General features: G+C 39.3%; 2 protein-coding genes across 2 annotated transcripts; both read right to left on the reverse strand.

Annotated features, from left to right (window-relative positions):
• Positions 1-23,858: 23,858 nt before the first annotated feature.
• LOC122668580 (protein NRT1/ PTR FAMILY 6.2-like) lies at positions 23,859-26,536 on the reverse strand. Its single transcript, XM_043865124.1, has 6 exons — positions 26,112-26,536; positions 25,963-26,017; positions 25,675-25,843; positions 25,477-25,573; positions 24,126-24,221; positions 23,859-24,033 (listed from the first exon to the last, which is right to left on the reverse strand). Exons 1-6 carry the CDS (start codon positions 26,534-26,536, stop codon positions 23,859-23,861), a joined length of 1,017 nt encoding a protein of 338 aa, XP_043721059.1.
• A 13,926-nt stretch (positions 26,537-40,462) lies between these two features.
• On the reverse strand, positions 40,463-41,655 carry LOC122668581. Its single transcript, XM_043865125.1, has 2 exons — positions 40,791-41,655; positions 40,463-40,497 (listed from the first exon to the last, which is right to left on the reverse strand). The coding sequence occupies exons 1-2, from the start codon at positions 41,653-41,655 to the stop codon at positions 40,463-40,465; spliced, it is 900 nt and encodes a 299-aa protein (XP_043721060.1).
• Positions 41,656-72,089: the final 30,434 nt, after the last annotated feature.

Below are 72,089 nucleotides of genomic sequence, written 5' to 3' on the forward strand. Positions count from 1 at the left end.
TAAATCTCATTGAGGCTTGCACATGGGTTTGACCCTTGGTCAGGGCATTATCCCCACATGCCATTTAGAGGTTTTTACACACTTTTTCAGGGGTAGGTCCCACAGTTATGGGGAGGAGAGAGATTACCTGGAATCCAGGCTATACATCATGCTGTGAGCTGTACAGCCGCAAGGGTCAGTGATCCACCTACTGACAAGCATGTAGGATGATCCACACAGGGTTTCTTCATCAATCCAAATCACTGAAGTGATACTCCACAGTGTTCTTGGTTGCCTTGTCAGGGGTTCCTGTCCTTCAATCAAAATTCCAGCCAGTCAGGAGCAGGGTTTGACATATCTCCTATTGAACCTTGTTATCCCAACTTGGTTTGGTATTTCTATTGTAATTTGGTTCCATCTGGGGCACAAGAGTTTGGACTAGCGAGCAGAGTGAAGGGGGTGGATATTAGGTTAACCACTGCTTCACTAGCAGGGATTCTGGGGTTGCCCAACACTGGGGAGAGGTGCTATTACAAACCTCGGGTTGACATTTCAGAGATGTTTTCATTGGAGACCAGGAGAAGGGTCTTCAAGGCATTGACTGGGTCTGAGAGTACACCCAAGTCAAAGGCTTCCTACAAGCCTAGTGCTTGCATCATTAGTAAGTGTGTGACCTACAACATCTACCCCAAAGGCGGAAATAGGGGTAGCATTTCTATGCTGAGGACTTATATCACTTACTGCCTATTGGGAGCCGGCAGAGGAGGTTCGGTGATAAACCTCCCATACTTGCTGCTTCAGGTTATATTATATCATGCACAAAACCCATCTGATGGGAACCTTCCATATGGGAAGTTCCTTACCTTAGTCTTCCAGCACTTTGGGGTTCCTTTGGAGAGTGAGTATGTGGAGAGAGACAGATTTAGGCCTATCAACAAGACCTCGATTCTGAAGATGAAGGTGCCAGGGGGTGATCCACAGGAGGAAGAGCAGATGGAGTTACCAGGAGATGAGTAGCAGGGAGATGAGGAGTTAGGAGAGATGCAGGGTGGTGATGAGCAGGATGAGGAGCATGATGATATTGAGGGAGACATTCAAGGTGAGGAGCATGGCGACTTCAAGGGTGTTGGCACACAGCTCACTGATTTACCTGCTTATGGAGCGACGGGTACTACTAGCTCGCACGTGCCAAAGCCATCTGAGTGGGCACAGGTGATGTCACAGTTCCAGGGTCTCAGCACTCAGCTTTCTGACATGTCAACTAGGATGGATCAGGGCGTCTCATCTTTGGAGAGCAGAGTAGTATCTGTAGAGCAGCGCCTGAACTTTTGGGATAGGTTCTACCATGTTGACTCTCGCCAGCCTCATCCTCCACCGAGCGACTTGCCTCCGTCGAAGTAGCTCTTTCAGCCAGCCTTGTCTTTCTGTTACGTGGTCCAGACTTATCTTATTTTTTTTTATAGCTTATGTATTTCTTTTGTTCGAAATGTATGTAGTTTTTATTTTCAACTTCTATAAATATTGAATATTGTTAGTCAAAGCTTATGTAGTGGCTTGGCCATAGTTGTCTTTAAATTAATGGAAATATTGTATATTTATCTTTTAATTACTTCTACCTCCCTTATAGCTTTTACTTAATTACATGTTTTAATGTTGATAACTTATTAGACCTAGTCTGCATCCCGTGAATGTAAGAAGAGCCTCAAGCTTTGATACCAAGCTCTGTCACACCCCAAACCACACCCTGGGAGGATTAGGTAGGTGACCCGAATTGCATAATGGCAATCCGCTAAATCCCACGGATCTAGAAGCAGTTATTACATTCATGGTCCCACATTCATCACTTTACCATAAGCAAGATCAGAGTACTGTAGATATACTACAATTATAATACCAAAAGAGAAAGCGTAGCGATACGGGAATGATGCTGATACATATATACATAAAAGAGTTTGAAACAGTCCCTCTCAGATACAACCCACATCTGAAAGATAAAGCTGACAAAGCAAAAAAAGAAATACATACATATATATATATATATAGGGTGAGATAACTCAACCCCAAAAAGAAAAGAAAACTAAGACTGCACCACAAGCAAGACGGGGATAAACTCTTAACAAAGACAAAAAGGAGTCCCCAACACAAAAAAAACACCAAATACACTCCTCAACGATCTTCATCAATGACCACCGAGAATGCACGTATCATCGGCACAACCTCCGTCGGGGTCCACACAATATCATCATAATAACCAGGGCTCTCCTCCTCGTAATGAGCCTCTATGCCACAGCGGCATCCACCTGCAGAATCATCTAAAAGAAAAATATGTATAATAGAGTGTGACTCCCACCGAGCTCATGAGCAAAACATATCATCATGCATGCACATGCAACCACAATCCACATGATCCTACATGATATGCAAGTCCAAATTAATTATTAGCCACCTAACGATACAGCTAAGTCAGGTTAGTGCTACTACAATCCCCAATGCATGTATCCCTGGTATGGGCTTGGTTACCCCTTCTCACGATACACCCATTGAGTTGTCAGAGAGGAGCAATCGGCTCCAGCATCTCCCTACTCAGGTCAGCCCGATCGGCCCTCGGGATTAACTCCTGTGAGGTAACCGACTCAATATCAATTCACCCAAACCGGTGCATAATCATAATATGTGGCATTCAATCAAAAAAATTCACCTTTTGGTGCTTCCCAAGCTTATAACCCGAGGCTTCCCAACAAATCTGCTTTGGGGCATCCCAGCTGTGCTGAGGCTTCCTGGAGTAAACGCCTCTAGGGTTTTATGGTAGTCCTCACACTTATCCAACACCTTAACCCCTATTGGCAAGGGTGCATAGCACGGGTGATGAAACTCTAGCCCCATGTCTATATGGCATCGTATGAGTCGGGCGGTGCCAACTGTATCCCATACTACAGGCTACCACAGGCCTCATTTCCAAGCCAACTACGGCATCTAGTCTAACATTCACAATCATCAGATAAGAATCACAGTGTTGATCAACAAATAATCAATGCGTAGTAATTTGAGCAATTGAATAGAATTTAAATAACACAGCATTAATAATTTAAGAATTTTAATTGCCGACATAGTAATATAGTTACACATACATATATGATAATACTTCACTCGCCTAGGTCTAGTTCTAAGAAATCAGTTGTAAATTCAGTTTCGGCTGCAGTCTGGCTGTAGGCCTCGAGCACGGGATCAAATCCTAGACATAAATCAAAATTGTCATTTTAATATTCCAACCTATTTTTAGAGGTCCTAGGGTTGATCTAAGCTGACTGGGTTGACCCGGTGTACAATTGGTCTTCACTTGGAATTCTCTAGGCCTTGTATTGGGCCTTAGACCTATGTCCCGGTGCATCATCCAAAGATGGTGGCCTAGGGAAAAATGGTTATTTATAGTATTGGTACATGATCCTAGGTGACATTAGGCTTACAGTGCTGTCCCCAACTTGACAGTGCTCCAGGACCAATCACAGGCACGGTTTTCAAGTCCTACGGGGCCCACTTGGGTTCCCAAAGCATTTATTCATATGAACAGATATGGGAAAGGGCATTTAGGTCATTTCCACCTTCCCACATAGTTACACGGCCAATGGGTGAGGTCCCCCAAGTCAGAGCATCAAAACAGCAACTTTCCATTCACTGGGCGATGTCTCTGGGTGATGTCTGCATCGCCCAATGCATCACCCAGAGATTTCAAAAACGAGATCAGGCTGAGTTTCCAAGGTTGCTAGCCTTGGGCTGTGACCAAACCTTTTCCCCATGCATGTTAGGGTATCATGTACCCCCAGGGTGGATCTTCACTCTAGTCCTTGTGGATTTTCAACTGGGCCCACCACTTGGCTGCCAAAGGCTGCCCAAACAGCCTAGTGAATAGTAACCCATGATTTCTCCAACTTCCAAACTTGGTTTCAGCTGCATGCAAGGTTGATTACAGGTCCAATACACTGGTTCAAGCCTGCTACCACTTAGGGTTTGGTCCCATGCAGTTAGGACAAGGATCCAGGACTCCAAATAGCCAGCTATCAGTGCAACTGGGCAGTGCAGCCATGCACAGCCAGGTTTCAATTCTTAGATTAGTAAAACAGGTATGAACATCAATGTAAAACACTCAGATCTTCCATGCATCATGTTTGCATGGTAAATCTGAGGTGGTACTTGGCAGTTCCCAGATGTTCTGGACTGCCAATGGCCAGATACCAAGCAAACACATGAATCAAAGAGAGCAGCAAGCATAAGTAAGGTTAAGTAAGGTTATTTATACCTACACAGGTTTGAGAAGGCACGAAATCTGGGCCTTAGATGCAAGGCTGCTTCTCCTCTTCTTCCTTCTTCTCTTTCTTCCTCTTCTTCCTCTCTTTTCTCTCTTTTCTCTCTTCTTTTCTCTCCCACTATTTGAACAGTACCAAGAGCTCTAAATAAGCCTAAGGTACCCCTATTTATAACCCAACCCATGACTAGGGTCTATTTGGCTGCTAAGGTCCATTTCCAGAATGCATTTTGTACTGCATTCTCAGCCATTCTAGGTACTCTGGTGGGGTCCACAGTGACCCAGGGGTATGAGGTGGTCCCTCAGACTCCCCTCAACCTATGACGGTGCCCATGTCCAATATGGGTGGTCTCCATAATTAAAATCCTTAAAATAGTGCTATTTTGCACTCTGGGCGATGTCTCTGGGTGAAGTCTGCATCGCCTAGAGAATTCAACAAGGCTGAAACTCTGTGGGCTTACATAGGGGTTTGACCCAAGGTCAGGGCCTTGTACCCACATGCCATTTAGGGTCCTTTTCATGCATTCCCAGGGGTGGGACCCACCTTCATGGAGAGGAGAGAGAATACCTGAAGTCTAGGTAGTACATTATGCTATGAGCTGTGCAGTTGCAAGGGTCAGTTGTCCATCTTCTGACAGGTATGTAGGAAGATTTGCAAAGGGTTTCTTCATCAATTTTAATCACTGGAGTGATACTCCACAGTGTGCTTGGGTGCCATGTCTGGGGTTCCTGTCCTTTAGTCAAGATTCCAGTTAGTCAGGGGCAGGGTTTGACATCTCCCCTTCGCTTCATCTAGTCTCCACTTGATTCCCTTAAGCAGTGTTCTATTTGCTACCTCTACCTGACCATTGGCCTATGGATAAGCTACGGAGATGGGTCGGAAGTCGATTTGGTACGTCTGACAAAAGGTCTTGAATATGGGATTGTTGAATTGCATCCCATTATCCATGACAAGAATTCTTGGTACCCCGAACAGGTAGATCACTTTGTCACGAACTAAATTTTTCATCTCTTTCTCCATTATCCTCGCCAATGGTTCAGCTCGGACCCACTTGGTGAAATAGTTAATCACCACCACCAAGTATTTTCTATTCCCGAACGCTGGTGTGAAGTCTCCCAGAATGTCCATCCCCCACATGGCGAAAGGTATAGGACTAAGGATGGAAGTCAATTGTATTGCCAACTGATGAGGTACCGAGGCGAATAGCTGACATTTCTCACAAGCCTTAACATAGTTTATGGCCTCTTCTTGCATCTTCGGCCAATAAAACCCTTAACGTAGGATTTTATAGGCTAGGTTTCGCCCTCTCATGTGGCTTCTGCATATTCCTTCATGCACCTCTACTAAGGCATACTTAGCTCCTTCGGGTCCTAGGCACCTAAGTAGTGGTGCTGTGACCTCTCTCTTGTATAACACTCCATCAATCAGCGTGTATTTGGCTGCCCAAATTTTCACCTTTCTAGCTTCGCATCTATCCTCGGGTAATACATCATTCTGTAGATAGTTACTGAGGGGATCCATCCATCTTGGGCCTTCCTCGATCTCATTAACTTGTTTTCCTTATATGTCAGTTCATGAAGTACCTTGATGTATACCGCACTGGCCAAGTCCTAGAGTTCATTATTTACAAGCCTTGATAGGGCATCTGTTGCGGCATTCTCGATTCGCAACACTCAAACTATCTCATACTTCTCAAACTCGGCCACTAAATCACGAGCTAGCGTCAAGTAGGCTGCCATGTGCTCATCCTTTGCCTCGTACTCTCCATTTACATGGTTTACCGTGAGTTGGGAATCACTTCAGACGGCTATGTGGGTGATAGGGGTGTCAACCGGTCGGGCTCAATTGGTCACGGTCGGGCCTAGCCGGGCCTCACCAATTTTACAAGCTGCACCGTGTCTGACTGTTTAGGCATTCGGGCTTGCCTTGGGCGGGCATGGTACAGTTTCATTTTGGTCTTTCGGTGTTCGGTCTTTAATTGGGGCAGCCTTATTCAGGCTAAACGAGCCTAAACCAGGTCTAAAACGGGCTAATGAGTCATTTAACTCTAAATGGTCTCTAAACGATGTAGGCTTACTAATTGATATCTAACAAAGTAAAATCTAAAAACTAAAACTAAGCCTCATCTCACCTAGGTTAAGTGTATCTAACCAATAAATGTCAAAGACCAACAAAAAAACAAACAAAAAAAAGGAAATTTGGAGGGAAGGGAAGGGGAAGTTTATAAGTTAAAGGGTCGATTGGGTCGGGCTATAACAGAGCGGTCTAGGTCGGGCCTGGAATTGCTATGTCCGGTCGGGCACCCGATGGGCTAGGAATCCACACCGAGACCCCCCGATTACTAAACGAGTCGGGCTTAAGCCCGACATGTTTAGTAATCGAATCGGGCCAGGCCAAGCTTTCACCGATCGGGCCTGGTGGGCCGGGCCTAGAATTGACACCCCTAGTGGGTAATTAAGATTGCTCTTGCGACTCATAGTCTGGAAAGCAATGCCTCATACTCTGCCCCGTTGTTTAAGGCTTGGAAGGTGAATCGAAGTGCGTATTAAATCCGGAAACCTTCTGGATTGGTGATTATAAACCTAGCCCCGCTCCCTATTGCATTACTCGACCCATCCATGAACATCTCCCAAGATCCTTGATCATGCTCCTCATATCCTACCTCTTTTTTGCTCAGTCTTCGAGAAAGCACATTCAACAATGAAGTCCGCTAGGGCCTGACCATTGATTATCGTTCGAGGTTGGAACTTGATGTCATACTCGCTTAACTCCATCGCTTAAGTGATCAGTCGCCTTGATATGTCTAGCTTGTGTAACCTTCTTCAATGGTAGGTCTATGAGTATGATGACCATATAGGTTGGAAGTATGGTCTTAGCTTCCTTGCCATGATCATGAGTGCATAGGCTATCTTCTCTATCTTGGTGTACCTAGTCTCTGCATCGATCAATACGTGGCTGACGTAGTAGATGAGCTTCTGTTGTTTGCCTTCTTCCTTCAATAATACTACACTTACTGCTACTAGGGTTGCTGCCAAGTAGAGCTGCAATTCCTCATTTGCTTTTGGCCACCCCAGCAGCGGTGGACTCTCCAGATATTTCTTTAATTCCTCGAAGGCTCTCTGGCATTCTACCATCCATGTGAAGTCTGTGGGGCTTCTTAGGTTCTTCAAAGTTTTGAAGAACGGCAAGCACTTGTCCCCAGCTCGCAACATGAACCTCGTCAAGGCTGCTATCCTTCCATTCAGCCTTTGCACCTCTCTTACTATTCAGGGTGGCAACATCTCTTAGATTGCCTTGATCTTCGCCGGATCAGCTTCTATGCCTCGAGCCTAAACCATAAAGCCTAGAAACTTTCTTGATGTCACGTCGAAGGCATACTTTGTTGGGTTTAACTTCATCTGGTTTTTCCTTAATACCTCAAACACTTCTTTAAGATCGGCTAAATGATCTTCAGCCTTGGTGCTTTTTACAAGCATATCATCTACGTACACTTCCATGTTGCGCCCGATCTATGCCTCAAACATTTTGTGGACCATCCTCTGGTAGGTTACTCCTGCATTCTTTAGCCCAAACGAAATGACACTATAACAGTAGTTCTCTTAATCTGTCTTGAACGTCGTGTAGGTCTCATCCTCTTCTTTCATGAGGATCTGGTTGTAGTCTTAGTATGCATCCATAAAGCTTAGTGTTTGAGTTAAAATAATACCGCAAGCGTACAGGTCAATCGTAGCTACGGGTCGAACACGAGGAGATATACGCCACTTTATTTAACTAACTTAAAAGTAATGCAAAGTGAACCAAATTAAAGTGTTAAATTAAACTAATTAAATTAATAAAAATTAATGCATCCTAACTCATAAGCATCTAACAAAATTAAGTGATTAAATTGGCGTCCTAACACATGAGCATCTAACATATCAGACTAACGCAAATTGAAAGGAATAAAAAAGTAGCCACACATAATAACCACATAAAAATGAATAAGGGACTAAAAGTGCATCCACAAACCACAATCATATAAAAAAAATAAAAGAAATAGAGGGAGAAGAAGAAGAAGATAGAGAGAGATAGAGGAAAGGGAGAATGAGATTAAGGGTTTAGAGAATGAGATACCTTGATGTGCTTGAATACTTGAATAAGCTCACCATGGCTTCCTCTTCTAAATCTCCATGTCTTGTCATCAACATAGGAACTTAGACTAGGAAGCTTTAAACTACAACTATTACAACTATTAAACTAGACTTATGAAATCAAAATTAAGAACTTGAAATCAAAACTAAGAACTTAAGCCAAAAATAGGAAAAGAAGAGAAAATTTCACTAAGTGAATGAAGTAAAAATTACACTAAAAAACTGAATTAAAATTGAACTAAAAACTGAACTAAAAAACTAACTTCTTACAACCCAAAGGGCAAGGGGTATTTATAGGGGGAAGAGAAGAGAAGGGAGAAGAGGGAAGTGTAGGAGAAATATTCCCTAAGAAAAGAGAATATTCTCTTCTCCTTCCTCTTTTACAATGCCTTGAATCCTAAGAAAAAAGAAAAAAAATAGAAAGAAGAAGAAGAGAAGATTGTTTACATAGACCTTCTATTTCTAGAAAAGTAAACTTCCAATTCTAACAAGTGCTTCCTTTTCTTTGTAGATATCTTCTCCAAGCAATAAAATCAAAGCATCTTTGATTTTTCAACTTTCCATAGGTGAGAATGTCTTTCAAAATAAGTCTATCCCAAGTAGAATTCCAGAAGTGCCCTTGAGAAGTTGGAGGAGAGAGAGAGTAAGGGTGATGACTAGGATTCCTTCAAGAATAAATAAAATACCCATTCTGTCCTTCAGAAAACGTGGAGCATGGGGTGCTTATATAGGTCTCACCATTGTGTTCCTTGCGAAAAATCACACAAAATAGACCCAAATTTCATCCAATTCGGAGTTGGGGAGCCCAAGATATCTCAAGTTGAAGTTGGACTGTCCAGAGCCTTACAAATGGAATCTTTCGGGTACAGTAAAGTAACTTCTGATAATTTCATTAAGGCCCCTAAAATCCGAACTTCCGTTTCACTTTGTCCCCATCCGACTGTCAATAATTATAAATAAACCCCTGCAGACCATTTTCACGCGTCGTTACGGAAACGGCCATAACTTCTTCGTTTCAACTCGGAATCATGTGTCGTTTGAACCGTTACGAAGCTGACTCGATGGGCTACACATCCAAGCCATTAACACCTTTAAACAGCTTAAAAACGTTTCCTTAGCATCATCTCCTCCATTTTCATAAGAAATCACCTACAACCTGAAAAGCACAAGAAAGCACCGAGTAACTCTGTCCAATGTGATAAAATGTATGCTTTATGCCCTAAAATTTCACACATAAATGTGCTCATCAGATTCCCCCACACTTGAACGTTACTTGTCCTCAAGTAAAGCAAAAGAAAACTAACCTAGAATGCAAAAAATCCTAACACACTTTCGTAGGAATCACGGTTGCACTTAGCATGTGCAACAAGCCTTTCAACCCCTAGGTTACCCCTAGTGGACGAGTTGTGTCTCGTGGGTGTTTGTAGTGAATATACACCCAAAATTCAATAAATCAAAAAGAATGATGTAAATTTTTCTCATGGCATAAGTAAGATAGGGCACACAATCTCAAAGAAATACTCAACTAAAGATTAAGGAGCCAAAGGTTCCCCCACACTTGAATTTTGTCACCCCACATCAATTCAAGTAACAAGCATGCAACAAGTTCAAGGGATCTCCTCATATTTTCTGAACACTACTCACTTTCAAGTAAACCCCCCCATAGCATCGATGGAACTAAAGACTTAGGCATTGAGTATTGTTGACCATACTTTTTTTTTTTTCAGGCATTAAGGTAAAAGTTTTTTTCTTTCTCAACCACAAACTCTATTTCTACTCCACTACTGTTCTCTGAATGACATGGTGGAGCATACACCAAACACCCAAATACTTGGTAGCTTCGCTTTTTGCATATATCCATAGAGACTTTGAGACATTGATGCAAGAGTTTTTTTTTTTGAGTTTCCTTCCAAGGAATTTCGATCAAGTCACCCTGCTTCATGAGGCACAGTGCCCTGTCTAGCCCCAAGGAATTCCACTTTCTTTTCTATTCCTTGTTTTTTTCTTTTTTCTTTTTTTCATTCACTTCCACTTTCATGCCTTGCCTTGCCACAAACAAATTGGTCTCAACTACTAGCCAAAAGATCAAAGGGTCCATAAAACACATAGAGGAATCTAGCCATCAAATGAAATAACGCTCATATTTTTCAATTCAATCCCTCTCACCAGATACAAACCAATTACCGTCCTTGAAAAGGGATTTTTTATTATTTCGCATGCTAGGATACCTAATTCCCTCTTTCTCTCGCTTTGCAATCAAAGAGACATATGCACAAAATCAAACTATTGTCACAATCAAAATTTACCAATTAAGCCCAACATCCCCCCCCCCCACACTTAATTCATGCAGTGTCCTCAATGCATGCATAAAAGAAAAACATAAGGACAAGGGAGGAGATGAAGGGGCTTACCGAATATAATCAACAAAGAGAATCATGAAGAGTCATGAGCTTTACAAAAAGTGCTAGGAGTAGCAACAGAAATCTCAATCCATGGCCAGTAAATGGAGAAATAGCTTCAGACCCAGAAAACACTCGACCATGAATTTTAGTAAAGCGAGAAATAATATGGAAGTTAAGAACAACTGAGAAATATTCAATAGAAAAATCTATCCTCATGGGACAGTGGAAAATGAAGGCATTAAAACTCAGGCCATAAATTCGTCCCTCCTCTCCCGTTTGCAATGTAGAACACCTATCATTCTTTGAAAAATCAATCAAAAACGAATCACAATAAGCATAAAAAGGATTATGAATAACCTCATCTAAATAATCATCAAAAATTGGAGGTTTACTTAAATCAATCCTGGCAATACAACTATCCGCTCTTTGCATAACTTGGTTTGCCAAATAAGGATCATGGAAATATGCTTGAAAGGCATTATGACTAACATCGTCCTCCTCAATAAAATCGTCAAACCTAGGAGGTTTGGACAAATCAACATGTGAGACAATGAAATCCTCAAAATGACAATTATCTAAGTTTTCCAAAGAGAGAGGGGGAGATCGAATTTCCTGGGTTTCTATGTTATCATAAAAATCTGATTCTAAATCAATAAAAACACTAGGCTCACTAAAATCAGAAATTTCAGGAAAAAGTTGGACTTCCCTAGGTAGCTCATCAAATCTCGCTTCACTAATATCCTGAGGAGACTCAATCTCAACAAATAAATCATCATGAAAAGCAGCTTGTTGGGAAGGACTCTCATTAACCTCAAACTGGGGTGGTGGACTTTCAATATCATTAAATTGGGGATGGGGCGGTTCAGGCTGACTAGGTAATGTACCCATTTCCTCCTCCTGTAACATGGTTATCAGTTGAGAGAGTTGCTTCTCCATGGTATTTTGGCTTGTTGTGAGAAGGTCTATGTATTTCTCAAGCTCATTCAGTCTGGCCTCCTCACCCATGTTCTGAAACTCAAGGGGTTGGTGATATGGTTCAAGGAGAGGTGGCCCATTGAGATTTAATGGAGGGTTGGGCATTGGAGGACCAAACTGACCATGATATTGGAAATTGGGTGGTCCAGCTTGGTTATTCCATTGATCCCACAAAAAATCGGGATGATCACTCCACCCCTGATTGTAAGTGCCAAAAGAATTATATTGAAATTGAGGACTCACATTCTCATCACCATAGCTACCCCCATAAAGATTAGGGCATCCTTCCATAACATGGATTGTCTGGGGAAGTGACCAATCAAAATTTTTCGAAAGCCCATAGTTGGGTTGGGGAGCAAAATTGTACTGGGGTGGTGCAAAATTGTTCTCTCTCTCACTACTTTTGGCTTCCCTAACCTGTTTAAACATTTCCTCCAAAATTATGGTTGCCTTAGCATAGGTCCATCTTTCCCCCAAAGTCTTATTTGGAAGTGTATCTCCCATTATTCTAAATTAACCACCTATCCCAAATTGAGGTCTCCCATAAAAAAAAATTTAAAGAAAAATAAAAGACTAGAAAAAAAAAATACTAAAAATAAGAGGGAGCCCAAGGTAGATAGTGCATCTATCCCTCAGAAATCGAAACAATGGTTCCAAAGCTGTAAGGTTGCCATATAGGTTGACAGCAAGGGAACCCATATAGTCTTCACGAGCCACCTACGGGAGACTCCAAATGGATTCTGATGTAGGGTGGAGGACTACTATACGTTTATGTTTCCAACGCTCTCACTATGTCGCTTTCCTGTTATCAAGAGTGGTCACCTCCAAAGATAAGTCACATGCCAATCCAAACCACCCAACGAATCAAGGGGCACCAAGATTGGCTGGGTTTGGGCATATGAAAGACTTTAGATTGGGCGCACACTATTTGAAACAGAAGAGAGAAACAAGAAGAGGTTTTCAAAAACCATTTTTTTTTTTTAAGAGAAGAGGAGAAAGAGAAGAAACTAAAGCACTTCGAATTACTTAAAAATCAAAAACATAAAGTGGTCAATAATCTCCCCGGCAACGGCGCCAAAAACTTGTTTGACTTAAAATAATACCGCAAGCGTACGGGTCAATCGTAGCTACGGGTCGAACACGAGGAGATATACGCCACTTTATTTAACTAACTTAAAAGTAATGCAAAGTGAACCAAATTAAAGTGTTAAATTAAACTAATTAAATTAATAAAAATTAATGCATCCTAACTCATAAGCATCTAACAAAATTAAGTGATTAAATTGGCGTCCTAACACATGAGCATCTAACATATCAGACTAACGCAAATTGAAAGGAATAAAAAAGTAGCCACACATAATAACCACATAAAAATGAATAAGGGACTAAAAGTGCATCCACAAACCACAATCATATAAAAAAAATAAAAGAAATAGAGGGAGAAGAAGAAGAAGATAGAGAGAGATAGAGGAAAGGGAGAATGAGATTAAGGGTTTAGAGAATGAGATACCTTGATGTGCTTGAATACTTGAATAAGCTCACCATGGCTTCCTCTTCTAAATCTCCATGTCTTGTCATCAACATAGGAACTTAGACTAGGAAGCTTTAAACTACAACTATTACAACCATTAAACTAGACTTATGAAATCAAAATTAAGAACTTGAAATCAAAACTAAGAACTTAAGCCAAAAATAGGAAAAGAAGAGAAAATTTCACTAAGTGAATGAAGTAAAAATTACACTAAAAAACTGAATTAAAATTGAACTAAAAACTGAACTAAAAAACTAACTTCTTACAACCCAAAGGGCAAGGGGTATTTATAGGGGGAAGAGAAGAGAAGGGAGAAGAGGGAAGTGTAGGAGAAATATTCCCTAAGAAAAGAGAATATTCTCTTCTCCTTCCTCTTTTACAATGCCTTGAATCCTAAGAAAAAAGAAAAAAAATAGAAAGAAGAAGAAGAGAAGATTGTTTACATAGACCTTCTATTTCTAGAAAAGTAAACTTCCAATTCTAACAAGTGCTTCCTTTTCTTTGTAGATATCTTCTCCAAGCAATAAAATCAAAGCATCTTTGATTTTTCAACTTTCCATAGGTGAGAATGTCTTTCAAAATAAGTCTATCCCAAGTAGAATTCCAGAAGTGCCCTTGAGAAGTTGGAGGAGAGAGAGAGTAAGGGTGATGACTAGGATTCCTTCAAGAATAAATAAAATACCCATTCTATCCTTCAGAAAACTTGGAGCATGGGGTGCTTATATAGGTCTCACCATTGTGTTCCTTGCGAAAAATCACACAAAATAGACCCAAATTTCATCCAATTCGGAGTTGGGGAGCCCAAGATATCTCAAGTTGAAGTTGGACTGTCCAGAGCCTTCCAAATGGAATCTTTCGGGTACAGTAAAGTAACTTCTGATAATTTCATTAAGACCCCTAAAATCCGAACTTCCGTTTCACTTTGTCCCCATCCGACTGTCAATAATTATAAATAAACCCCTGCAGACCATTTTCACGCGTCGTTACGGAAACGGCCATAACTTCTTCGTTTCAACTCGGAATCATGTGCCGTTTGAACCGTTACGAAGCTGACTCGATGGGCTACACATCCAAGCCATTAACACCTTTAAACAGCTTAAAAACATTTCCTTAGCATCATCTCCTCCATTTTCATAAGAAATCACCTACAACCTGAAAAGCACAAGAAAGCACCGAGTAACTCTGTCCAATGTGATAAAATGTAGGCTTTATGCCCTAAAATTTCACACATAAATGTGCTCATCACTTAGCATCTCATGACTTGTGGTCGCATCGATTAGCAAGTCGATCCTTGGCAGAGGGTATTCATCTTTGGGACATACCTTGTTTAGATCAGTATAGTCCACGCATATTCTCCACATGTTGTTTGGTTTGGGAACCATCATGATGGTTGCGAGCCAAGAAGAGAACTTCTCCCCCCTGATGAACCTTGAACAACTCAGCTTCTCGACCTCTTCTTTGATTGCAACTTGTCTGTCGAGGGTAAAATTCCTCTGCTTCTGTTGGATTAGCATTTTAGTTGGATCCACATGCAGCCTATGTTCAGCAATGTGCCGAGGTATGCCTGGCATGTCAGAGGCTGACCATGCGAAGACATCTAAGTTCTCCTTCAAGTGTCGCCCCAACTTACTCTTCATCTAGCAACGATCCAACCTGCACTATCTTGATGGGTTCATCCTCGCTAAGAGGGAATGGGACGAGGTATTCCACCATCTTTCCTCTTTATTCTGTGAACTCATCCCTCTGATCGCTAATGAGGTTGTCTATGCATAGAGCCATCCCCCGAGTGTTGCCGTTATTCTTCTTGACAAATAGTGCATAACACTCCCTAGCTTTCTTCTGGTCCCCCTTGATCTCGCCAACGCCATTCTTTGTTAGGAACTTCATCTTCAGGTGTATCGATGATACTATTCCCCTCAGGGCAGTTAGGGTTGCTCATCCCAGGATGCAGTTAAAGTATATGACTGACCTTACTACCATGAAGGTAACCATAATCATAACTTTCCGAGGGTGGTCTCCGAAGGTGACTGGCAATTCGATTATTCCTCTAATGGAAGACGAGGCTCTTGAGAACCCATGGAGGTAGGTTTCTTCAGGCTTATGCTTATCATCACTGAACCCGAACTGCCTGTAAGCCTCTAGTGAGATTACATCTACGGACGCTCCGGTGTCAACCAGCATCCTATACATGGCTCGATTGGCTATCTCTACCTGCACCATGAGGGCATCTTCATGCGATAGGCTCACTCCTTCTAGGGCAGCATCCGAGAAGGGGATTACCGTTTCTATCTTGGCTACTTTGTTCGGCATCTCTGTTACCCCTACTAACCGAGCATGGGCTTTTGCCTTTCTTGTAGACTTCTGTCCTGGTCCCCCCACTATAGTGAGATTGGGGCTCCTCTGGTATTGCTTGGTCCTGAAGCATCCCTTCTTTCTTCGTGGTGGCCTCTGTCCCCATCGTGATCTGTTCTCCTCTCCTCTTGTTGCAACTCCTCTCTTCCCCAATCATGATCTCTACCTCCTTGACCCAAACGACCCTCACGACCTCCCTTTACGTACTTATTCAGGTTCCCTGCTTTGATGAGTTGCTCAATCTCCCTCTTTAGTTGAATGTACTCTTCTCTGTCATGTCTTGTGTCTTTATGGAAGAGACAGTACTTATTTGGATTTTGCTTCTCGGGTCCTGCAAACAAGGGTCGCGGCTAATGGAGTAAGCCACGGTCTTAAATCTGCATAAGGATCTGTGACCTTGTGGTGTTCAGGGGAGTATAGTCGTGGATTCTAGCTCAATCAGTCATCTCTAGGTGACGCTCAGTTATTTTTGGTCGATGATCACCTTTCTCTTGTCGGCGCTCAGTTTTAATCTGTTTGCTTTCTCCACGATCATCTGATGCCGATCTCTTATTCTCCTGTGGTTTGGCTTCAATTTGATCACTTTCTTCCGGGCTTGTAGTACTTTGGCCATGTTGGCTAACTCATTCCACCGCTCCAGTAGTTCTCTCATTGTCCTAGTCTCATGCCATGCCAAGTCCTTGATGAGGTCTAGGTCTCTTATGCCGCCGACTAGGGCTGCATGTTGAGTTTGGTCATCCAGGTCTCTAACTATTACACCCCAAACCACCCCTAGGAGGATTGGGTAGGTGACCCAAATCACATAACGGCAATCCGCCAAATCCCACAGATCTAGAAGCAGTGCCTACGATCATGGAACCACGACCATCTCTTTACCATAGGCAAGATCAGAGTGCAGCAGATAAACTATAGTTCAATAATAAAAAGAAGCATAGCGATACGGGGAAACAGTGATAATATATACATATAAAAGTTTTACATTTCCCATCAACCCACACACAAAGAAAACAAAGAAACAAAGCTGATAAGTACAGTACTACATACAAAGACATGTACAGGGCGAGCATACTCAACCCCAAAAAGAAAAAAAGAAAAACTATAACAACCAAGCCCGAACGGGGATAACTCCAGATAACTCAAAAGGAGTCCCCAAGTCAAAAAAGCTGTCACGAACACACTTCAATGGTCTTCATCAACAACCACCAAAAATGTGCATAGGATCGGTATGACCTCCGTCGGGGTCCACACCAATATCATCGTAACAACCAAAAGTCTCCTCCTCGAGATGACCCGCCATGCCACAGTGGCATCCACTTGTAAAATCATTTAAGAAAACATTACGTAACAGAGTGTGAGCCCCACTGAGCTCGTGAGCAAATAACATCCATCATGCATGTACATGCAATCACAATTCACAATTCATATGCTCCTACATGATATGCAAGTCCAGTTTAATTATTAGCCACCTAGCAATACAACTAAGTTGGGTCTGTGCTACTACAATCCCCAATACATGTATCCCTGGTGTGGGCTTCTAACCCCTTCCCATGATACACCCATTGAGTTGTCGAAGAGGACCAGTCAGCTCCCGCATTTGTTCACCAAGGTCAACCCGACCAGCCCTCTGTGATTAACCCGTGGGACAATCCATTTCTTTCTTTCTTTTCTTTTCCTTTCTTTTCTGGCTTAAAGCCCATGTGCACCATTCCGGTGTTCTATTCATTCCTTTTTCTCTTTTCTCATTTTTTTCTGATGATCGCCCCCACAGGCATCCAACACCTTAACCCTTGTTGACAAGGGTGCATAGCACGGGTGATGAAACTCTAAACCTATGTTTATATGGCATCGTATGAGTCAGGTGGTGTCGACAGCATCCCATACTACATATGATAGTATTATTCACTCACCTACACTTGTCTCTAGGTATTCAGTCACAATCTCAGTTCCAGCAGTTGTCTGGTCGTTGACCTCGAGCACGGAATCAGGTCCTAGATGTAAATCAAAAGTTTTTATGTTAAGTTATCAGTCTGTCACTGGAAGTCCTGGGATTACCCTAAACTTACTGGGTTGACCCGGGGTTAAGTTGGTTATACTTGGAATCACTGGGCCTTGCACTGGGCCTTAGGTCATATCACGGTGCATCAACCAGTACCAGTGGTTCAAAGGGCAGAATAGTCATTTCAATGGTAGTACCCGACCCTAGGTCAAAATATGTTTATAGTGCTGTCCACAGCCTATCTGTGCTGTAGGACCAAGCACAGCAGGGTTCCCTTTACTTATTGGGCCCACTAGGGTTCCAAAGCATCTCCAAATAAGGACAGATGTGGGGAGGGCTTTTTGGTAATTTTCTAGCCTTTCCACAGTGTCCAGGGGTCAAAGGGTGATGTCCCCCAAGTCTGTCCATCAATCCAGCCAATTTTCCTTCACTGGGCGTTGGCTCTGGGCGATGTCTACATCGCCTAGTGGCTGTAGAATCGATTTGGGCTAAGTTTCCAAGGTGGGGCCTTATGGGCTGAGATCAGATTGGATCTCCTGCATGTTTGGGGGTTTGGTAGCCCTAGGGATGGCCTACCTATGGGTCCAAATGGATCATCCATCAGGTCCATCATCAGGCTGTCAACGGCTGCCCAAGCAGTCCCAATGAATAGTATCACAGGGTTTTGCCAAGCTTGGGAATCTGATTTCAGCCACATGTAAGGCTGGAAATGGATGCTAAACAAGGTTTCATGGCTGTAACCACCTAGGGTTTGGTCTCTGCAGCCCTAGCTTGTACCCAGGGTTCCAATCCATAAAGCTACAGGGCACCTGGGCAGTGCAATTGTGCATAGTCAGGTTTCAGCCTCAAGAACAGCATAACAGCCCATTAGATTTATACAAAAATCATAGATCTTTCATGCATAAGGTCTGCATGGCTGATCTGGATCAGATCTGGGCAAACCCCTGCTAGTTTGGGCTGCCCAGAGAGCATAAACACAGAAAATCAGAGAGGAGAATAGAAACAGCAGGCATATAGGGTGTCTTATACCTGCACAAAGCCAAGAGAAGCTCGGTTCCAGCTTAGATGAGGGTGGTGGCAATAGCCCCTCTTCTTCCTCTCTTCTTCCTCTCCTTCTTTTCTCCTTTCTTTTCTCTCTTCTCTCCCATGGATTTCCAACAGATATAAGAGCTCTAAATGAGCTTAGGCCCCTCCTATTTATAGACCTCCCCTTCACTGAGGCATGTTTGCCAGTGAAGGTCCCTTTCAAAAATCAGTTTTTAAACTGATTCTGACTAATTCTAGGCACACTGGTGGGGTCCACAGTGAACTGAGGGCATGAGGTGGTCCCTCAGACTTCCCTCTATCAGTGGAGGGTACCCATGTCCATATTGGGTGGTCCCCATAAATAAAATCCATTAAAATATTCAAAATCAGTCACTGGGTGATGTCTCTGGGCCTTGTTGCATCGCCCAGTGTCATCGCCCAGAGAATTCCAGCAAGCTGAAATTCAATGGGCTTGCACAAGGTTTGACCCCAAGTCAAGGTATTGTCCCCACATATCCATTAGAGGTTTTTGGCACATTTTTACATAGGTGGGTCCCACCTTTTGGGGAGGAGAAAGATTACCTGGGATCCTAGTTATACATCAAGTTGTAAGCTACACAGTTGCAAGGGTCGACTGTCCATCTTCTCACAGGCATAAAGGAGGACATGCATAGGTTTTCTTCATTGATCCATGTCACTGGAGTGATGCTCCACAGTGATCCTGGTTGCGTGGTCAGGGGTTCCTGTTCTTTAGTAGCAATTTTAGCCAGTCAGGGGCAGGGTTTGACACTAACCACTAGGGATTCCTTCGTAAATCTTGTGACATATTCCCTAAGGGACTCCCTTGGATTCTGTACCATGTTCAATAAGTTGACTGTGGTTTTCTTCTATTTGACACTGCTTTGAAAACAGGTGACAAACTATTCGCAGAGTTCTATGAAGGTGTTTATTGATTGATGCTTAAGCCTTGAGAACCACAAAGTGGCCGCACCTTTAAGGGATGCTGGGAAAGCTCGGCAAGAGATGACCTTTGATCCAGCATACAAGGTCATCATCCCATTAAAGTAGTTAATGTGATCATTGGGGTCTGTGGTTCTACTATAGAGTTCGAAGGTAGGTAACCTAAATCTAGAGGGGAGAGATGCGCTCATGATTTTTGCTGAGAATGGATGTTGGCCAAGTATGGAGTGTGTTTCGCCTTTCGTCTGCTTCTTCAATCCTTCCAACTTCTCATCCAATTCCCAGAGTTTTTTATCCAACTCCTCATCACGTGACTATCCATTATACCTGGTTGCGCATTCACTGCGAACCTGCTCTCGACCCCTTCTTGATGTTTCCTCCTACGGTGAGTTTTGACGTGATGGTGAGAGGTTACAACGTGATGAGCCTTGATGTGAACGTGAGGGACTTTCTTCATAATATTTCCAACTTGGCCTTGGCATGTGACTTCCTCCTAGTCTCCCCTAGAATACCGATCTTCTGATCATACCATCCTGATTAGGTTCCACCAACTTGTGTGTCTGAGATGCTACATGTTCTGATCGGATCGGCAGATCCGCAATCCTCATGGGATGATATGAAAGATTACCTTGAGGATGGACTGAACCTGCATGTCTCGCGTGTCTCTTCGATCTTTCACCAAGGCCATTTATAACACATAAAAGTGCATTGTTCACCTTCTTTTTTAAATTCCCAAATTTATTGACTTGAAGACACAACAAAGGGTAGAAGAAATAACCATGGTGTACATCCTACATTGGGGAGGGGATCTACATGTTACTTGTATGGGATGGAATCTCCCACGCCAAGTCCATGAGATCACTAGAGGGAATGCCTTGGAATGCCTCATAAGTTATAATTCATATTCATGGGACCCACATATCAAGGATGAGAGAATATGCTAGTGGGGGGCATTATACCTAGAGTGTCACCACAATTTTTCCTTATATATTTGATATAAAGAGCCTTAGTCATTTGTGGATGGATTTTTAATTATGACATTCATAGAAGATTCTAAAGTTTAAATTCTTGCTTGTTTTTGAGAATTCTGGAATTTTCTTTTTTTTTTTAATCTAATTCCAAAGTAGATTACACAATTATGAATAATTATGAATATGAAGGTTTTTCTTTTTTTAATATTTCTTTTAAAGGAGATGGTTCTTTGAGCGAGCAACATGGATGAGTACACCAATCAGGTGGGAACGTTTTCATGCATCGGAAGGCAGCAAGGTCATTTATGTGAAGAAGAAATAGAAAACAAAGAGAAAGAGGATGCTAATATATCCTGCCAAGGTGATTCAGGGAACTTTTTCCCAAGATTAGCAATCGATTTCGATGTGGAAACCTATTCCCAAGAATTCTCAAATAGAAACTGAATCTGTCATGGAAGATTTTAAAGTTCAAATTCTTGCTTTTATTATGGTATTTTCGTATTGACATCCCCCTATGTGTTAAATAATTTGTAATGTTACTTTTTTGCCCTTTTAGTATGAAAAATAATTTTTTCACAATGAGGATTATATTGTCATTTCATATCCCTACTCGAAAAATATACATGACAATAACACCTTTTGAAAATAAGTCAAGAGGCTATTAGAAGAAGATGCCAAATTCTAAAGAAAACTACAGTGGTGTCATTCAACAGTCCCATAATTGAGAATCCGTACAAAGTTTTGTATCTAATTCTAAAGGGAAGTAATTTTTTGTCCGGGAGTGTGGCCTACGCTAGCATTTCCATTTGTTTATCCCTCTCTCCTCCTTAAAACAAGAGGACATAGGTGTTTTTTTTTTGATAAGTGGATCATCTTATTGCAAAGGAGGGAAAAAAATATATACAAGACAAGGGCAGCCCTTCAAGCCTTAGGGGCTAAGCTCCCCCAGGCTCAAAGGCTCCCAAACTAAGGATCACGACCTAAACCCACTGAATCAACTCCAAAGAACCACAAAAAAACACCAAAGAAAATTACAAAGGTCAAAAGGCCCCCACGCCAACTATATCACTGGCACAATATTACTCTCTACCCACATTGGATGCACTCCCCATTTTTGAGCTAAGAAGATATTTCTTGCAGATTTTGTTCCTTTGGGGGTATCAACTCTACACCTATCCTTGACGTCCGGTTTAATATCTCTAATGAAGCAAGACATAGTCTTTGTTTTATCTTTGAAAAGACAGAAGTTTCTCTCTGTCCAAATGTGAGCAATCGTCACACAAAAGGCCAACTTAGCAATACTCCCAATTGAATCTCCTTTGTAAAACTTGGCAATCCACTCCGCTTCCCAAATTTTTTTAGTATTGGAGCACTTAAAAAATAAGTCGTCCATATTCTCCACTCCCGCCCAACAAAAATTACAGTTCGGCGAAACCATCATCTTACGTTTCTGGATTTTGGTCTTTGGTTGGGAGCCCAGCCACCAAACATCTCCAAGTTGTTACCGAATGCCTGAGAATACAGTTAATGAACCATATTGAACCCGCCCAATCCATTTTCGGAGAAGGAGCTCTCACTATGCTCCAAGCGGATTTCGTAGAGAAGGATCCTAAAGGGGAGGCCATCCATAATATAGAATCATTCTGAAGATGATTGTGTCTACTACTTCATATGGGGAGAACAGACAAACACTCATGGGAGTGCCGGTGTAGGCCACACTTCTAGACATAACTCTTTTTCCCAATACCAAATATAATGCGGTAAGGGCCATAAGCCTACCTTGACTTCTGGTGAGGACCACAATCACTGATGTTGTCATAGGATGATCGAACAAGCAAAAGCTGGTTCTGGGACCCATTGGTCATGTGCATGGTTTTAGTGCATGGTATCGGATCGGATATTGGTCACCTTCAAAACTAATATGATAAAGTATCGGCACAGATCAGCCGTATTGAACAAATTTATCATTGATTTTCCTTTAAAAAGAAGTTTTAGATTATTTTACCCTTGTTTGTACCGTTCCACGAATACAGTATCAGCAAGGTATCGGTATTGGTATCGATCACCTTCAAAACCATGTTGATCTTTTTTAGTATTTATCCATCTATAGAAATACAAATTAAAAATAAGAGTCTATCACCTGTTTGTATGGCATGCTGCATGTACTTGCAGATGATCTGGCACGACACATATCATCTGTATCCCTCACTTTCCGGAAGTCAAAAAATCACCAAATTCTAGAGAGAAAATCAATAACTCAAAAGAAAATCAACAACTCTTTTTAGAGGGACTTGATTAAAGACTTAAAAGGGTCCAAGGGGTTTCGTGTCTGTGTTAATAGCTGTAACTCTCAAAACAGGTTACAAACAGGAATTCAAAAAAAGAAATCGGTCACTGCCAATTCCCGATCAGATCAAATTAGAATCGGTCCAAATAATCTTAGGATCGGCCTGAAACGGTAGAAAGATCAAATTAGAATCGGTCCAAATAATCTTAGGATCGGCCTGAAACGGTAGAAATTGGGGGAATTTTGACCTGAATATTCCAATTCAGCACAGTAGAAATCAGAATCGGCCTCAACTGATTTCAATACAAATCGGCTAAATCCCGATCCGATTCACTGATTTTTGAAACCCGCAGTCACAAAGAAGAACATGAAGAAAAAGGACAAAAAAAAGGTAGGAGAGGAAGGGAACAGCGAAAAGTAGGGAAATAAATCGGCTGTGATGCGGTTTATTGCTGCTTATGTAGGCAATTCAAAGTTTAAGAGTGTATGACTTATTTGCCCTTATTTTGAACAACTATCGAATAATAGATCTAAGGGTATCTCAAAGATTATAAATTAGGTTAAAGGATCCCATCAAAAAAAATAAATTAGGTTAAAGGATCATTTGTTACGGGCCGGTTACATTCAAAAATACCCAATATATATAAATGCATGGGTCCCAATTAAATTGGATATTTTTTTTTTGGTACGAATTAAATTGGATATTAGACCCAAAAAATATGATTACATAATTTTTAACCATCTTAATTATTATTTTTTGACATCTTTCAAAGATAATCTAAGCCCATCAAATTGCTTTTCTTTATTGATAACAACAATATTTCATACAATGTGATGATTATTATTGGTATTATACAAACCAAATTGAAAGAACAACTACAAAAAGGAAGATAAAAGGGGGGGGGGGGGGGGAAAGGTGGGAAAGACAAATACACCCGTAGCCGCTGGTTACATATCATTCATAATCTTCCTCTGCAGAGAAGCTGTAAGGGTGCCCTTCTTCTGTATAGCATGTTTCTCTTCCTCTTCAGAACTTGTAATGATGCTCTCTATTTGTGAAGAATTTTTCATTGTCTTCACATACCATATGGCACCAAGAATAAAGAATATCAAGTTTGTGAAGCTTAATATGGCCAGAAGAGCATAGAAAAAGTATAATTTCCCATAGTTTAGGTTACTTGTTAGCCATCCAGTGCCATTCTGGGCTCTAGTCACCTGGTTGACTGTGGACACCAAGAAGGTGCTAACAAAAACCCAAGTCCAACAATCAAGAGGAAAATCCCAGTGCTCATCTGATACGCGCAAGATAATCTGAAAGAGAAAATAAAATAAAAGAGAAATTATAGGGAGAGAAATAGAGGAAGAGAGATAAATTTGGGGCTTTAGAAGCCCCTGGACATCCTGGCACAATTAGGAAGCTGCCAATCCTCTTCTCAAGATAACTCGTAAGAGGTAATTTAGGGGATAATAATCTACTAGCCTTTTCATTCATAATCACTATTACATAGGACTGAATAGCCGTTACATAACTTACAACTCACGACTCCCACATCTGAATAACTAACCCACTAATACAGATAATTATCCTAACTAACTCACACTCAATATTAACTCACGCACAACACAAATATATTAATTAATAAATATAAAATAATAGTTAATATATATAAATAACCATATAATTAGGTACGTAACAACTCCTTTCCCCTTGAAATTGTCATTGTCCTCAAGGAAGATAAGGGAAAAATAAAACTAAAATAATCCACCCGGATTCCAAATCTTGGTAGAGCAATTTTCGAAGACAACCCAACACAACTTGCGGTTTTGGACGGAGAGCCTCTTCTTCATCTTGCACGGTTGGAAGGTCACCTTGTTGTTGCCGTAGAACATAGGAAGATATTCCCGTATAGACCCGGGACAGTCGATTTCCTCCACCGAGCCTAGCTCTGATGCCATTTGATACGTGCAAGATAATCTAAAAGAGAAAATAAAATAAAAGAGAAATTATAGGGAGAGAAATAGAGGAAGAGAGATAAATTTGGGGCTTTACAAATGAAGCCCCTGGATGTCCTGGCACAATTAGGAGGCTACCAATCCTCTTCTCAAGATAACTCTTAAGAGGTAATTTAGGGGATAATAATCTACTAGCCTTTTCATTCATAATCACTATTACATAGGGCTGAATGGCCGTTACATAACTTACAACTCATGACTCCTCCCACATCTGAATAACTAACCCACTAATACTGATAGTTATCCTAACTAACTCACACTCAATATTAACTCATGCACAACACAAATATAATAAGTAATAAATATAAAATAATAGTTAATACAACACAAATATAATAAATAATAAATATAAAATAATAGTTAATATATATAAATAACCATATAAATAGGTATGTAACATCATCGACTTCATCCCCTTTGGAGATCTGGTTATGAAGAAGTCAAGTTGACCGTAGTACATGAATGATTCTGCCAAACCAACAAGGAAGAACTGCGGAATCAATATGTAGAATTGCATAGGCAAAGTTGTGACATTTCCACCCACAACTCTAACCGCGCCGCCAACCGTCTTGTCTCCACGATGGAAGCAACTGCCATCGCCAAAATTGAAAACACCATGCCAATAGCTATTCTTTGCAGGTAGGTGAAACCTACAAATTAAAAGGAGTGAAACCATATTAAGTTTGGGTAATAATTAATTAATCTACTATATATATATACTTTATGGTCTATATATATGTATCACACCTACCATGTTTCCCTTTCCATGTCTTCATCAAGGGAATGATCACCCGGTCGTAGAAAGCAGCACCAATCAATATGCCGGCAATATATAAGACATTGAAAGAGCCTGCTGGGATTAGAAAGTTCCCAATTGATCTCTCTAATGTATTAGCTTGCTCTACTGAGAATGTGAGCACCTGTGAATGTATACACCAGAAATATATATTGTGGAGGCCCAAATTGGCAATAGTCTAACAATCATTTTCACCTCCTCTACTTTTGTGACTGAACATAGTTTCCAATGGTTTCTAATCACAGAACCATTAGTCCCATAGTTGTTTTCGTCTATGATTGCAGCCTTGTCCAACCAACTGCAATAAAAGGAAAAGAAACAAAAAACCAAAAAAATAGAATCAGTAGTTTTAGAATGCAAATGAAACACTACAAAATTAATTATGTACTTACCGAAGTTGGTCAGTGTGACGGATTCTTGGAGCAGTACTATCATCAATAGAGTCATTATATAAGGTGTCAACGTTGGTAGGACATTTGAGTTTACTCTTCCGTAGAGCAGCAACCAAAACATTGAGAACTTGAACAATGGGATTTCCCACACATTTCTTGTACCTGTATTTTCTAGTCCGCAACAAATAAAAAACTGTTACAAAAAAGAATGCAAAACAGCAAAGTCCATATCCCCAGCTTCGACTGACATTGTCTTGTACATAGATCTCCACTGTGACACTAAGTAAAGACCCAAGGCTGATGAAGAAATAAAATCTACTGAAAACGTAACCCATCTTGGATTTTTCTTTCTTATCATTCTCGTCGAATTGATCAGTTCCAAATCCTGATACATTGGCTTTAATTCCTCCTTGTCCTAATGCCATCACGTCTAGAGCAGCAACCAGAACTCCAACTTGGAATCCATTGGCTTCTATGCATGTACTACTGTTAGGGTTGCAAGGGGGTGGGCGTAGTGATGGCAAGGCGCATGATATTGATAAAAGGGTAGATCCCTGCAACATCGATCGATCGATCGATCATATATAGGTCATAACCACATCAATGTGCTTAATATGGAAAATAATTAAAGGTGACAATAATATCTTCTTTGCTATTTCTAGTACTTACGAGTGCTATGATTAGTGAGGAAATGGCAATTGTCCAATACCGGCCTAAGAAACTATCCGCCATGAAACCGCCGAGCAAACAAAGCATAAATCCTGCACCACCAAAATATCCTGACCCAGGGCCTTTGTGAATATATTTGCTATTTGTTGGCTTGTGTCAATCTTTGTTGGTTGTATCAAATTGGTTTGTAATTTTTCGCAAACAAGGTGGCAATCGATCTCGATATGCTTTGTTCGTTCGTGAAACACTGGATTCGCGAAAATGTGGAGGGTTGCTTGATTGTCACAATGTAGTGGGATGGGGAGAGAATATTGCAGACCAATGTCCCGAAGTAGGGATGTCAACCATGTTAGTTCACAAGTTGCATTAGCCATGGCACGATATTCAGCCTCAGCTGAGGAACGAGAAATCGTGTGTTGTTTCTTAGTCTTCCAAGAGACTAAGCTTGGTCCAAAAAATATACAATACCCAGTGGTTGATTGGCGAGTCATCGGGCAACTTGCCCAGTCGGAATCACAGTATGCATGGACTTGAAGATCTGACTCAGCTTGGAAATAAATGCCTTGCCCTGAAGTAGTCTTCAAGTATCGAAGCAGGCGATTAGCAGCATCAAGATGAGGTTTCCTGGGCTGATGCATGAATTGGCTGAGGATATTCACAGCTTGAACAATATCGGGCCATGTCACTATGAGATAAATTAAGCGGCTCACAAGTCAACGATAGGCTGAAGGATCATCTAATAAGTCACCATTTTCGTTGGTGAGCTTGAGATTGAGTTCGAAGGCGTGTTTGCTGGGCGTTCATCGGTATAATCACTGTCTTGAAGTATATCAAGCACATACTTGTGTTGACATAAAAAAAGTCCCTTTTTGTAGTGAGCAACTTCAATGCCCAAAAAAATTTCAATGTTCCAAGGTCCTTGATTTTAAAATTTTGACAGAGCATGTCTTGTACCTTGGTGATCAATGAGAAGCTTGATCTTGTTATCGCAATATCATCAACATATAATAATACAAAGATTGTTTCCCCATCTCGGCGTAAAATGAATAAAGAATGATTTGTCGTTGAATAAACAAACCCATAAGCACATAATGATTCTGAGAATTTTGAAAATCATTGGCGAGACGCCTATTTAAGGACATATAGAGACATGTGGAGATGACAAACTAGAGTCTCCCCCTTTCTACGATAACCAGGGGAGGTAGCATGTATACCTCTTCATTAAGATCGCCATGGAGGAAGGCATTATTGACATCCATTTGAAGTAGAGGCTTCTTAGCAGTTGCAATGGCAAGCAAAACACAGACAGTTACCAATTTTTCTATAGGGGCAAAGGTGTCATGATAATTGATGAGCATATTTATGTGTGAAATCTTAGGGCATAAAGCATACATTTTACCACATTGGACAGAGTTACTCGGTGCTTTCTTGTGCTTTTCAGGTTTTAGGTGAATTCTTGTGAAAATGGAGGAGATGATGCTAAGGAAATGTTTTTAAGCTGTTTAAAGGTGTTAATGGCTTAGATGCATAGCCCATCGAGTTAGCTTCACAACGGTTCAAACGGTACTTGATTCCGAGTTGAAACGAAGAAGTTACGGCCGTTTCCGTAACGAAGCGCGAAAATGGTCTACAGGGGTTTATTTGTAATTATTGAAAATCGGCTGGGGACAAAGTGAAGCAAAAGTTCGGATTCCAGGGGCCTTAATGAAATAACCAGAAGTTATATTTCCTGTACCCGAAAGATTCCATTTGGAGGGCTCTGGACAGTCCAACTTCAACTTGAGATATCTTGGGCTCCCCAACTCCAAATTGGACCAAATTTGGGTCTATTTTGGGTGATTTTTCGCAAGGAACACAATGGTGAGGCCTATATAAGCACCCCATGCTCCTCCACGTTTTCTGAAGGGCAGAATGGGTATTTTATTTATTCTTGAAGGAATCCTAGTCATCACCCTTACTCTCTCTCTCCACCAACTTCTCAAGATCACTTCTGGAATTCTACTTGGGATAGATTTATTTTGAAAGATATTCTCTCACCTATGGAAAGTTGAAAAGTCAAAGATGCTTTGATTTTATTGCTTGGAGAAGATATCTACAAAGAAAAGGAAGCACTTGTTAGAATTGGAAGTTTACTTTTCTAGAAATAGAAGGTCTATGTAAACAATCTTCTCTTCTTCTTCTTTCTATTTATTTCTTTTTTCTTAGGATTCAAGGTATTGTAAAAGAGGAAGGAGAAGAGAATATTCTCTTTTCTTAGGGAATATTTCTCCTACACTTCCCTCTTCTCTCTTCTCCTCTCTTCCCCCTATAAATATCCCTTGCCCTTTGGGTTATAAGAAGTCAATTTTTTTTAGTTTAGTTTTTAGTTAGTTTCTAGTTCAATTTTAATTCAGTTTTTTGTGTAATTTTTAGTTCTTTCACTTAGTAAAATTTCTTCTCTTCTTCTCCTTCTAATTTGTGATTTTTGGCTTTTCTAAGTTCTAGTTTGCTTTTATAATTTTTAGTTAATGGTTATAATAGGTTTAGTTTATGCTTTAATTTCAATTTAAGTCTTCAATTGGGTTGTAATTTCTTAATTCTAGTTTAGGTTTTAAGCCTTCTAGTCTAAGTTCTTAAGTTGATGACAAGACTTGAAGATTTAGAAGAGGAGGCAATGGTAAGTTTATGTAAGTATTCAAGCTTTTCATTTATATTCATGCAAGCACATCCAGGTTTTACTATCTAAACTCTCAATCTCATTCTCCATCTCCTCTATCTCTTTCTATCTTCTTCTTCTTCCCCCTCTATTTCTTTTATTTTAATTTTATATGGTTGTGGTTTATGGATGCATTTTTATTCCCTTATTTCTTTTTATGTGGTTAGTATGTGTGGTTGCATTTTTATTCCTTTCAATTTGCTTTAGTTTGATAGGTTAGATGCTCATGTGTTAGGACGCCGATTTAATCCCTTAATTTTGTTAGATGCTTATGAGTTAGGATGCATTGATTTTCGTTAGTTTAATTAGTTTAATTTAACACTTTAATTTGGTTCATTTTGCATTACTTTTAAGTTAGTTAAATAGAGTGGCGTATATCTCCTCGTGTTCGACCCGTAGCTACGATTGACCCGTACGCTTGCGGTTTTATTTTAACTCAAACAAGTTTTTGGTGCCGTTGTCGGGGAGATTATTGTCCATTTTATTTATCTGATTTTTAAGTAGTTCGAAGTGTTTTAGTTTATTATTTTCTCTTTGTTTTTTGAAAAAAAAAAAAAAAATCAGTTTTTGAAAACCTCTTCTTGTTTCTCTTCTGTTTCAAATAGTGTGCGCCCAATCTAAAGTCCTTCATATGCTTCAACCCTCCATCTTTTGGTGTCCCTCATAGGATTAAGTTACCTATGACGCTACATCTTGACTTGGTTGGGTGGATTGACATGTGACTTATCTTTGGAGGTAACCACTCTTGATAACAGGAAAGCAACATAGTGAGAGTGTTGGAAACATAAACGTATAGTAGACCTCCATTCTACATCGAATCCATATTGGAGTCGCACGAGGTGGCTATAGAAGACTATACGGGTTTCCTTCTTGTCAACCTATATGGCATCCTTACGACTTTTGAACCATTGTTTTGATTTTTGAGGGATAGAGATGCACTATCTACCTTGGGGTCCCTCTTGTTTCTAGTTTTTTTTTTTTTTTTTTTTTAAGTGTTTTATTTTTCTTTAATTTTTCTAAAGGAGACCTCATATCTATTTAGGTGGCTAAGGTGTGGACTCGTGATTCAAGTAATCGTCTTATTAGAAGACCACCTTCTCTACCACCTTTGACCATGGGTGACCAACAACCCAAGACTCTTAAGGATAGGTTTTACCCCACCAGGGCTGCACAACCCTCATGCATTAGTCGCCTGTTGTTACAGGGAATAACTATGAACTCAAGACCAACTTCATCAAGATGCTACCCCATTTCCATGGGATGGCTAATGAGGATGCATATCTCTTCCTTAGGAAATTTGAGGAGGTCTGTGTTCTAATTAAGGTCCAGAATTTGACTGATGATGCAGTTAGGCTTAGGTTTATACCCTTTGCCCTGAAAGATCAGGCCAAAAAGTGGCTCTATGGACTGCCAACAAACTCCATTAATACATGGGATGAGTTCACCATTGTCTTTTTGAGAAAATTCTTCCCTCTTCACAAGACCAATAAGCTTAAAAGTGACATCCTCCAATTCAGGCAGAAATTACATGAGTCCTTTTCTAGATTCATGGAAAGATTCAAGGACCTCCTCTTAGAATGCCCTCACCATGGTTTTGACTTGTGGCAGCTATGCCAAATTATTTATGAGGGTATTGATTATCAGACCAAGCAACTTATAGAGTCTATGTGTCCATCAGGCTTTACTTCTTTTTCTGAGGAGAATGATGCATGGACATTCTTAACCAACTTGGCTGATAAGACTAGGGAATGGGAATCTTCCCAAGAGGCTGAAAGGACCACTAAGGGGTATCTCATTGAGGGTATGCTAGCCAAGGAGGCCAAACTTGATAGCCTCATAAAACGATTGGAGTCCATAGTTCTTAAAGAGTCTATACCAGTTAATCCGGTCAACCAGGTCAACCATGTGTCGGTATGCAGTTGGTGCCAAACCCCTGGACACCTTTCTGAGGAATGCCACAACACCTTGGTGGGCAATTCCAGCACTGAGAATGTAAGTGCTCTCTACCAAAATAACCCATATAGCAATACTTACAATCCAGGATGGAGAAATCACCCCAATTTCTCATGGAATCAAGGGAACCAAGCAGGCCCATCCAACTTTAACCATCAAGGCCAGGTTGGTGCCCAAAGGACCAACTATGCACCACAAAGCCAAGGAATGTCTCCTAACCCCTTTCCCCCTCGTCCTCATCCAGGACCTTCTATTAATTCTGCTAGGCCTCCTCTCCTTGCACCTTATCAGCAACCCCCAGGGTTTACCAATATAGGAGAGGCAACAAGACTGAATGAGATGGACAACAAGATAGCTCTTCTCATGACAAGCCACAATAACATGGAAAAACAACTCACCCAGCTTGTCACAATCCTAGCCAGCCTGAGCCAAATCCTAGGCATCAGATTCATATTCAGCAAGGTACCCAAGCTCCTCCAACCAATGTTGCACAAGGCCAACAGCACAAAGGGCCCTCCAGACAGGTAAATGTTGTTTATGCTTTAAGGAGTGGCCGTGAGTATCAACAGCTAGTGCACCTCGGTCTTTATCATCTCATACTCCCGTTGACTCTCCCCTTCCGAAGAGGCCATTGAAGTGCTTTCGTTTCAGGTTCGTCGATGAACCTAAAGATATACCGGATGATTTGGTTGAGGAAACCAAAGAGGATTCTGTTGAGGAAGTTAAAAAGACCAACCCTGAAAGAATTTATACCCCACCTGCCCCTTTCCCAAATAGGTTAGTTAGCAAGAAGTCTCCTTCTGTGGAGAAGATATTAGATGTGTTCAAACAGGTTCAGGTGAATATCCCCTTGTTGGATGCTATTGCCCAGATCCTCGCTTATGCTAAAGTCCTCAAAGACTTATGCACCCAAAAGCGGATCACCAATGTGCCCAAAAAGGCATTCTTGGCTGCTAACATTAGTTCTCTAATCTCACAGCCAGTAGCAGCCAAGCATAAGGATCCGGGAAGCCCCACCATCTCTTGCACTATAGGCCATACTACTATTGATCATGCCTTATTGGACCTTGGTGCAAGTATGAACCTCTTACCTTTTCATGTCTACCAACAACTGGGATTGGGAGAATTGAAACTGACCAAAATTACTCTTCAACTTGCAGATCGGTCGGTTAAAGTTCCTAAGGGAATGATTGAGGATGTCCTGTTGAAGGTTGGGGAATTTATTTTTCTTGTAGATTTTATTGTTTTAGATACCCAACCCACTGCCAACTTCAAGGACCAAATCCCAATCATATTGGGTAGACCATTCCTAGCTACCAGTAATGCTTTAATCAATTGTAGGAATGGTCTCATGAAATTATCTTTTGGCAATACTTCTGTTGACTTCAATGTGTTTAGGTTGGGCAAGCAGCCTGACATGGACGAAGAGGTGCATATGCTTCAAGGATTTCCCGATGATATTGATACGTTTTTTGAGATTGATTTTAATTCGGGATTTCAAGAATGTATGCAAGAATTGGAGGGTGTTGATGATACTCCCTTATCTGAGGTCTGGAGCATCCAAGCACCTTTGGAGCCCCTTGGACCCCTATCCACTTCCATTCCCAAATCCTCTATTATTGAGCCCCCCACATTAGAGTTGAAGGCATTGCCCTCCAACCTCAAGTATGTCTTCTTAGGACATGATCATACTCTTCCTATTATCATTGCTTCTGATTTGACTTCTATTCAGGAAGAAGAGTTGATTAAGCTTCTAAAGGACAATAAGGAAGCCATAGGTTGGACCATGTCTGACATCAAAGGTATTAGCCCCTCCATTGTTCAACATCATATACATCTGATGGAGAGTTCCAAACCTTCTAGGGAACCCCAAAGGAGGACTAATCCTGTGATGAAAGAGGCAATCAAGAAAGAGATCCTAAAATGCTTGGATCATGGCATCATTTATCCTATTTCTGATAGCCAATGGGTGAGTCCTGTGTAGGTTGTGCCTAAGAAAGGAGGAGTCACTGTAGTTGGGAATGCTAATAATGAGTTGATTCCAACTCGTATCCAAACGGGATGGAGAGTGTGCATTGACTATAGGAAATTGAATGCGGCAACTTGGAAGGACCACTTCCCCTTACCTTTTATTGATCAGATGTTAGAGAGACTAGCTGGCCATGAATATTATTGTTTTCTTGATGGTTATGCAGGCTATAACCAAATTCCTATTGCTCTAGAGGACCAACACAAAACCACTTTCACATGCCCTTATGGAACCTTTGCTTACCGGCGTATGCCTTTTGGGCTTTGCAATGCCCCTGCTACATTCCAAAGGTGCATGATGAGTATCTTTTTTGATATGGTAGAGCACTTCCTAGAGGTGTTTATGGATGATTTTTCTATTCACGGCTCTACTTTTTCTAATTGCTTGCATCATCTCTCTTTGGTTCTTAAAAGATGCATAGAAAAGAACTTGGTCCTGAATTGGGAGAAGTGCCACTTCATGGTAAAGCAAGGTATAGTTCTTGGTCACATTGTGTCCAAAGAAGGGATCAAGGTTGATAGATCTAAGGTGGACCTTATTGCCAATTTACAACTACCTAAGAGTGTGAAGGACATTAGATCTTTTCTTGGCCATGCAGGTTTTGACAGGAGATTCATCAAGGACTTTAGCCAGATAGCTAGACCTCTCACCTCTCTTTTGGCAAAGGACTGCCCATTTGATTTCTCTTCTGAGTGTCATGATAGTTTTGAGCAATTGAAAAGAGTGTTGACTTCAGCCCCCATTATTCAAGCTCCAATTTGGACAGTTTCATTTGAACTTATGTGTGATGCCTCTGATTTTGCTATAGGGGCTGTTTTTGGGCAAAGAATCAATAAATTGTCCCTTGTGATTTATTATGCAAGTAGGACTCTTAATGATGCACAGCTTAATTATACCACCATTGAGAAAGAATTTTTAGCTGTTATGTTTGCTTTAGAGAAGTTTAGGCCCTACTTGGTTGGATCACATGTGATTGTTTATACTGACCATGCAGCTATCAAATATCTTGTGCAGAAGAAAGATGCCAAGGCTCACCTCATTAGGTGGATCCTCTTGTTACAAGAATTTGATCTTGAAATTAGGGATAAGAAAGGGTGTGAAAATTTGGTTGCAGACCATCTATCCCGGCTGCCTAATTCCTTGATTGTTGATTCTCCAGTCAACGAGAATTTTCCTAATGAGTATCTGATGGCAGTGTCTAGTGAACCTTGGTTTGCTGACATTGTTAATTATCTGGTTACGGGTGTGACACCTGCACATTGGTCCACCCAAGATAAGAATCGTTTCTTTTCACAAGTTAAGTATTTCTTTTGGGATGATCCTTATCTTTTTAAGACCTGCCCGAATCAAGTAATCCGGAGATGTGTCCCTGATCATGAGCAACAATCTGTCTTATCTTTTTGCCATGATCAGGCTTGTGGAGGCCATTTTGGGCCTAATAAGACTACGGCCAAAGTTTTACAGTGTGGATTTTATTGGCCTAGTCTATTTAAAGACGCTTTTACTTTTTGCAGGGCATGTTCTTCATGCCAATCCTTAGGGCGTCTTACTAAGAAAAATATGATGCCCCTCAACCCAATTCTGGTGGTTGAGGTATTTGATGTATGGGGTATTGATTTCATGGGGCCTTTCCCTAACTCTTTTGGTAACCTGTACATATTACTTGCTGTGGACTATGTGTCCAAATGGATTGAGGCAGTTGCTTGTAAGACCAATAACCACAAGGTGGTTGTGAAATTTCTGAAGGAGAACATCTTCTCCCGTTTTGGTACTCCCCGGGCTCTCATTAGTGATCGGGGCAAGCATTTTTGTAATCGGCCTTTTGAGGCCCTCATGAAAAAGTATGGTGTCATCCATAAGTTGGCCACACCCTACCATCCCCAGACCAGTGGCCAGGTTGAGGTTTCAAATAGGCAGATCAAGCAAATTCTTAAGAAAACCATCAACCCGAACCGCAAGGATTGGTCTAATCGATTGGTAGATCCGTTGTGGGCCCATAGGACAGCCTTCAAGACCGATCTTGGTCAATCTCCGTACCGTCTGGTGTATGGAAAGGCATGTCACTTACCAGAGATTGAACACAAGGCCTTTTGGGCTATCAAGAAGCTTAACTTTGACCCACGACCGCAGTGCCCATAGGAAACTCCAACTATCCGAGTTGGAAGAGCTTAGGAATGAGGCATATGAGGATGCCCGAATTTACAAGGAAAAAACCAAGGCTTTCCATGATAGGCACATTTTGAGAAAATCTTTTGAGGTAGGCCAGAATGTTTTGTTGTACAATTCTCGTTTGCATATCTTTCTAGGTAAGCTGCGTTCTAGATGGGATGACCCCTATATTGTTCAAAAAATTTATCCTCATGGGGCTATTGAAGTCCTCAATCCAAGTACAGGAGCTACTTTCAAGGTCAATGGCCAAAGATTGAAGCCGTACATAGAGATGCCTACTCCAGTTGACGAAGAGGTCATGAATCTCCATGAGCCTCTTTACCTTGACCCCTGATATCCTGGTATGTATCCCCTCCCTTGTCCTTATTCTTTCTTTTCTGCATGCATTGAGGACACTGCATGAATTAAGTGTGGGGGGGTGTGTTGGACTTTAATTGTGAATTTTGTGAATTTTGAATTTTGTGAATTTTGATTGTGGCGATAGTTTTTGGGTATGTGCATAAGTCTCTTCGATTTGCAAAGCGAGAGTGAGAGGGAATTAGGTGCCCTCCTAGCATGCGAAATAATAAAAAAATCCCTTTTCAAGGATGGTAGTTGGTTTGTATCCGGTGATTTAAATTGAGTTTGAAAATATGAGTGCTACTTCATGTGATGGTTAGATTCCTCTATGTGTTTATGGACCCCTTTGATCTTTTGGCTAGTAGTTGAGACCAATTTGTTTGTCGCAAGGCAAGGCATGAAAGTGGAAGTGAATGAAAAAAAAAGAAAAAGAAAAAAAAACAAGGAACAGAAAAGAAAGTGGAATTCCTTAGGACTAGACAGGGCACTGTGCCTCATGAAGCAGGGTGACTTGATCGAAATTCCTTGGAAGGAAACTCAAAAAAAAAAAAACTCTTGCATCAATGTCTCAATGTCTTATGGATATATGCAAAAAAGCGAAGCTACCAAGTATTTGGGTGTCTGGTGTATGCTCCACCATGTCATTCAGAGAACAGTAGTGGAGTAGAAATAGAGTTTGTGGTTGAGATAGAAAAAAAAACTTTCGCCTTAATGCTTGAAAAAAAAAAAAAAATATGGTCAACAATACTCAATGCCTAAGTCTTTGGTTCCATATGAGGAGATCCCTTAAACTTGATGCATGCTTGTTACTTGAATTGATGTGGGGTGATAAAATTCAAGTGTGGGGGAACCTTTGGCTCCTTGATCATTAGTTGAACACTTTTTGGGATTATGTGCACTGTCCTACTTATGCCATGATTAAAATTTGCAGCATTTATTTACAATTAAATTTTGGGTGTATATTCACTATAAACACCCACGAGACACAACTCGTCCACTAGGGGTAACTTAGGGGTTCAAAGGCTTGTTGCACATGCTAAGTGCAACCGTGATTCCTACGAAAGTGAGTTAGGATTTTCTGCATTCTAGGTTAGTTTTTCTTTTGCTTTACTTGAGGACATGTAACGTTCAAGTGTGGGGGAATCTGATGAGCACATTTATGTGTGAAATCTTAGGGCATAAAGCATACATTTTACCACATTGGACAGAGTTACTCGGTGCTTTCTTGTGCTTTTCAGGTTTTAGGTGAATTCTTGTGAAAATAGAGGAGATGATGCTAAGGAAATGTTTTTAAGCTTTTTAAAGGTGTTAATGGTTTAGATGCATAGCCCATCGAGTCAGCTTCGTAACGGTTCAAACGGTACTTGATTCCGAGTTGAAACGAAGAAGTTACGGCCGTTTCCGTAACGAAGCGCGAAAATGGTCTATAGGGGTTTATTTGTAATTATTGATAATCGGCCGGGAACAAAGTGAAGGAAAAGTTCGGATTCTAGGGGCCTTAATGAAATAACCAGAAGTTATATTTCCTGTACCCGAAAGATTCCATTTGGAGGGCTCTGGACAGTCCAACTTCAACTTGAGATATCTTGGGCTCCCCAACTCCAAATTGGACGAAATTTGGGTCTATTTTGGGTGATTTTTCGCAAGGAACACAATGGTGAGGCCTATATAAGCACCCCATGCTCCACGTTTTTTGAAGGGTAGAATGGGTATTTTATTTATTCTTGAAGGAATCCTAGTCATCACCCTTACTCTCTCTCTCCACCAACTTCTCAAGGTCACTTCTGGAATTCTACTTGGGATAGATTTATTTTGAAAGATATTCTCTCACCTAAGGAAAGTTGAAAAGTCAAAGATGCTTTGATTTTATTGCTTGGAGAAGATATCTACAAAGAAAACGAAGCACTTGTTAGAATTGGAAGTTTACTTTTCTAGAATAAGAAGGTCTATGTAAACAATCTTCTCTTCTTCTTCTTTCTATTTATTTCTTTTTTTTTAGGATTCAAGGCATTGTAAAAGAGGAAGGAGAAGAGAATATTCTCTTTTCTTAGGGAATATTTCTCCTACACTTCCCTCTTCTCTCTTCTCCTCTCTTCCCCCTATAAATACCCCTTGCCCTTTGGGTTGTAAGAAGTCATTTTTTTTAGTTTAGTTTTTAGTTAGTTTCTAGTTCAATTTTAATTCAGTTTTTTGTGTAATTTTTAGTTCTTTCACTTAGTAAAATTTCTTCTCTTCTTCTCCTTCTAATTTGTGATTTTTGGCTTTTCTAAGTTCTAGTTTGCTTTTATAATTTTTAGTTAATGGTTATAATAGGTTTAGTTTATGCTTTAATTTCAATTTAAGTCTTCAATTGGGTTGTAATTTCTTAATTCTGGTTTAGGTTTTAAGCCTTCTAGTCTAAGTTCTTAAGTTGATGACAAGACTTGAAGATTTAGAAGAGGAGGCCATGGTAAGTTTATGCAAGTATTCAAGCTTTTCATTTACATTCATGCAAGCACATCCAGGTTTTACTATCTAAACTCTCAATCTCATTCTCCATCTCCTCTATCTCTCTCTATCTTCTTCTTCTTCCCCCTCTATTTCTTTTATTTTAATTTTATATGGTTGTGATTTATGGATGCATTTTTATTCCCTTATTTCTTTTTATGTGGTTAGTATGTGTGGTTGCATTTTTATTCCTTTCAATTCGCTTTAGTTTGATAGGTTAGATGCTCATGTGTTAGGACGCCGATTTAATCCCTTAATTTTGTTAGATGCTTATGAGTTAGGATTGATTTTCGTTAGTTTAATTAGTTTAATTTAACACTTTAATTTGGTTCATTTTGCATTACTTTTAAGTTAGTTAAATAGAGTGGCGTATATCTCCTCGTGTTCGACCCGTAGCTACGATTGACCCGTACGCTTGCGATTTTATTTTAAGTCAAACATGATAATCAATTCCTTCAAGTTGGGTGTATCCCTTAACCACAAGGCATGCTTTATAGCGCTCAATAGTTTTGATCCAATGGGTTTCTTTCCTAGTGGAAGGGGAACAAGAGACCATATTTTGTTGGTGGTCAAAGCATCTATTTCAGCCTGCATGGCTGTACGTCACTCTGCAAATTTCATAGCTTCAAAGAAATTATGAGGTTCACTTTGAGAAACAACAGATGAAAGAAAAGCTAAATGGGGATTCTTGAAATAGTCATATTGGAGAAAAGAACTAATGGGGTAGGGTGTTACTGAACTTGAAATTGAAGTAGACATTAGCGATGTGGGGAGAGAACATTTGTAATCCTTGAGATAACCCAAGCGTTGCCGAGTGCGTTGGGGCCTACTGTTAGCACTTGGGTTGGGGTGTTGTGGCAGTGATGGTGGTGTGACAAGGGAATCGAGTGGTGGTAATTCTGTTTGGGTATCAAGTTCTGTGGGTGGTGTAGTAAGGGGGTGTCAAGGTCGTTGGATGGTGTAGTAAGCTGTTCGTATGGTAGTGTAGATTGAGAAAGGGGATCGGTGAATGTTTCGGGTTGGGGCAAAGGTAGAACGGGGCTGCCATTGGGTATGGGATTTGATAATAATGTATAAGGGAAAATAGTCTCATGAAAAAGAACATCACGACTCACATATATCTTTTTAGAAATGAGGTCTAGTACACGATAGCCTTTTTGGCCATGGGGGTACCCAATAAAAACACTTGGGGATGCACGTTTATCGAATTTATGATGAACAATAGGATTTCTCCCAAAAATAAGGCATTCAAAGACCCAAAAATGGTCAAAATGAGGTACCTTTTTGTAAAGAATTTCAAAGGGCGTTTTCCCATTTAGAACCCGAGTGGGAAGTCGGTTAATTAGATAGGTGGCAATAAGGACACATTCCCCCCAAAATTCCAATGGTAGATTGGATTGAAAACGCAAAGCCCGAGCAACATTAAGAAGATGTCGGTGCTTTCGTTCAATGACCCCGTTTTGTTGAGGGGTATGGACACAACTTGATTGTTGAATAACACCTAATTGTTGGAAAAACGAATGGGTATTAGTGTTGAAAAATTCTAGTGCATTATCAGATCTAATGCATTTGATAGGAGTATTGAACTGAGTATTGATCATGGCAAAGAAATTGGGTAATAATTGGTTAATCTCAATTTTTGAAGTCATTAAAAATGACCAAGTACTACGGGAAAAATCATCAACTATTGTGAGGAAATATCGTGCACCAGATAAGTTTTTAGTTCTATAGGGGCCCCATATGTCAACATGAATTAAATCAAAACAAAGTGTACTAGTAATTGAACTTAAAGAAAATGGAGTCCGTGAATGTTTGGCTAATGGACAAACTGTGCAAATGCACTTCTTTGAAACAGAAATTATGGAATCAATGTTATTCAAATGGGGTTGGGAAAATAAACCAGGGTGTCCCAAGCACCAGTGCCAAAGATCGAAGTGTGCCCCTGGAGAAACTGTAGAAATAAACGGACTAGCCCGAGTAAATTCAAGAATATAAAATCCACCATGCCTCTTACCCGTCGCTAAAGTCCTCTTCGTTTTCGGGTTCTGGAACACATAAGAATCAGAAGGTGATGAGATATTTAGAAGTAGCTATTAATTTGCTAATTGACAGAAGATTATAATGGAAAGATGGGATAAGTAGAACATGATCTAAAAAAATTTCAGATGTCAATGAAACAACTCCTATACGAGATACAGGTACTTGGGAACCATTTGGTAAAGAATTGGTGAGCAAGAATGATGAGCATGAAATGTGCTAAATAAGCTAAAATCAAAAGTAATATGATGGGTAGCCCCAGAGTCCAATATCCAAGTGTGATGTAAATCATTTGGATTACCTGCCATGTTTACTAGAGGATGGTTACCCGACGGAATGAGAGACAAAAGTTGTTGAAGTTGTGCAGCTGTGAGAGTGGGAGCTGAATCAGTATTGGAGTCTGTAGTAATAGCAGCCACTAAAGATGGTAGTCGAACAGGCTTTGCGACATTGGCCTGGCTGAATCGTTTAGAACCAGTCCGATCTTTCCACCAGTCGGGGTAACCGTGTTTCTTGAAGCAGCATGAATCCGAATGACCATCTTTACCACAATGTGAACAATGGTAGATGGGCTTGGATGAAGAAGGAAAATGTGTGGTAGCCATGGCAGCAAGAGTAGGCAAAATGGCATCATGGATGGAACGTTGGCGTTCTTCCTGTAGGAGCAGGGAATACGCCTTATTGACAAAGGGCAATGGGTCCATAAGCAATAGTTGACTACGAATGGCTGCATAAGATTCGTTCAGCCCTTGTAAAAAATCCATGAGATAATCTTCAGTAAGAAACGTCTGCAAAGAGGTGTTAGCACCACAATAACAAGATGGTAGAGTTCGATATGAAAGAAGCTCATCACGAAATCCCTTGATTTTTGTAAAATATGCAGCTATGGAGTCGGTGCCTTGAACTTGATTGGAGATAGTTTTACGGATCTCAAAGATCCGTGGAGCATTCTTCTGTGAAAATCGTTCATGTAGGTCTTTCCATATATCTGTGGCTGAGTCGATCCACAAGATACTATGAGCAATAGAAGGTGCAGTGGAATGCACAATCCATGACCGCACCATGCTATTGCAGCGCACCCAATTGGTAGAATCAGTGGATGAAGGATCGGGTTTGGCAAGAGTGCCATCGAGGAACATCAACTTAATCTTTGCCTCGAGGGCCATAAGCATCGAGCGACTCTAGGTGAGATAATTATCCCCATCAAGAAGCGGTTTGACCAAGGAGGAACCTGGTTGGTCAGAAGAGTTCAAAAAATATGGAGAAGAATGAGATAATTGCAGCACTGAAGGTGTGGTTGAGGGTGTTGAACTAGAGGCTCCTGCCATTGTATGAGACAATCACCTATTCAAAAACGTGGAGAGGTGGCAATAGAAATTGAAAGGGATTTGATATCCAATTGGGAAATCAAATAAAGTGGACAATGGGAAATCAGGTGGAGGAGGGATTGAAATCTAAGTGGAAAAATCAAATTTGAAAATCCAAAATTGAATTTCCAAGTGGGGAATGGGAAATCACGTGGAGAAGGGATTGAAATCTAAGTGGGAAAATCAAATTTTAAAATCCAAACTTGAATTTCCAAGTGGGGAATGGTGTTAGATAAGACAAAATCAATTGAAATCACGTGGAGAGCCAAGGGATTTGAAATCCAAAATTGAATTTCCAATTTTGAAATCTCAAACATAGAAGGATCTACCTAAACTGATACCATGTTCGTTTGGTAACATGTAGATATGAGGCTAAAATGGCTTGTGTTTCCATTGATAGATGATAGGCTATTTATACATAAAATAATAAGGATATGGTGGCATGATTGCCTCCCTAATCTGGGGGATAGGATTCCCTAGGCTAATGTATTGTAACTGTTCAATTCAAATTCAAATATTGTACACTCATACATTCCAAAAATATCTACAAGATATGGTAGGATTTAATGCCATGCATTGGCATAGATAAGAGAAATTAAGCAGCAGAAAGGAAAGTATATATTTATATTTTTTTACAAGATGTCCATTTAGGACCATGTAGTAACCTGTATATGTACGGTTAGTTATATTCCCCAAAAACCATATATATAGTCATCCAAGAGAGTGTATTTACATATATAAACTCTACATATGTACAAAAAAAAAAAGGGATTTAACAAAAGCACGGCCTAATCCATCAGGCCAGCCTAGGAGTAGGCACATTGGTCATAGCCATAAGAACCATCATGTTCCTCGGGCTCATGCTCTGTAAAATCCTCATTGTCGTCATCCACGAGCTCACAAACTGGCAGTCCATCACCTGCATAGTCTTCTAAAAAAGGATTTTCCACGAGTGTGAGCTCCACTGAGCTCAATGAGAGGAAAAACACAGAACATACAAATGATGCATGCAATATATTCCAATAAATATAACTATCGATCAATCACATGATGCATGTATGATTCCATTTATTTAATCCCCCTAACAAGCATACTAAGTCAGTGGTTTGAACTACAGTATTGACTTGAAGAGTACTTTGAATCACTTCTTCGTCATCACCATCATACTCCCTCAGCCATTACCACTAGGAGCCCACCTCCACGCTTGGTACCCGGTACCAAACCTTCAGGCAGACCCCGATAGCCAAGTACACTTGACCCTGGGTTAATCCCTTTCTCCAAGCGTCAGGAACTTAGTTACCTAGCACCTAAACCCCTGTTGGTAAGGGCTGTAGTTCGGGGTTTCCATCCTAACCATGTATTCTAAATGATGACATGCTGTGTTCGAGAGTGCACCGTGTTCCATATACACATCCACTCAAGAACATAGGATCAATAAGCAATCATTATGCATAGCTAACCAAATCAGCGATTTCAATACAGAGATTCATAATCATTCATCATTATAGGGTTCAACTCATAAAAACAGCATTCTATCATATGTAATGAAACATTTTCAATATATGAACAATATTAACAAGATGTACTCCAATTCATACAATACCTGGAATTAATTAGTAAATTATAAATTCTCAGAAGAGAGTTCAGATGTAAGGACAATAGGCATGCATATACTATAATCAAAACAGAGAAAACACATGCACATCAAAACCCACTCACCTTAGGTTACTTGATCCAAGTCTGACATCCTAAAGAGATCGACTCTAGACATAAAGAGGGGTTCAAGACAAGTGCAGAGCCCTAAAAGACATCCCAGAGAGATCGACTCTAGACAAAAAGAGGGGTTCAAGACAAGTGCAGGGCCCTAAAAACTGTCACAAATGGTCTGGAAAAGTCCTAAACGACCAAAGCACAAGTTCAGCCCAAACTGGGCAAAATTTGACACCCCAAAGGAAGCAGGATCTTCAAGCCTGACTGGCTGATCAACCACCTCTGATGGTCCGGCCCCAGAAATAGTGCCAAAATCGGTTTGCTCATTTGACTGGTTTTTTGCCCCAACTTTGGTATAGCCAATCTACAGGATTAGGGGGATGGAAGATCACCCATTAAGGGTCATAATGCTTAGATTGCATGTATGATCAAGGGATCATACATGAATTTCAAAATCCAAGCAAGATTAGGAAGAATTTATGAAAAGAAAGGTGGGTTGAGTTGTATTAACTCATGAACAACAGTATAGCTAGCTAAAATGGGGAAATCTAAGAAATTAAACTGAAGAGGTAGGTTAATTAACTTACCTAGTGGTTGATTAACATGAGACTTGGAGGAGGATCACTAAGCATGTGAAGAATTTAGCCAAAAACATCCAAAATCCAAACAAGTTTACCCTCTTCAAATCCCTTCCAACACCGATTTTGATATCTAAGCTTTGAGAATGAATTCTCAAAACTTAGAGTCATATTTATAGATGTCATTAGCCCTTAGGGCATGATTGGCATGGGTCAATTTGTAAACAAATGGATTTTTAGAAGTTAATTATAATCTAGTGGAAGCCGATTTCGTGACTTTAAATGTTTAATTCTGATAATTAATAATATAATATCGGCATACGGCACAGGGTTCTAATATATCTAAAATGAATGGGGCCCGTAAGGTAAGGCTGGCCATCAAGTCGGCACGGCCAGTCATGGTGGTAGACCGATACACAGCCGGTCAATACGAACATAAATTAATAAATTTGTTTTAAATACAAAGCATGTATTGTTAACTATTGTTTGGCGCTTGACATGGATAAATGTTGCAAGTGATCTGCCAAACACTTTTCGTAGGCAAAAACTATGTGTAACGAGCCATTAGGCTCCTTAGGTTCCATCAGGGCCGTGTTAGATGGTTCCTCGGCAGTCGGTGCAACGGGGTATGGATTTGTCTCGACGACGGGCAATGCCCATAATGCGGAGACAGTCATGTCATTTAAATTTGCACCCACTGAACCTGACATTCCAAACACTCAAATTAGGCCAGATTTTAGGGGCGGGCTTCACAAAATTTGTGGTTGATCTTTACATCGTTATAAGTACATTCAAAATTCTTTCTGATGATATATGGATCATCAAAATATGATAATCAGATCTCCCAGAATCAGTCCCAAAAAATCGTGAAAAATGTGATAACACACAGAACCCAAGGGGCCTGCCTTCTCTCTCTCTCTCTTTGATCATTTGCTCAGAGGATCTGACGTCCTTCCCCTGTCTCTCTTGACATAGTCAATACACTGGCACTGTACATGTGCATGCATGCTCTATAAAACAATCATAACTATGGAGTGAGCTAGCTAGCTCAGTGAGAAAGAATGAAGTTCATATCATGCTTGTTGAACATATTTATATGTGAATTTAAGCCTTTATATTCTTGTATTTTCATGTTTGAACAGAGCTACTCGAGGTGTTTGTATGTGTTTTCAGGTTTTAGGTCCATGCTTGAAAGAGAAACCCAAATTATGCTAAGAAGCCTTTGTGGAGCTCAAATCCAAGGAATCAAGTTTTAAAGATGCCCATGTTATAGGCCCAAGAATCAATTTCATATATGGGCTGAACCATTGGGCCATGAAGACCCAAACAAGCAAATTCAAAAATTTCAAGGGGTATTTTTATCCAAGTGCATTGTTGGTGACATCTAGTATTTTCAGTTCTAGAGTAGAGCTCAAGTCAAAGCAAGCTACTCAAATCTTAGAAGATTGGAAAGATTATCTTGGTGATTTTATTGAAATCTTCTATTTTTAGAGAATTGTGGATCCAATCTCCACCTCCTTCTCTATTTTTGGAACAAAACCTCAATCTTTCTCTCCCTTTCTTCTTTAAAAAATAAAAAATCAAATCAAATATTGATCAAGGGAATCTCTCCCTTGGCTGGCTGAATTTTACAAGAGGGATTGGGGGTTGTGGTTATAAATAGGGGGTCTTCTCCCCCTTGGCATTCATTCTCTCTTTAGTCTTTTGTTTTAGTATTCTTTCTCTTGTTTTTTCCTTTCTAGTTTCTTTGTCTAAGCTTTAGAACTTTAATGTAATTTTATCTTTTTCATTCCTAGATCTAATGTAATTTAAGACTTTTAAACCCCATCCCCTTCTTACATTGGTGTAATTCAAGTGTTGATTCAAGTTTAAGGCTGAAATTTTCTTCAATGGTTCAAGTTTAAGTTCTACACAAGCTAAGTTCTTTAATCTTTTGATTTTATTTTTATAGTTTAGTTTTAATGTTCTCTTCATCAACCCCCTCTCCTTCCATCAATTTTCCCATGGCCAACTAAACCCTCAACTCTTGGGGTAGGATGAAGCCATGAGGGAAGGATGAGTTGGTGATTTGCATGCTTGTGTATTAATGGATATCTTCATTGTTTGGGTTCACAATTTTTGACCACTGCATTGTGCATGTCATCCTAATGGACTATATGCAATATTGTCATCGTAGCTATTGTGACACCATTCATATTCATGATTTTTAAGATCTAATTGTGTATTGAATGTGTACTACTCATAGGATATGTTAGCCCTTTTCGCCGCGTCTCCTATTGACCTGGTCCATGATATATGCAATGCTTTGATGTGTTGATCATTGACTTACCCTAACCTTGTGGTGGATTCCATCCCCAAGAGCCCATCCCAACTTGAGTCTACCCATCTCATTCTCTTTCTTTTTATGTTAATTCTGTTTACCCTAGTTTAGCCTAGATTCTTAATTTGATAGCTGATCTTGGTATTTTTCTTAGTTTAAGTTTAGAGATATAAATTGATATTTGAGTACACTTTGCCTAAATTGAGAGTATAGATTTAAGAAACCCAACCTCCCCGAGTTCGACCCGTAGCTACAGCTGATACTGTGCGTTTGCAGTTATTTTTCTTATCAAACAAGTTTTTGGCGCCATTGCCGGAGAGGACAACGTTTGTTTAGTTTTCACTTTCAATTGATTCTAAGTGTTTTTCATTTACTTTTATTAATTTTGAAAAAAAAATTCAAAAAAAAAACTTCTTGGCATTGTTAATTGCTGTTTTTATTATGTTATATCTTGATTCACTTTGAGCTAGTTATCTTATCTCATCTATATTTATGGATCGTAAACTTCTTTCTTTGCACCTCCGATTTGCTTTGTTGGGAAAGTACAATCGACGGTCCAATCCTGATCATGATGTGGTGATGAGGGATGCGGGCTACCTAATCACCAAAGGGAATGACCAATAGCTACGGCGATAACGGCATTGTTTCCTAAGGTGATTCTAGGTATGACCGATCTACAAGCCATTGATCGTCAGGAGGTTTTGCATTGACTCTGATTCTAAATAAATCCAACAATTCGCATCGAATTTAGAAGAAAAAGAAAGAATTGATATTGGTGTCATCTTGTTTCATTTATTTTTATTATTGCTTTTGATATTGCTGCCATCTTATTTCTTTTATTTTTGTTTGGTATTGTGGACTGTGTATGGTTGGTTGGACTCGTAACTCTAAAAATCGTTTAGAGCGAATAGAATTACCAATCATGGCTAAGACTCTTAGGGATAGGTTTTATCCCGCCCAGGGGCACAACCTTCATACATACATTTGCCAGACGCCACGGGAAATAAATTTGAACTCAAATCTTAGTTCATCACCATGTTACCCCATTTTCATGGACTGCCTTCTGAGGATGCCTACCTCTTCCTTAGGGAATTTGAGAAAGTGTGTCCTCTCAATAAGATGCAGCAACTTACAGATGATGCTGTGAAACTGAGATTCATCACCTTCTCGCTCAAAGATGGAGTGAAGAAATGGTTGTATGGATTGCCCACTAATTCTATCACCACATGGGAGGAATTCACCGTTGATTTTTTAAAGAAATTCTTCCAAATGCATAAGATGAACAAAATTAGGAATAATATCCTACAGTTTAGGCAAAAACCCAGTGAATCCTTTTCCAAGCTCATAGAGAGATTCAAGGACTTACTCCAAGAGTGTCCTCACCACGGACTTGACACATGGCATTTATGCCAAATTATTTATGAGGGCATTGACTATCAAACCAAGCAATGTTAGAATCTATGTGCCCAACAGGCTTTACATCGTTCACAAATGACAACGAAGCTTGGGAATTTTGCTTGACTTGGCTGAAAGGACCCGTGAGTGGGAATCAACTCAAGATAGTGAAAGAGCCATGACGGGAAAGGGATTCTTTGTTGAGGGAACTATAGCCAAGGAGGCTTAGTTGGATAGTCTCATCAAGAGACTAGAGGCCATAATTGTTAAGGGACCTTCCCCAGTAAATCAGGTAAGTCATAATGTACCTATGTGTAGTTGGTGCCAATCTCCAGGCCATGTGATGGAGGAATGCCCTCATATCTCTTGTATGCATGGAACCCATGAGAATGTTAATGTCATGTTTCAAAACAATCCATACAGCAATACCTACAACCCAGGTTGGAGGAACCATCCCAATTTCTCATGAACCCAAGGCAACAACCAAGTAGGACCATCTACTTTCTCACCTCAAAGTCAAGTTCAGTTTGCTCCCTAGCAGGCCAACCAAAGGTTTGTTCCCTTACCCAACAACATTAGACCACCTCCTCTACCACCTTAACTTGTAAATCAGCAACCCCTTGGGTTTTCGAAACCATGTGGTGACTCATCCAGGATTAGTTCCTTGGAGAAAAGTATGGAGCTTCTCATGAGCACTATCATGATTAGTCACCATAATATGGAGAAATAGATTTGCCAACTTGCTACAGCCCTACATGAAAGGGAGAAAGGCAAGATGCCAAGTCAATCAGATCCAAACCCTAGGACCTATGTGCCCCATCCGCCTCACACTCAGTTGAACTCTATCCATCAGAGTCCACACCACTCAGAACCCTCTAGTCAATGTAATGCCATAAATACTCTGAGGAGTGGACGTAAGTACCAACAAGAGGTTCCAATTCAACAAACTCTTGTAACTTCTGAGCCTCCTATTGATGTTGTGAATGTTCCCCATCCACCACCCATTGTAAGTGCCCCACATTATCCTTCTATAGTTGTAAATAACCAGCCGCCTGTCCAAGGTTCATCTGATAAACCTATAGTGGTTAACAAAGAGAAACCTGAAGAGCTACCTAAGAAGACTTATGTCCCTAAGGCTCCATTTCCCAATAGGCTTAAAAGCAATAAAAAGGATGCAATAACTAAAAAGGTTTTAAATATCTTAAAAAATGTGCAAGTTAACATCCCTCTTTTCGATGCTATTTCCCAGGTATGTACCTATGCCGAAGTCCTCAAGGACTTATGTACTCAAAAAAAGAAAACCAATGTACCTAAGAAAGCCTTCTTGACTGCCAACGTGAGCTCAGTTCTATCATAACAGATAGTGGCTAAGTATAAGGATCCTGGTTACCCAACTATCTCATGTGTGATTGGTAACACTAGAATTGATCATGCCCTTCTTGATCTAGGAGCTAGTGTCAATTTATTTTCATATTCAATGTACCAACAATTAGGGTTCGGAGATCTTAAGCCAACATCAGTCACATTATAATTGGCAGATAGATCAGTCAAGACTCCAAAGGGAGTAATTGAGGATGTGTTATTAAAAGTTGGGGAATTTCATTTTCCCATGGATTTCATAGTCCTAGATACCCAACCTACGACCAATATCAAAGGCTAAATCTTGATTATCCTTGGTAGACCTTTCTTAGCTACTAGCAATGCTCTGATCAATTGTAGGAATGGTCTGATGAGGCTATCTTTTGGGAATACATCTCATGATTTTAATGTCTTTCGATTGGGAAAACAACTGTGCTTAGATGAAGACGTGCATCTAATTTTTTAACAACTTGATTTGGTTGCAACTACTCTTAACACAGGTATCAATCAATGTCTAGAGGACATGCATCAATCCAAGTATGGGGGAGTGCCTTTTAAAATGTGGACCAAGCCACCACCTGTTGAGCCATATGGTAATCTATCTACTTCTCTTCCCAAGCCACCACCAGTGAAACTGCCTGATAAGGAACAAGAGGTACTGTCCCAACAACACAGTGGGGCACTGTAATATTTGATCCAGGTAAGGGTACAAACTCTACAATCTCTAGCACATCTCTTAATCCCTCTCTCATGCCAGTTTCTTCACCACATTCTTACGAGCTCGTGGATTTTCATGCACTTCCTTATTTTGAGCCACCATGATCATATATGATAAGACCCCCCTTCTGTCCTTGTTTTTCTTTCTTTCATGCATTGAGGACACTGCATAGTTTTAGTATAGGGGGGAGATAGGTTCTTGAGCTGAATTGTGTTGTGATCCTGACTTAGATGTAGGTGAGTTTATAGCCATCTTAAAATTTTTTAGAATCGTGAATTCACCTAGAGGGGGGGTCAATAGGTGAAAGTAGTGGAATATAAAAAAATGTTACAGAAATAAAAAGTTATCTATGAGAGAATTAAAAATTATAAAGATAACACAAGAGATTTATAGTGGTTTGGCCAATACTTGCCTACGTCTACTCCTTTCACCTTAGAGAGAATTCCACTAGATATAATCTTGAGAATGAGCAAGAAAACTCGTACAAATCTTGAGAATGAGCAAGAGAACATAACTAATCTTGATTGGGAGCAAGAGGACTCAATCAATCTTGATTCCGAGCAAGATGACTCAACTTAACACATAAAATGAAAAGTATACTAAGATTAGGATTACCTCAACCTTAGATGTGAAAAACTACCTTCTACCTTTGAAGCTTGAAGCTAATTGAGGTAGAGTAGCTTGAGTGTGTGAGCTTGTGATGATTTGATGCTTATAATCAATGAATGGCTCACTTTGGTGAACTTGCAATGTACCTTGTATTGAAGGCTCTTAATTCTGATTAGTAGTAGTGATTAGAGCCTTAGACAAGTGGGTATTTATAGGCTAGGTAGCTCTAATTAATATGAAAACTGTCTTAAGATCGGATTGATTTAGACAGCCATAATCCGGTATACCGATTCCCAATCCGGTATGCCAGTTCAACAAATTTCCTTATATGAACTAAGGATTAACGGTCAAATTACAACAGTCATATAGTAATCCGGTATGCTGGATAACAATCCGATATACCATTTCAGGGTAAAATACTGCCATAAGTGATCCAGTATGCTGGAAGGCTAATATGGCCTGTTTCCTGAGACCAATACTGATCTGGTTTGTCGTTTTGAGGATCTGGTATGCCAGATTAGCCAATTTCTACTTAAATGAGCTAGTTCCTTTATGGGGCTACCTTGGGGGGTCTCAAACTAAAATGGTCACATGTTTAGGGATTCATTTAACCTGCTAAGGTCATTCTACATGAATGTATGCGTGTGTGTGTGTGCATTACATTGATTGTGACTTTAATTTACAAAAATCAAACAATTACAAAGTCTTCAATCTTCACACTTGATGGTCTTCAATGTAGACTCTTTTGTTTGACTTAGTCTTTGTCTTCAAGACTTGATTCTTTGACTTTCATGTCTTTGAAATCAACTTAAGCAATAGTCCAATTGATTTAAGTATGAACTCTTGTATGCTCTTATATACGCTCTTATATATGCTCCCCCTCACTTGGTGCTACGCTTTCATCTAAACAACTTAAACAAGTGTTGGTCCGCGAGTGGTTTTATTTGTTATCATCAAAACCTTTATATCATCATGGTGGATGACTTGGAGTGTATGAGGTCTTTTCCTCAACAATCTCCCCCTTTTTTATGATGACAAATAATCCAAGTGAATAAAATAATAAAGCAACTTTAAATTGAAGCAATATATAGAAAATTCAAAAGAAATTGCACATATCATTAAAGTCAAGAAAAGTTGCACAATCATTGCATTACATTCAAAAAGTTTCACATTCAAATCCATTACATTTTATTCCATGCCCATATATTTATCCCCCTTTGTCATTGTCAAAAAGAGGGTAGAGACAATTCAAAGATTTGGGTCAAAAGGTGGAATAGGTGGAATTGAGCCTGATTCACCGGGGCTGGGTGCTCTAAAAGGTGGTCTAAATCCTTGAGGAGTAATTCCTTGAGGTGTAGCTCCTAGTGTGTCAAAGGTTAGATGTCCAAGATTGAAAGAGAGATTATGAATAGCATTTAGGATTCCATCTTGGCGAGAATTGATGGAGTCAAAGCCGGTCTTCACTTTTTGGCGAAGAGGTGTCACATCTTCTTGAATTCTTTATTGGCCAAATTCAAGTTCCATGATCCGATTGTTGGCTTCGTCCATGTACTCATCAATGCTAGAAACCCATTCTTGTAGAGATGCCGGTATCCCTTCTTGTGCTTGACGAGGAGGGGCGCATCTTCATTCAAGTTCTCTTCGGCTTCCACAAAGACATCAAAAGGAGGAGGAATAGCAATGATGTGAAAACTATTGCGGGTGATGTGTTGGAAAGATAAAGTAGATGTCTCCTCACGATCAATGTTGATATCAAAGGCCCGAAATATGCGAGTGAGAAGCCGACCATAGGGTAGATTAGTGTGCTTGCGGGGATCAGCACACAATTCCATGTACCTCATAATGAAGTATGGAAGATAAGTAGAAGTATTTGTATAGACACAATAGGTGAGATAGGCTTGTGGTGTGAGACACTTACTTCTATCTCCTCCCCTAAGGATGAAGTTGTGTTGAATGATGTAAGAAATGACATGAGGAATAAGCCGAAGTCTTCCGGTGACAATGGTTGCCGCATTAGCATCAAATTGTTTGAGGATGGAGGAATAGACTTCTTCATGGTTGATGAAATCTCCAAAGTTGGGGTTCTTCGGAGTCCAAAATATGCACGGTCCATCACTTAAAATTTGAAAGAGTCGGGTGAAGTCATCAATAGAGAGCTCCATGTGAGTACTTTTCACATAAGAGTGGAGTTTCAAGCTTTGCTCCATCCCGCTAAAATAGAGACTTGCATAGAAATATTTGACTAGGTTGGGGTAGCAAGGCTCCGACATGTTGAGAAGGGGTTCCCATCCGATATCCTTGAACCTTTCTTCAAGTCGAATGCTATTGAATGAAAACACATCAACCTCACATCCTTCTTCGATCTTTCGGGCAAGGTAGAGAGGCCAATTTTCAAGGCATTCTGGAGATCGAAAGAGTCGGTCTTCTCCTTCCACATATGGTTGTCTTGAGGAGCCTCCTCTTCCTCTGATTCTTCCTCTTTTTGGTTGCCTTTCGGTCATAGCCTCCTTGCCTCTTCTACTCATTTTGAAGGAGAGAGTTGAAAGAGAGAAAAGCAAGAGAATAGAGAGAAATTGCTTAACAATATATAATTAGAGTTTAGAGCAAGAGTGGAGTGAATAGTGATTAAGAAAATGACAAAGAGAGGGGTTTATATAGGCTTAATTAGGTGTTTAACAGCTATAAAATAGTCAAAAAGACTAATCCGGTATACCGTTTTAGCAGAAACAGTGAGAAAAACCAGTTTAAATAGCATATTCAATCACTCAAAAGGGTCACATAAGCCGAAGTCTCTTTTAAGAGAGTAGAATCTTTCTTCACTTAAGGGTTTTGTGAAGATGTCCGCGAGTTGCTTCTCAGTCTCAATAAAGTCAAGTTGAATTTCACCTCTTTGAGTTGTATCACGTAAGAAGTAATGACGGATATCGATATGTTTCACTCTTGAGTGTAAAATTGGATTCTTACTTAGGTTTATTGCACTTGTGTCATCACACTGGATAGAGGAAGTGTCAAACTTAACTCCATAGTCTTAGAGAGTTTGCCTCATCCATAGCACTTGTGCACAACACCGTCCGGCTGCAATATATTCGGCCTCGGTGGTAAATAAACAACCAAAATTTTGCTTCTTACTAAACCAAGAAACCAAATATGATCCTATGAAGTGACAAGATCCACTTGAACTCTTTCGATCAACATGACACCCGGCAAAGTCAGCATCAGAGAAGCTAACAAGGTCAAAGTCATTGTCTATAAGGTACCAGAGGCCAATGCTTAGAGTTCCTTTTAAGTACTTAAAGATTCTCTTCACAGTACTCAAATGGGATTGCATAGGTTTGGCTTAAAACCTAGCACAAGCACAGACACTAAACATTATGTCCGATCTACTAGCCATTAGGTAAAGTAAACTACCTGTCATGCCTCTATATTTGGTAGGGTCAACAAGGGTTCCATCTTCATCTTTGGACAAGGTTATAGATGTACTCATTGGGGTACTAGAAGATTTCTGTCCATTGATGTCAAACTTCTTCAAAAGTTCTTTAAGGTACTTAGTTTGACTGATGAAAATTCCATTGGGGGTCTGTTTTATTTGAAGTCCTAGAAAGAAATTTAATTCTCCCATTAGACTCATTTCAAATTCACTACTCATGGTTTTACTAAATTCATAGCAAAGTGATTCATTGGTTGAACCAAAAATGATATCATCAACATAAATTTGAACTACAATTAAATCATCTTTTTTATGCTTAACAAATAGAGTAGTATTGATTTTACCTATTGAAAATCCATTATCAACAAGAAACTTACTTAACCTGTCGTACCAAGCTCTTAAGGCTTATTTCAAGCCATATAAGGCCTTCTCCAGCTTGTAGACATGGTCAGGGTACTTTGAGTCTTCAAATCCAGCAGGTTGGATAACATGCACTTCTTCATTTATGAAGCCATTTAAAAATGTGTTTTTCACGTCCATTTGATGTAACCTGAAATTCTTATGACAAGCAAAAGCAAGCAATATTCTAATAAATTCAAGTCTAGCTATAGGAGCATATGTTTCATCAAAGTCAATGCCTTACTGTTGGTTATAGTCTTGAGCAACCAATCTAGCCTTGTTTCTAGTTATGTTACCATCTTCATCAAGTTTATTTCTAAATACCCATCTAGTTCCAATTATCTTGGTGTTCGAGGGTCTTGGCACTAAGTCCCAAACTTGATTTCTTTCAAACTGATTAAGCTCTTCTTGCGTAGAAATTATCCAATTACTATCCAAAAGGGCTTCCTATATGTTCTTGGGTTCAGTAGTAGAGATGAAGGCTACATTGGAACAAACATTTTGAACTTTACTTCTAGTCTGTATGCTTTTCTCTAGGTTCCCAATGACAAGGTCAAGAGGGTGGTCATTAACAGTCTTTATCTCTTTTGGAAGTTGATGTACTTGATCATTAGGTTATTCTAAAGAGACATTTTCAACTCTTTTCCTAATTTCAAGTACTTCATCTTCATCTTCTTCTTCTAAGTCTTTGTACTTATCCTTGGCCCTAGATTCATCAAATTTCATATTCATAGACTCTTTCACGACTAGAGTTCTTTTATTGAATACTCTATAAGTTCTACTATTTGTGGAGTAGCCTAGGAATATACCATCATTGGTCTTTTCTTCAAACTTTCCTTAGTTGTCTTTAGTATTAAGAATAAAGTATGCATAATCAAAAACTTTAAAATAATGAACTTTAGGAAGCTTATTATGAAAGAGTTCATAAGGAGTCTTTAAAAGTATAGGTCTTATCAAAACTCGATTTAACACATAACATGCCGTATGAAAAGCTTCGGCCCAAAAATACTTTGGCAAAGAGTACTCATTGAGCATTGTCCTTGCAGTTTCTTGGATAGTTTTATTTTTCCTTTCAACCACACCATTTGATTGTGGTGTTCTAGGAGCTGAAAAGTTTTGGTTATACCTTGTTTTTGACAAAAGTCTCCAAATTCATCTATATTATCAAATTCACCACCATGGTCACTTTTTATAGAGATGATCAAGTAACCTTTCGGATTTTGTATTCTCTTGCAAAGAGATATAAATTCCTCAAATGCATCATTTTTATGCTTAAGAAAGAGGGTCCAAATGAATCGGGAGTAGTCATCTACAATAACAAAAGTATACTTCTTATCTCCTAAGCTTGTGGTTTGTATAGGTCCAAACAAGTCAAGGTGAAGTAATTGCAAAGGTCTTGAAGTAATAATAGAATTAATGGTCTTGTGAGAAGCTTTAGTAAGTTTACTTCTTTGACATGCTCCATGTTTGAGTTAAAATAAAACCGCAAGCGTACGGGTCAATCGTAGCTACGGGTCGAACACGAGGAGATATACGCCACTCTATTTAACTAACTTAAAAGTAATGCAAAGTGAACCAAATTAAAGTGTTAACTTAAACTAATTAAATTAATGAAAATTAATGCATCCTAACTCATAAGCATCTAACAAAATTAAGGGATTAAATTGGCGTCCTAACACATGAGCATCTAACCTATCAAACTAACGCAAATTGAAAGGAATAAAAATACAGCCACACATTATAACCATATAAAAAGGAATAAGGGAATAAAAGTGCATCCACAAATCACAACCATATAAAAAAAATAAAAGAAATAGAGGGAGAAGAAGAAGAAGATAGAGAGAGATAGAGGAGAGGGAGAATGAGATTAAGGGTCTAGAGAATGAGATACCTTGATGTGCTTGAATACTTGAATAAACTCACCATGGCTTCCTCTTCTAAATCTCCATGTCTTGTCATCAACATAGGAACTTAGACTAGGAAGCTTTAAACTAAAACTATTACAACCATTAAACTAGACTTATGAAATCAAAACTAAGAACTTAAGCCAAAAATAGGAAAAGAAGAGAAAATTTCACTAAGTGAATGAAATAAAAATTACACTAAAAAAACTGAATTAAAATTGAACTAGAAACTGAAATAAAAAACTGAACTAAAAAACTAACTTCTTACAACCCAAAGGGCAAGGGGTATTTATAGGGGGGAGAGAAGAGAAGGGCGAAGAGGGAAGTATAGGAGAAATATTCCCTAAGAAAAGAGAATATTCTCTTCTCCTTCCTCTTTTACAATGCCTTGAATCCTAAGAAAAAAGAAAAAAAATAGAAAGAAGAAGAAGAGAAGATTGTTTACATAGACCTTCTATTTCTAGAAAAGTAAACTTCCAATTCTAACAAGTGCTTCCTTTTCTTTGTAGATATCTTCTCCAAGCAATAAAATCAAAGCATCTTTGATTTTTCAACTTTCCATAGGTGAGAGAATATTTTTCAAAATAAGTCTATCCCAAGTAGAATTCCAGAAGTGCCCTTGAGAAGTTGGAGGAGAGAGAGAGTAAGGGTGATGACTAGGATTCCTTCAAGAATAAATAAAATACCCATTCTGTCTTTCAGGAAACGTGGAGCATGGGGTGCTTATATAAGCCTCACCATTGTGTTCCTTGCGAAAAATCACCCAAAATAGACCCAAATTTCGTCCAATTTGGAGTTCGGGAGCCCAAGATATCTCAAGTTGAAGTTGGACTGTCCAGAGCCCTCCAAATGGAATCTTTCGGGTACAAGAAATGTAACTTCTAATAATTTTGTTAAGGCCCCTGCAATCTGAACTTTCGCTTCACTTTGTCCCCAGACGACTGTCAATAATTACAAATAAACCCCTATAGACCATTTTCATGTTTCGTTACCGAAACGGCCGTAACTTCTTCGTTTCAACTCGGAATCATGTGCCGTTTAAACCGTTGTGAAGCTGACTCGATGGGCTACGCATCCAAGCCATTAACACCTTTAAACACCTTAAAAACATTTCCTTAGCATCATCTCCTCCATTTTCACAAGAATTCACCTAAAACCTGAAAAGCACAAGAAAGCACCGAGTAACTCTGTCCAATATGGTAAAATGTATGTTTTATGCCCTAAGATTTCACACATAAATGTGCTCATCAGATTCCCCCACACTTGAACGTTACTTGTCCTCAAGTAAAGCAAAAGAAAAACTAATCTAGAATGCAGAAAATCCAAACTCACTTTCGTAGGAATCACGGTTGCACTTAGCATGTACAACAAGCCTTTGAACCCCTAGGTTACCCCTAGTGGACGAGTTGTGTCTCGTGGGTGTTTGCAGTGAATATACACCCAAAATTCAATTGTAAATGAATGCTGCAAATTTTAATCATAGCATAAGTAGGACAGTGTACATAATCCCAAAAAGTGTTCAACTAAAGATCAAGGAGCCAAAGGTTCCCCCACACTTGAATTTTATCACCCCACATCAATTCAAGTAACAAGTATGCATCAAGTTCAAGGGATCTCCTTATATTTTCTGAACACTACTCACCTTCAAGTAAACCCCCCATAGCATCGATGGAACCAAAGACTTAGGCATTGAGTATTGTTGACCATACTTTTTTTTTTTTTTTAGGCATTAAGGCAAAAGTTTTTTCTTTCTCAACCACAAACTCTATTTCTACTCCACTACTGTTCTCTGAATGACATGGTGGAGCATACACCAGACACCCAAATACTTGGTAGCTTCGATTTTTGCATATATCCATAAGACATTGAGACATTGATGCAAGAGTTTTTTTTTTGAGTTTCCTTCCAAGGAATTTCGATCAAGTCACCCTGCTTCATGAGGCACAGTGCCCTGTCTAGTCCCAAGGAATTCCACTTTCTTTTCTGTTCCTTGTTTTTTTTCTTTTTCTTTTTTTCATTCACTTCCACTTTCATGCCTTGCCTTGCCACAAACAAATTGGTCTCAACTACTAGCCAAAAGATCAAAGGGTCCATAAAACACAGAGAGGAATCTAGCCATCAAATGAAATAACGCTTATATTTTTCAATTCAATCCCTCTCACCGGATACAAACCAATTACCGTCCTTGAAAAGGGATTTTTTATTATTTCGCATGCTAGGACACCTAATTCCCTCTTTCTCTCGTTTTGCAATCAAAGAGACATATGCACAAAATCAAACTATTGTCACAATCAAAATTCACCAATTAAGCCCAACATCCCCCCCCACACTTAATTCATGCAGTGTCCTCAATGCATGCATAACAGAAAGAATAAGGACAAGGGAGGAGATGAAGGGGCTTACCGGATATAATCAACAAAGAGAATCATGAAGAGTCATGAGCTCTACAAAAAGTGCTAGGAGCAAGATGAAATCTCAATCCATGGCCAGAAATGGAGAAATAGCTTGGACCAGAAAACACTCGACCATGAATTTTAGTAAAGCGAGAAATAATATGGAAGTTAAGAACAATGAGAAATATTCAATAGAAAAATCTATCCTCATGGGACAGTGGAAAATGAAGGCATTAAAACTCAGGCCATAAATTCGTCCCTCCTCTCCCGTTTGCAATGTAGAACACCTATCATTCTTTGAAAAACCAATCAAAAACGGATCACAATGAGCATAAAAAGGATTATGAATAACCTCATCTAAATAATCATCAAAAATTGGAGGTTTACTCAAATCAATCCTGGCAATACAACTATCCGCTCTTTGCATAACTTGGTTTGCCAAATAAGGATCATGGAAATATGCTTGAAAAGCATCATGACTAACATTGTCCTCCTCAATAAAATCGTCAAATCTAGGAGGTTTGGACAAATCAACAAACGGGACAATGGAATCCTCAAAATGACCATTATCCGGGTTTTCCAAAGAGAGAGGGGGAGATTGAATTTCCTGGGTTTCTATGTTATTATGAAAATCTGATTCTAAATCAATAAAAACACTAGGCTCACTAAAATCAGAAATTTCAGGAAAAAGTTGGACTTCCTCAGGTAGCTCATCAAATCTCGCTTCACTAATATCCTGAGGAGACTCAATCTCAACAAATAAATCATCATGAAAAACAGCTTGTTGGGAATGACTCTCATTAACCTCAAACTGGGGTGGTGGACTTTCAATATCATTAAATTGGGGATGGGGTGGTTCATTCTGAATAGGAATCTGGTAGCATAGACTAGGTTCAGGCTGACTAGGTAATGTACCCGTTTCCTCCTCTTGCACCATGGTTATCAGTTGAGAGAGTTGTTTCTCCATGGTATTTTGGCTTGTTGTGAGAAGGTCTATGTATTTCTCAAGCTCATTTAGTCTGGCCTCCTCACCCATGTTTTGAAACTCAAGGGGTTGGTGATATGGTTCAAGGAGAGGTGGCCCATTGAGATTTAATGGAGGGTTGGGCATTGGAGGACCAAACTGACCGTGATATTGGAAATTGGGTGGTCCAGCTTGGTTATTCCATTGATCCCACAAAAAATCAGGATGATCACTCCACCCCTGATTGTAAGTGCCAAAAGAATTGTATTGAAATTGAGGACTCACATTCTCATCACCATAGCTACCCCCATAAAGATTAGGGCATCCTTCCATAACATGGATTGTCTGGGGAAGTGACCAATCAAAATTTCCCGAAAGCCCATAGTTGGGTTGGGGAGCAAAATTGTACTGGGGTGGTGCAAAATTATTCTCTCTCTCACTACTTTTGGCTTCCCTAACCTGTTTAAACATTTCCTCCAAAATCATGGTTGCCTTAGCATAGGTCCATTTTTCCCCCAAAGTCTTATTTAGAAGTGTATCTCCCATTATTCTAAATTAACCACCTATCCCAAATTGAGGTCTCCCATAAAAAAAAATTTAAAGAAAAATAAAAGACTAGAAAAAAAAAATACTAAAAACAAGAGGGAGCCCAAGGTAGATAGTGCATCTATCCCTCAGAAATCGAAACAATGGTTCCAAAGCTGTAAGGTTGCCATATAGGTTGACAGCAAGGAAACCCGTATAGTCTTCACGAGCCACCTACGGGCGACTCCAAATGGATTCTGATGTAGGGTGGAGGACTACTATACGTTTATGTTTCCAACGCTCTCGCTATGTCGCTTTCCTGTTATCAAGAGTGGTCACCTCCAAAGATAAGTCACATGCCAATCCAAACCACCCAACGAATCAAGGGGCACCAAGATTGGCTGGGTTTGGGCATATGAAGGACTTTAGATTGGGCGCACACTATTTCAAACAGAAGAGAAACAAGAAGAGGTTTTCAAAAATTGATTTTTTTTTTCAGAAAAAGAAGAGAAAATAATAAACTAAAACACTTCGAACTACTTAAAAATCAGAAAAATAAAATGGACTATAATCTCCCCGGCAACGGCGCCAAAAACTTGTTTGAGTTAAAATAAAACCGCAAGCGTACGGGTCAATCGTAGCTACGGGTCGAACACGAGGAGATATACGCCACTCTATTTAACTAACTTAAAAGTAATGCAAAGTGAACCAAATTAAAGTGTTAACTTAAACTAATTAAATTAATGAAAATTAATGCATCCTAACTCATAAGCATCTAACAAAATTAAGGGATTAAATTGGCGTCCTAACACATGAGCATCTAACCTATCAAACTAACGCAAATTGAAAGGAATAAAAATACAGCCACACATTATAACCATATAAAAAGGAATAAGGGAATAAAAGTGCATCCACAAATCACAACCATATAAAAAAAAATAAAAGAAATAGAGGGAGAAGAAGAAGAAGATAGAGAGAGATAGAGGAGAGGGAGAATGAGATTAAGGGTCTAGAGAATGAGATACCTTGATGTGCTTGAATACTTGAATAAACTCACCATGGCTTCCTCTTCTAAATCTCCATGTCTTGTCATCAACATAGGAACTTAGACTAGGAAGCTTTAAACTAAAACTATTACAACCATTAAACTAGACTTATGAAATCAAAACTAAGAACTTAAGCCAAAAATAGGAAAAGAAGAGAAAATTTCACTAAGTGAATGAAATAAAAATTACACTAAAAAAACTGAATTAAAATTGAACTAGAAACTGAAATAAAAAACTGAACTAAAAAACTAACTTCTTACAACCCAAAGGGCAAGGGGTATTTATAGGGGGGAGAGAAGAGAAGGGCGAAGAGGGAAGTATAGGAGAAATATTCCCTAAGAAAAGAGAATATTCTCTTCTCCTTCATCTTTTACAATGCCTTGAATCCTAAGAAAAAAGAAAAAAAATAGAAAGAAGAAGAAGAGAAGATTGTTTACATAGACCTTCTATTTCTAGAAAAGTAAACTTCCAATTCTAACAAGTGCTTCCTTTTCTTTGTAGATATCTTCTCCAAGCAATAAAATCAAAGCATCTTTGATTTTTCAACTTTCCATAGGTGAGAGAATATTTTTCAAAATAAGTCTATCCCAAGTAGAATTCCAGAAGTGCCCTTGAGAAGTTGGAGGAGAGAGAGAGTAAGGGTGATGACTAGGATTCCTTCAAGAATAAATAAAATACCCATTCTGTCTTTCAGGAAACGTGGAGCATGGGGTGCTTATATAAGCCTCACCATTGTGTTCCTTGCGAAAAATCACCCAAAATAGACCCAAATTTCGTCCAATTTGGAGTTCGGGAGCCCAAGATATCTCAAGTTGAAGTTGGACTGTCCAGAGCCCTCCAAATGGAATCTTTCGGGTACAAGAAATGTAACTTCTAATAATTTTGTTAAGGCCCCTGCAATCTGAACTTTCGCTTCACTTTGTCCCCAGCCGACTGTCAATAATTACAAATAAACCCCTATAGACCATTTTCATGTTTCGTTACCGAAACGGCCGTAACTTCTTCGTTTCAACTCGGAATCATGTGCCGTTTAAACCGTTGTGAAGCTGACTCGATGGGCTACGCATCCAAGCCATTAACACCTTTAAACACCTTAAAAACATTTCCTTAGCATCATCTCCTCCATTTTCACAAGAATTCACCTAAAACCTGAAAAGCACAAGAAAGCACCGAGTAACTCTGTCCAATATGGTAAAATGTATGTTTTATGCCCTAAGATTTCACACATAAATGTGCTCATCACTCCACAAGTGTGTTGATTATTAAAGTTCAACTTAGGTAGATTTCTCACCAAATTTTTAGAGGAAAGGGATCTAATTATTTTAGGATTAATATGTCATAATTTTCTATGCCATAAGGTAGCATCATCAGATTTTGAAATAAGGTATGCATCTTGAGAGTTTATACTAAATATGCAAGTATAAACATTATTTCTTCTACATCCTTCAAGAATCATATTATTATTAGAATCTTTAATTACATATTTAGAGGCATTGAAGTTAACAAAGTATCCATTGTTGCATAATTGACTTACGCTAAATAGATTATACTTAAGGTTATCAACTAGGCTAACATTGGAAATTACTGTACCTCCAAATTTTATAGATCCATTTTTAATGATTCTTCCTTTGCTGTTGTCTCCAAAGGATACCCATCTTCCTTTTTGCTTCTTGAGCTCCGAAAATAGCTTTGGATTGGATGTCATGTGCTTTGAGCAACCACTATCGATGTACCATTCCATATTGCTCATGTGCACCTACAAAACAAAGACACTTAATAAAATTTTGGTCCCCATTATATGTTGGGTCCATCGTTGTTAATATCATATCTTTCTCTTGGTCTCCAAACCATTCAGTTACTATTTATCTTTTGGTTGCCATACCAATTTGGGTATGATTGGGGGTTCCAAGGTCTTTGGTTTTGGGGTACTCTATATGAACCTTGGTTTTTGAGTGATCTTTGCACCTTAGGTGGAGTTCTAGTCAGTATTTGCATCTTTGGATGACTTCTCCTGTTTTAACCATTGCAAGATCTTCTAGGATGGTGGAAAGATTGGTTCATGTGATAACATTCCTAAATAGTATGTCCCTTCTTATTGCAATTATTGCATACCACAATTTGAGAGGTATATAGAGTCTTCCATTTGGGATTGGGTTTGTTAACTTGAGAACTTTTCTTTTTAGAATAGCATTCCTCAATAGAGTGTCCTTTCTTCCTACAGTAGTCACAATATTTCTTCTTTACTTTCTTACTTGCCATTTTACTTGTACTTAGCTCTTTGGTTTGATTTGAACTTTTGTTCACATCATAGCCTACCCCTTCCTCGTTGAGCGGTGCTTTGGATGCAGTTCCAAGTAAAATGTTAAGGGTCTTTTTACCATTAGTGAAAGATTCTAAAGCTTGACATAACTTTTCTTTCTCTTCTTCCAAGTCGTTAACTTGAGAAGTTAAAGTCATGTTTTGGTCATTAAGAGTATTTATCTCTTTTAAGAGATTATTTTTGGTAGTAGCTAATTCCATACTACTTTGATAAACTTCTTCAAAGGCTTCTTCTAATTCTAGAAAGTCTTTATCCTTATGAGATGAAGAAGTGAGGGTTACCTCATTTTGACTCTCTTCATCTTCAGTGGCCATAAGAGCAAGGTTGGTTTGCTCTTCTTCTTGAGCTTCTTCGTCTTCCTCTTCTTCATCACTTGAATCAAAAAGTGTTTAGCTTTGTAGGCCTTTTTGTACTTCTTTTTTTTAGGACAGTCTCCCTTATAATGTCCTGGTCTCCTACATTCAAAACAAATAGCATCTTTTGAAGTGGAATCAGTAGTATCTTTAGAAACACTCTTACCTTTCTGATCCTTAGAGAATCTTCTTTTACTGAATGAAGTTTTGTCCTTGTTCTTCAGGAATCTTGAGAATTTCTTGGAGAGATAGGCGATCTCGTCATCCAAAAGTTCTTCTTCATCATCATTGATTTCGTAGCATGACTTGAAAGCTACGACCTTCTTCTTCGGTTCTTTTGGTTTAACCTCCTTGGTGTCCTGTTTGGGTTCCATTTCATGGGTTTGGAGTGATCCCAATAGTCCATCTAGACTCAATTTGTCGATGTCCTTAGATTCTTTGATTGCTATAGTTTTGAGTCTCCATTCCTTTGAAAGAGATCTCAATATCTTTCGGATATTTTCTCCATTTGAATAGATCTTTCCTAAACCTTTCAATTTGTTTACAATGTTAGTACGTAAAACGTGTAAACATTGCATATATATCCTCATCATTTTTTATCTTAAATAATTCATACTCATTTACAAGCATGTCAATCTTAGATTATTTGACCTCCGAAGTACCTTCATAGGTTACAACGAGCTTGTTAAATATCTCCTTAGCGGAGTCACACATACAAGTTCTATTATATTCATTTTCTCCTAAAGCACATTGGATGTAACTTATTGCTACATAATTGAGTTAAACTTTTACTTTTTCAGTGGCAGTCCACTCTTCTTTGGGTTTGTCTATTGTGTTTGGTCCATTCTCAATAACTTTCCATGCATCAACATTATTGGCACAAATAAAATGTTTAAAGCAATTTTTTCAATAGAAAAATCCTTCACCTTCAAAGAAGGGGGGTCGGGTAATATTATATCCTTCAATCTTACGATTGGCAGAGGATGCCATGGTCTGTAACTCTTTGTTAGATTGAAAACAATCAAGGTCTTGAGCTCCTGCTCTAATACGAAATTGTAGGATCAAGTGCTTGCCAATCCCCCAAAAGACGTCTTGTGAGGGAAGGTGCAACTTTATTTCTTTATTGCAAACCAGCCAGCATGCATCGTTCCGTCTGAGCAGGGGTCTGGGCGGGCATTGGATTCCCCAACAATCTCCCCAAAGCACGTTCAGGGACCACTCATAAGTACAGTCTGCTCCGCAGTATGTCGCACGCGGGGAGACTCGAACTCATGACCACCTGCTCTGATACCAAATATGAATTCACCTAGAGGGGGGTGAATAGGTGAAAGTAGTGGAATATAAAAAAATGTTGCAAAAATAAAAAGTTATCTATGAGAGATAATTAAAAATTACAAAGATAACATAAGAGATTTATATTGGTTCGACCAATACTTGCCTACGCCCACTCCTCTCACCTTAGAGAGAATTCCACTATATAGAATCTTGAGAATGAGCAAGAGAACTCATACAAATCTTGAGAATGAGCAAGAGAACTCAACTAATCTTGATTGGGAGCAAAAGGACTCAATCAATCTTGATTCCGAGTAAGAGGACTCAACTTAACACATAAAATGAAAAGTATACTAAGGTTAGGATTACCTGAACCTTAGATGTGAAAAACTACCTTCAACCTTTGAAGCTTGAAGCTAATTGAGGTAGAGTAGCTTGAGTGTGTGAGCTTGTGATGATTTGATGCTTATAATCAATGAATGGCTCACTTTGGTGATCTAGCAATTTATCTTGTATTGAAGGCTCTTAATTGAGATTAATAGTAGTGATTAGAGCCTTAAACAAGTGGGTATTTATAGGCTAGGTAGCTCTAATTAATATGAAAACTGTCTTAAGATCAGATTGATTTAGACAGCCATAATCCGTATACTGATTCACCAAATTTTCTTATATGATCTAAGGATTAACAGTCAAATTACAACAGTCATATAATAATCCGGTATGCTGGATAACAATCCGATATACCCTTTCAGGGTAAAATACAGCTAGAAGTGATCCGGTATGCTGGATCACCATCCAGCATGGGCTGGAAGGCTACTGTGGCCTGTTCCCTGAGACCAATACTGATCCGGTATGCCGTTTTGAGGATCCAGTATGCTGGATTAGCCAATTTATGTTGAAATGAGCTAGTTCCTTTATGGGGCTACCTTGGGGGGTCTCAAACTAAAATGGTCACATGTTTAGGGGTTCATTTAACCTGCTAAGGTCATTCTACATGAATGTATGCATGTGTGTGTGCATTACATTGATTGTGACTTTAATTTATAAAAATCAAACAATTACAAAGTCTTCAATTTTCACACTTGATGGTCTTCAATGTAGACTCTTTTGTTTGACTTGGTCTTTGTCTTCAAGACTTGATTCTTTAACTTTCATGTCTTTGAAATCAACTTGAGCAATAGTCCAATTGATTTAAGTGTGAACTCTTGTATGCTATTGTATACGCTCTTATATACACTCCCCCTCACTTGGTGCTACGCTCTCATCTAAACAACTTAAACAATTGTTAGTCTAAGAGTGATTTTATTTGTTATCATCAAAACCTTTATGTCATCATGGTGGATGACTTGGAGTGTTTGAGGTCTTTTCCTCAATAGGAATGTTTTTATTTTCTTTTTATATTTGATTGAGAGAGAGATGACTTTGGTAACCTATGTTTTAAAGTAATAAACCTCTGGTTTCAAGACGTGGAATTGATATATATCTCAAGGTAGGGGCCAAATCAGAAGCATAGCACTGTTTCTTCTAAAAAGGTCGATCTTATGAGTTTTTCTTGTCTACTTAAGTTTTAGTTAGGAGCTGAGACAGAGATTTGAGATTAAAGTGTTATTATTCCTGAAAGAAGTTCTTAAAAAAAAAAGGAAATTTTTTTTTTTGGTTTATTGGTTATATTACACTGGGTGCTCCACCTTAAGAAGCAAGGTTCCTAGACTCGAAAACACCTTTCAACCATAGATTAGAAAGAAGAAAGTGATTGAAGTTTGAACTTAGACTGCATCAATGTCTGAGTCACAGATATATGCAACAAGAGAATTCTGACATTGCTTAGTAACTTGGGTGTCTGGTGCAAGCCCTGCATGTCATTCAAGCTAACTGTAGTAGAGGGATAACTGAGTTCAATTCTAAAGAAAGTTGTGCCTTTGTCTCAGTTCTCTATTTAAGCTCCAAGTTGATTCTTTTGTATCCTTGAGGGCATACTTTGATTTGATCCCTAGGGTTGATAGGGTGAAAAATATGAGATCCCTTAATTTAGATGTGTGTTAGTTCCATGGATTGGAGCGGATAATAAAGTTCAAGTATAGGGGTCCCTTAGGAATCTCAATCTCATGAGTTTTTATCATCGCTTTTCTTTTTCCAATTTTGAGTGGAGATGGATTTTTCCTTTGCCTTTGTCAGAATTACAACTATTTCATGGTTTTGAATTTGTGTGTACATTCACTGCAAACACTCACGAGACACAACTCGTCCACTAGGGTAACCTAGGGGTTTAAAGGCTTGTTGCATATGCTAAGTGCAACCGTGATTCCTACGAAAGTGAGTTAGGGTTTTCTCTTTGTTTTCATTAGGTTAGTTTTCTTTTTGTTTGCTCGAGGACTAGCAAAGTTTAAGTATGGGGGTATTTGATGAACATATTTATATGTGAATTTAAGCCTTTATATTCTTGTATTTTCATGCTTGAACAGAGCTACTCAAGGTGTTTTTATGTGTTTTTAGGTTTTAGGTTCATGCTTGAAAAAAAAGCCCAAATTATGCTAAGAAGCCTTTGTGGAGCTGAAGTGCAAGGAATCAAGTTTTAAAGAATCCCATGTCCATAGACCAAAGAATCAATTTCATATATGGGCTAGACCATTGGGCCATGAAGACCCAAGCAAGCAAATTTGAACATTTCAAGGGGTATTTTTGTCCAATTGCATTGTTGGTGGCATCTAGCATTTTCAGTTGTGGAATAGATCCCAAGTCAGAGCAAGCTACTCAAATCTGGGATGATTGGAAAGATTATCTTGGTGATTTTATTGAGATCTTCTATTTTTGGAGAATTGTGGATCCAATCTCCACCTTCCTCTCTACTTTTGGAACCAAACCTCAATCTTTCTCTCCCTTCTTTAAAAAACAAAAATAAAAAAAAATCAAATATTGACCAAGGGAATCTCTCCCTTGGCTAACCGAATTTTGCAAGAGGGATTGGGGGGTGTGGTTATAAATAGGGAAGTTTTCTCCCCCATAACATTCATTCTCTCTTTAGTCTTTTGTTTTAGCATTCTTTCTCTTATTTTTTCCTTTCTAGTTTCTTTGTCTAAGCTTAGAACTTTAATGTAATTTTACCTTTTTCATTCCTAGATCTAATGTCATTTAGGACTTTTAATTCCCATCCCCTTCTTACATTGGTGTAATTCAAAATGGTGATTCAAGTTTAAGGCTGAAAATTTTTCTTCAATGGTTCAAGTTCAAGTTCTACACAAACTAAGTTCTTTAATCTTTTGATTTTATTTTTATAGTTTAGTTTTACTGTTCTCTTCATCAACCCCCTCTCCTTCCATCGATTTTCTCATGACCAACTAAACCCTCAACTCTTGGGGTAGGATGAAGCCATAAGGGAAGGATGAGTTGATGATTTGCATGCTTGTGTATTAATGGACATGTTCATTATTTGGGCTAACAATTGTTGACCGCCGCATTGTGCATATCATCCTAATGGACTATATGCAATATTACTGCCATAGCCATTGTGACACCATTCATGTTCATGATTTTTAAGATCTAATTGTGTATTGAATGTGTACTACTCATTGGATATGTTAGCCCTTTTTGCCGCATCTCCTATAGACCTAGACCATGATATATGCAATGCTTTGATGTGTTGATCATTGACTTACCCTAACCTGTGGTAGATTCCATCCCCAAGAGCCCATCTCAATTTGAATCTACCCATCTCATTCTCCTTCTTTTTGTGTTAATTCTGTTTGTCATAGTTTAGCCTAGATTCTTAATTTGATAGTTGATCTTGGTATTTTTCTTAGTTTAAGTATAGAGATATAAATTACTGGTTGAGTACACTTTTCCTAAATTGAGTGTAAAGATTTAAGCAACCTAACCTCCCTGAGTTTGACCCATTGCTATAGCTGATACTGTGTGCTTGCGGTTATTTTTCTTATCAAACAATGCTCATGAATGTAATAAATAATGTTATGTTGTGTAAACCATGATATGAATATGTTGGTATCATAATCTATCAATCTATATATAATATATGATCATACATTAGCTGACATGCATGATACTCTTAAACAATGAAAACATTGTTTATTTATTATTTTCTTTCTACAGCTTACTATATTTGGTTCTCTTTGTGAACTACCACTAAGCTCTATAAAGGTGAGGATACACTGCTCTATAACACTAGGGATCTATAAGGATCCAACTATATCCAGAGGTACATAAATCGACACCCTTGTTTGTCATCAAGGCATCGAGGAAAGACTAGTCTCCATCCTATCCGGTCACCTTAACGTCAGGGAAGTCCACGCCCTAATCTTTGTGTACCTCATCCAATACCTATACCCCTACTGGAAAAGATTGGTAGTCATAGAGTCTTTATTATGGTTTTCTATACTTTACTTTTCTTGAGCCACTGGTCTCCTTTACTTTCTTTACCGACCTCCACTTCCAGTCCACACTACCTAACTCAACTCTAAGATGAACTGGATATTGATGGAATCCCTATTGTTCCCTTCTAGCTAGTGAGGAAACATTGAAGGACCCCATTACCTCACTCATTCTTTATTGTTCTCTTAGTTTATCATTCTTCATCTTACTTTATATAATTAACAAAATAATATTTAATTTATTAAAAACATAATACAATCTCAAAGGAAATGATAAACATACTATTACTAGGAAAACATTTAAGGATATGACAAAATTCCCCTCACTAGCTTATCTATGTATCTGTACTATACTCTATCTATTGTCCTCAAATAGTGTATCTATTGGATTTATGTGTCCATCAAACCCGGTTTGGTCCGGTTCAATCCGGTTTTACTTTGTGTTGAACCTTTATACATTTTGGTTTAATATTATCACATGCGATATAAACTTTTTGAGCATTATATGTCCGTAAGTATTACTTAAAATGGTAGTCACGACTAGGGTTTGGGCTGGGCACCCTTATCATATGGTCGTTGCATTAGGTATGCCTAGACATGTGATGCCAGGGTACGAATGCTAGTACTCACATGATCGATGTGCATATTTGTAAAGAATCTACTTTGTCGATTCCCTCATGTATTACTGCCAGATGTAGGAAGGGATAGACATGTGTCACCGAGACCCTGTACCTATGTGTCATCGAGACCCTGTACCTGAGGGAACCCTGTCAATGCAACGTGTAACCCCATTCTTTGGTTCGTCAATGACTAAGACTCAAGTGAGTCAAAGCCGGTGTTCTGGGAATGCGTGAACACTATGAGTGAAGGAGTTACTCAACATGGTCACCACTACCTGATTGGGGAACACTGAGATTGAAGTTGTCTGTGTATGGTCAGATCGAAATCTGGATCTAGTGCAGTTTTGGAAATGATTTTTGCAAAACCTATTTTACATAAAATAATAGATTATGAATAGTTATTTGATTAAAGTGTTTTATTGAGTTTTATGGGACCCGATTAAATACACAGACACTCTTATATGGACATGTACTATGGAATGGGGTTTGGCAGTACAAGTGTACATGCCCTAGATTCCATAATGATGGTGTTGATTAGTAGGGGGGATTGTACATGATAATTTTTTATCATATAGGGAGTTATTTGGAATTTACTAAAATAATTGATTCTTTATTTAATTAATGAATATGATGCTAATTGTAATTATCCATAAATTAAATTAATTACTTAATTATATCATTCCATATTAAATTATGCTTCTTCACCAATTAGAAGCACTTTGAGTTTAAATAGGAAAGCCAACAAGGAGAGAGAGAGAGTTAGACTCTCACTGGGATTTTTCCCATCTAGGGTTTTGGAAACCTTAGCATTATAAAATAACCAAAAACACAGGGCAGTGCTCCACGTTTTTGGTTGCCTCCCCCCCCTTATATGACTTTTGGTTCCCTCTCTCTCTCCTGTAATCTCTTCTTCTTCTTCTTTTTGCTCTCTACTTTTTTTGAGAGTTAGGGTTTTGGAAACCCATATTTAAGCTTGAAGAACTGAAGAGCATCTAGGATTGGCTTGAAGAACCTTGGCTGCATCATTGGAGGTTCTGATCTGTTTACTTGGAGTGCTCATCGGAGGAAGAACCATTGTCTATTGGAGGAGCAATTCTTGAGGCTCATCAAGTTAGCAATTCTATGTTAATTCCTATTGATTTAATTGTATTGATTATTCAAGGGATTTGAAAGTGACCTGAATCGATTGTTTTGCGCTATGCATTCGGGTATGGGATGGATTTCATCTATCCATAAGATGGAATTGGCATGATTTTTCTCTATGACATGGATCCCAATAATTTTATGGGATGTCAAAGAGACAGACTGGGTATTGGTTTGTCATATCAAACCTTAATAGAGTTCCAGTAGGGCACCAAGGGTGACCATGGAAATCCCTAAAATAAAAAATAGGATGCCCAAGCCAGATTAGAGTGCCCTAGGGCAACCCTAGGGTTCCCTAGGGCCACCCTAGGGTTCCCTAGGGCCAACCCTGGAGTTCCCTAAAACTAGGAACTCGGAACTTATATTATTATTAGTTTCCCAAGGTAAACTACCATGATCCCATGGACCGTAGCAATCACCTACAGTGTGGTATCAGAGCCACCTTTCTCAGCCATGGATATCATATAATTAATGTTTTAATGTAATTATCATGTATGGGATGCAAGTTGTCAGATTCTTTATTGAGTTTGTTGAAGATGCACATGGGTGGTTATATGGTTGTTATAACAACCTTCCCATGTGCACATGGGTAGTTACATGGTTGTTAGAATCTAACAACTTGCCCATGTGGTTGGTTATATTGACCATGGATTTGATTGATTTTGTTATTCCAATTGTTGAAAAATTGTATCCATGAAAAAGGGAAGGAAAATTTTATTTATTAAATTTTTTTTTTTAATGATGGATGTGGGGATGGAGCACACGCTGCCAACCATCCCCGCACCTAATGCCCCTG

Source organism: Telopea speciosissima, chromosome 7 (genome assembly GCF_018873765.1).
Source record: "Telopea speciosissima isolate NSW1024214 ecotype Mountain lineage chromosome 7, Tspe_v1, whole genome shotgun sequence".
Taxonomy (NCBI): Eukaryota; Viridiplantae; Streptophyta; class Magnoliopsida; order Proteales; family Proteaceae; genus Telopea; species Telopea speciosissima.

Bases quoted from the DNA above. Each gene is read 5' to 3' on its own strand.
- LOC122668580 (XM_043865124.1), bottom strand. From the start codon at position 26,536: ATGGCATTAGGACAAGGAGGAATTAAAGCCAATGTATCAGGATTTGGA. The intron at 26,018-26,111 runs GTAAGTACATAA...CTTTTATTGCAG, and splicing joins CGTCACACTGACCAACTTCG to TTGGTTGGACAAGGCTGCAA. The intron at 24,034-24,125 runs GTGACTAGAGCC...GGCCATATTAAG, and splicing joins TGGTGTCCACAGTCAACCAG to CTTCACAAACTTGATATTCT.
- LOC122668581 (XM_043865125.1), bottom strand. From the start codon at position 41,655: ATGGCCCTCGAGGCAAAGATTAAGTTGATGTTCCTCGATGGCACTCTT. The intron at 40,498-40,790 runs GTAATCCAAATG...TATGTGTTCCAG, and splicing joins TCCTCTAGTAAACATGGCAG to AACCCGAAAACGAAGAGGAC.